Raw genomic sequence first — 65,534 nt, forward strand, 5'->3', positions numbered from 1 at the left:
CAGGCTTGTGACATGCAAATTTTTTCATAGCAAAATAAAAGGGTATGTTTAGTTGGTGATCCTCCCGGTATTTATGGAACAAGAGGAGGATTAACCACTTGCAGTTTGCAGGATTTAATTATTCTGCCTGGTCTGATTAGCAAATCACGAGCATTGTCTGGCACAGCAGTTTCTAAGTGGTCTCAGGGGAGATGTCCAGTGACAGGTAACAACCACGGATTCTTTGTCACTCCTGCTAAAGTTGCCATCCCCAAAAGCTCTTATTTGTATTTTTTGCTTTGTTCTACAATAGATTGGATCAAATTTCCCAAGCAAGTCGATTATTCTAAGCATATAAGAGAAATAATGAAAGCCTAATGCTTGCATGTTCTTCCTCTGTGGCATCCCTCTTAATTTTGTTTTTCTACTTTCACTTTTGAAAAAAGAAAATCAGTTTCTCTCTCTCATGTTTCTCTCTCTTATGAATTTCTTGCGGTGCCTTCAATTCTGGTTTCTACCAATTCTTGACTAATTTCTCATGAGTCTCCTCTGGCCCACTTAGGATGCAAATTTGGCTTCTAGTCTGTTTCTGCTCCTTCTATGTAAATTTAGTACAACTTGAAAGCAGGAACTCAAAGTTTGAGATAAAAATCAATTGATGAAAGGGCATGGAAAAAAAGAGCGGGGGGGGGGGGGATGAAGCCATGGCATTTGTCTCTGGAAGAAGACTCTTGGCTACAAATATAATCAGCTAGGTTAAACTTAAGCCAGAGCCCAGTGGTGATGCATGCCTTTAATCCCAGCACTCAGGAGGCAGGTGGATCTCCATGAGTTCGAGGCCAGCCTGGTCTGCAAAGAGAGTTCCAGAACAGCCAAGGCCACACAGAGAAATCCTGTCCTGAAAACAACAACAAATCAACCAAACAAACAAAAAAACCCTCAGACTGGGTCCCTCCAGATTGTACAATCTGCCCTAAGAAACCCTTGCCTCCGATTGGAGTTTCAGAATCAATTTTAGTTTCCTAGAGTCCAGCTTGCTCGCTCTGGTCCTCATGCATAATTTCAAGTTTCATTTCATTTTAAAAGATTTTGCTCAGACAACAATTAATAAGTGGGACCTCTAGAAATTGAGAAGCTTTTGCAGGGCAAACGACACAGTCAGTAAGACAAAAAGACAGCCAACAGAATGGGAAAAGATCTTTACCAACCCCACATCTGACAGAGGATTGATCTCCACAGTATATAAAGAACTCAAGAAAATAGACATCAAAATACTGAACAGTCCAATTAAAAAATGGGCTAAAGAGCTAAACAGAGAATTCACAAAACAAGAATCACAAATGGCTGAAAGACATTTAAAGAAATGCTCAACATCCTTAATCATCAGAGAAATGCAAATCAAAACGACTCTGAGATACCACCTTACACCTGTCAGAATGGCTACGATCAAAAACACCAATGACAGTCAATGTTGGAGAGGATGTGGAGCAAAGGGAACACTCCTCCACTGTTGGTGGGAATGTAAGCTCGTACAACCACTGTGGAAATCAGTATGGCGGTTTCTCAGAAAATTAGGAATCGAACTACCTCAAGACCCAGCCATCCCACTCTTGGGCATATACTCAAGGAATGCTGATTCATACCATAAAGATACATGCTCAGCTATGTTCATAGCAGCACTATTTGTAATAGCCAGAACGTGGAAACAACCTAGATGCCCATCAACGGAAGAATGGATGAAAAAAATGTGGTACATATACACAATGGAGTACTACTCAGCAGAGAAAAACAATGAAAGCATGAAATTTGCAGGCAAATGGATGGAACTAGAAAAAATCATCCTGAGTGAGGTAACCCAAACCCAGAAAGACAGTCATAGTATGTACTCATTCATAAGTGGATTCTAGATATAAAATAAAGAACAATCAGACCACAACCCATAGAACCATGGAGGCTATATATATAGCATGGAGGTCCCTAGGATGACTGTGGCTTATAATAAATTTCGGTTTTACTCAATTATTGAAAGAAAATAGCCAAATGAATGGAAACACATGAACTATGAACCAAAGGCTGAGGGGCCCCCAGCTGGATCAGGCCCTCTGAATAGGTGAGACAGTTGATTGGCTTGATCTGTTTGGGAGGCAACTAGGCAGTGGGACCAAGTCCTGTGCTCATTACATGAGTTGGCTGTTTGAAACCTGGAGCTTATGCAGGGACACTTGGCTCAGTCTGGGAGGAGGGGACTGGACCTGCCTGGACTGAGTCTACCAGGTTGATCGCAGGCCTCGGGGGAGGATTTGCCCTGGAGGAGGTGGGAATGGGGGTGGGCTGGGGGTAAGGGGAGAGGGTGGCAGGGGGGAGAACAGGGGAATCCGTGGTTGATATGCAGAACTGAATGGTATTGTAAAATAAAATAAAAGGGAAAAAAATTTTTACAAGAAGTGATGTTTCCAACCTGTGTCTGAATATATGCCATTCTGGCTTACAATATAAATAAAGACTATGAGAAAAAAAAAGATATTGCTCAGAAACATCATGTTTAAGTATGAATGAGGACGAAATCTGTCTTGAAATATCCTCCTTTTTTTTTTTTGGTTGATTTTCTTTTTAAAAAAAAAAGCAGAAAAATTCATTCTTGTTTTATGTATTATATCTAAAACATATGTATATATGCATATATAACTCAAATATATTATACAACTCAATGGATCTTTAATTCAAAAGTTCAATTTCTGAGACATCTAGATAATAAAACTAAGAATCAAGTTGAACTCTGTAGTTGAATTCCATAAATGGTACTCGTTTTTTAATGATTTATTTGTATGAGTGTTTTGCCTGCATGTATGTATATATGTATACCATGCGTATGCCTGGTGCTCACCAACATATGAAGAAGACATCAGGTGACCGGGAACTGGAGTTACAGATGTTTGTGAGCCACTCTGTGGACTCTGGGAATTGAACCTCTGCAAGAACAGCAAGTGCTTTTAACTGCGGACCCATCTCTCCAGCCCTGTCTTAGTCAGGGTTTCTATTGCTGCAATGAAACACCATGACCAAAAGCCAGCTGGGGAGGAAAGGGTTTATTTCACTCACAGTTCCATATAAGAGTTCTTCAAAGGCAGTGAGAAAGGAAATCAAGCAGGGCAGCAACCTGGAGGCAGGAGCTGATGCAGAGGCCATGGAGGGATGCTGCTTACTGGCTTGCTCCCCATGGCTTGCTCGGCCAGCTTTCTTATTGAACCCAGGACCACCAGCCCAGAGGTGGCATCACCCACAATGGGCTGGGCCCTCCCCCATCGATCACTAAAGAAGAAAACGCCCTATAGTCTTGGCCACAGCCCAATCTTTTGGAGACTTTTTCTCAATTGAACTTCTTCCTCTCTGATGACCCTAGCTTAGGTCAAGTTGACAGAAAACAGTACAAACCCCCAAATAATAATTTCTAATAAGTGGAATATAGAAATACATAGTTTTATATATAGTTTTAAAATATATAATCTTATGAAGGATTATACAAAAGGAATTCTGAACACATAAACAACTAACTGATGAATCTATCTATTTCTGGGTACCTTTGAATCTTTGGTCTGTTGATGAGATTTCAGTTTCAGTTGTACTGGGGTTTTAATTTATTATTTTAGTACTCTTTGACCCTATCAATAGGATCATAAATTCTGTTTGGATTTGTTCTCACTTCCTAATATTTCTCCATACCTCTTTTGTTTTTGTCTGATCAGCCAAACCAAACCAACAAACAAAAACTGCAATTTAAGCTGACTTGTGATGTTCTACACTCATAAGCAAGATGTGTTTAAGAACAGGGCTCCTGGAGCTGGAGAGATGGCTCAGTAGTTAAGGGCACTGACTACTCTTCCAGAGGACCCGGGTTCAAATGCTAGCACCCACATGACAGCTCACACCTGTCTGTAACTCCAATTTCAGGGGACCTGATACCCATGGCAAAATACCAATACACATAAAAAAAAAAAAAGAAAAGAAAAAACATAAGAACAGGGTCCCTTCAAAAATCATCCCTTTAGCTACCTTGCCCCCCACTTCTGTTGCCTCCCACCCCCCTCCTTGTTTGGTTTAATGTCATGTCAAGTGTCCTCATGGTTTAAAATGAGTAGGTTAGGACAGAAAATGGAGACACTTTAAGGAAAATTTTTTTAAAAGGGCTTCTAAGAATAATTTTTCAAATCATGGTGTAGTTCTCTTAAAAATCATCACATTAAAGATTTCTTTCGCAGTATGGACTACATACCTCATGGGCACTAATAGAAATGTCCCCTGCCTAATGAACAGCTGTTATTATCGGTTAAGCTGATTGGAATGGAGAACTATGGCCAGCTGCAGAATGCATTCAGGAGCAGTCAGAGAAACTGGCAGCTGCTATCCCAAGTCTATAAATATTTTTAATTAAAATTTGCCTCCTGGTTCTCAATTTGTGTAATAGCGAGGAATTCTAGTTGGTAACTTTAGGGGTAAAAGGATACCTTTCTCTTCAAGAAAAGCCTCTTCACTCTTCCATTAACAATGACTATTAGCAAGAATGGTGGTGTCCTGCTGCCTGATGGGAAAACAGGCTGCCTAAGGAGACACTTACGTGTACCCAGTAATTTCAGAGCTCCTTTGCTTTCTTTTAATACCTGCATACTTAGACCAGAGTCCCCCTTTTCCATCAGACATTCTTGAGAAAGGTGAAGATAGTGGATGGAATTTTCTTTGAAGTTTCTAGATGAGATGAGCTGGGAAGCACCCACCCCATCACCCACGCACCCTCCGTGCATTTTCTCACTGAAATTCTGCACTTACAGCTCATCAAACTCTATGTGCACTCTGACAGTTCCCTTTCATCTCATCAACCATTTGTTCTAGTGGTCTCTGCAGTTGAGTTGCCAGCCTCTTCTCTGCAAGTTCTCCTTAGGCACGCTCAAATTCTTTTTATGGTTTTATAATCATCATGCAAATGTACCCCTGTACAGCTCTGCCTCTCACCTGAGCACCAGATTCATCTGGATTGCCCTAGGCGCTTAGTGCTCTTTAGGGTCCACATAACCTGCTTCTCCAGTCTTGCTAATCTCAGTTAATGGCTCCTACATCCTCATTACTGAACAGTTACCTGAGACTTCTTTTCCTCCCTCATCTTCTTGACTAAATCCTATTACTTTCCAAGTCTTGATGGTTTTACCTCCTAAATATTTCTCAATCCTATCACTTCTACCTTCATCTCAAATCCCTTTCGGAGAGCTGAAAACATGCTTGCCTAGCATCCAGCAATGACCTCCTCGCAGGCATCCCTGTCTCTAGAACCAGCCCTTCAAATGCCCCATCTTCCTAGAATAAAATCTGACCACATTGCTCCTTCAATTAAGACATCATTGGCTTTCTATCTTCTCTAGAATAAAGTTGAAGTTTTCAGTGTGGGCTGTAAGGTTCTGTCTGAGTGGGCTGTGAGATTCAAGCTTCCATGCCAGGAAAGGAGGGTCACGCTCTCCGCCATTTGCTCCTGCTCTGACCACCCAAGAAAGCAGAGGACCCTTCTTCCTCAGCTCTGATCCAGTCACATATGCAGACAAGACCACGCCCTAGGGCTTGTTACCCCAAAGCCATTGGCTGAACAGATCGAATTCCCACAACACTGCATGCTGGGAAAAGATTTCTGAGACATGCTTTACTTACCTGCGCACAGACCAGTAGGCAAGCAGATGAAGTAGTCATCCAGGTATATGCCAGGGCATGCAGGCTGCATGCAGGTGGGCACATGCACACATGTAGACTAGCATATAGGTTATATGGATGTAGGCATATGGACCATATAAACCTATGGATTGAAAACTAGCAAAGACACCCACCTTTACCCCCATGGCCATATTTATAAAGAATCATACAAAATTGATGTATTGCCACAACTAGTGTGAGGAATCTATGTCACAGATTGCAACACTATTTACTTTTGGTCCCCTGGATATACAGTACCAGCCCCTTTGTGCTGACTCATAGTCCTCTGGATCTCCAGCATTACCCATCTTGTCCCACACAGGAGATCCATATCAGTACCATGCTGTCTAAACATAAACTGGCCCCGTACAGTTTTCTGTTCCCTCGAGGGCTGGTTTCTCTTGACACTTCTCACGTTTACAGTTCATGCCTAATGGTAGTGTACTTTAGCAGTGCCTCATCCACTAGCTAGCCTGTGTAAAAATAGCTTGAAGTTGACCTTAAGTGAAATCTTCCAGAGATGCACTCTTCCTATCTCCGGGCATAAGATTCCATGGCTTTTTTATTTTATTTTATAGGTGTGTATGTGTGTTGCATGCAAATATGCATGCCCATATAGACACATGCAGAGGTCAGAGGAGGATGCTGGATGTCTTTCTGTATTGCTTCTATATTAATTTTTGTGATATGGGCTCTCTCACTAAACCCAGAACTCAGCAATTTAACTAAATTGGCTGTCCCAGAATTTGTCTTCACCCAGCAACACTGGAAATACAGGCATAAGCGGCCATGCCTGGATTTTGTATGGATGCTGAGTGTTCAAACTCAGGTCATCTTGTTTCCATAGCAAGTATTCCCACCCACCAAGCCATCCTCATGACCCTTAATCATGCACAGCCATTGTGATATTTACCAAAGAATATTATATCCATTTTTACAAACTCATGTCTGTAATTATGATACTCTTTGAGCAAAAGCCAGGTCTAACTTAAAATCATTTCCCACAATTACCATCACAGGGATAGCTAAATGTTTCATTATGAAAAATCAAAACAAAGAAAGAGTTTTAAATAATAAACTTAGATCAGCATTTTTGGAAGTCTTAACATTAAATAGGCAATTAAAGAACGTTAGAATTTTTTAAAGTACCCATTGGTTTTATTTAATGAGATAAACACTCTACTGAAGGCTGAAAAGGAATTGTGTCTTTTATTTACAGATAATATTCAGTCAAATCTGTTTATGCTTGTGTAGGATAATGGCACACTGGGAGCATCTCTTATTCATTTAATTAATTTCTTTCAGTCTCATGACTGAAGATTTATGCTTCAGATACCTCCATTAGATAATATCTTTCATAATGTATCATTAACGTGTCTGTTGTGGCAGCATAAATAACCTTTCCAACACTTTTATTTGTGAAGAAACTTTGTTTAAGCCTTTCTTCACTGAGGATCCAAGGCTTAGAGGCAAGTCTAAGGGACTGGATGTAGATTTTTAAAAGTCCATGGTAGAGAATCTGCTTGCTTACACAGTTGTCCAAGATGTTTGCCAGCAGAAATACAAAGGATTACATGAAACGTTACTTAGTCCAGTTCTCTGCATTCAAGTCGCAATCGAGCCTGAATCTGTAAAGCATGCCCATTGCTAGCGAGGCGGCCTAGTATGGAGTCTTCTCAACACAATGGGGGTGTGAGCGTTCTCTAAATGAGTGTCAGTAAGGTTAATGTGCCGTGAGGATTTGCCTGATGGAATAATCTACCAAAGACTGTAAAATAAGTGTGCATCGTGTGTGTAGGAGAGAGTAGAAGGAAAAACACAAGGCATGAAGAATCGAATATTAAAAATAAGTACAAAAAGGAGGAGCCAAAGAAAACTTCAAGACATCAAATGGATTTAGCTAACCTGAAGAGTGAGGGGACTGTTATTCCATAACTTTGGGGATTTATGTATTCTGCCTGCTTTGTAGTGAAATCATTCTCTATTGTTTCCTTTTGCAAGTTTCTGGTAAGCTTCCAGACCATCTATGGCAATTAGGGACACCTATTGGGTTCCCATTGCCTAGCAATTTACATTTTCATCCATAACCATAGTTACTTTGTCTTTGTGGGTTAATTATGGTCAAGTATAATCTAAAAGTTCCAAGTGTGGCCTGTTTGCAAAGAACACTTTTGGTTTTTGGAAGATGAACGTGTTGATATAGTGTCAATTTAAAACCCAGGTTCTATTTATGGAATTATCAGAAACACAAAATTAGCTTTTTGAAACTTGGTGAAATTTATTTCTCTCTCTCTCTCTGGCCATTAATCTCTCTGCTAGAGAAATATTAATTTTAATAAATAATTCAGTGGCATAAATTTAATTCTGACACCATTGCTAACTGCCTTGAACAAAACTAGAAAATAAATAAATTCAGGCAATTTGAGTTTTGTTTTTATTTTTCATGACGCAGACAAAACTGTAAACAAAACAAGACCCAGGAGATCTGTGTGGGTGTACAGGGGTGCTAGGGACCTTATGATCTTGAAACAGCTTTTCCATTTGGTATTAAGAAGGTGGAGGCTCAATTCAACTACATTCCTTAGATGTAGGGTCCTTGGGAACTGATTAAATCTGGATAACCATTTGGATGGCACTCCCATGACTGGAGGCTGGAGGCTTAATGGGAAAGAGGAAGGAGACCATACATAGACATGTGCCACCTCAAGGACTCTGCCCTCAGGGAAGCCAGCACCTTGAGCCTGAACCTCCAAAACAGAAACTATTTTCTTTACAAAGTACTCCAGTTATCCTGCCTGGAGTATTTTGTTATAATACTACTGGTCTAAAACAAAGAAATATATGAGGAAACTAAGCCTCCTTAAAGTTCCACATTTACCTAAAATGACATTGTTAAATGTGTTTTTGCAAACTTGAGCTGGCATTTGACATCAGAGTCTTGGTTTCCTATGAAGCAAAGAATCTCACAGGAAATACACATACCTAAATATCTGAGAACTGTTTTCTCCAAAGTAGAAAATATGCCCCATGATAGGCAGCTTCAAGCAGCCTTACCCTTTTTTCATATGTATGTGTGGTATGTGTGCATATGTGTATGTGTGTTTGCACATGGGTGGGCATGCGTGTGTGTGTGTGTGTGTGTGTGTGTGTGTGTGTGTGTGTGTGTGTGTGTGTGTGTCCATGCATGTGGAAGCTGGAAGTTAATGGATGCTGAGTGTCTTTCTCAACTGCTCTCCATCGTATATGTTGAGGCAGAGTCTCTCTCTCTGAACCCAGGGCTCGCCATGTCTGCTAGTTTCACCAGCCAGCTTGCTTGAGGATGGATGCCTGTCTCCTATGAACTGGCATTGCAGACGGGCAGCCATCCCTAACCAGTTCTGGGAGTTCAAACTCCTGTTCTCCCCGAGTGCCTTATCCTCTGAGCAGCTCCCTAGCCTCTAACTTTATACCTTTAAAAATTACTGAGAAGCTTCAGACTCTGCCTCGGAAGGAGACATAGCTTGTACAGCGTTACATACAGTTGCAGGCTTCTCAAAATTAAAAAGATTCTCATCTTCCTGTGCAGACAGGTTGGTGCTGGCAGATTTATTTTTATTTAGTTTGGCTATTCCAATGTTTATTGATCAAACCTCAAACCTAGAAGATAAAGTGGTGCTAAGATGTCTTCATGCCATGTAAGCAAGTATAAGCATGTTCTGACCATTTGTTGTCTGCTGGAAATTTTGATTATGACCTATCTTTATATGGTCAATATTATCATTATTATTATAAATTAATAGTATAGGATTATATTAATCTTTGAGAAATGCTAAATAAAATAAAATAAACATATCAGGTTTGATATAGGTTTTGCAAGCCTGAGACAGTTTTATTCCCCCAGAGCCACTATTAAAGAACTCAGCCCAATAGTGGTGGTGTTCACACCTTTAATTCCAGCACTCAGGAGGCAGAGGCAGAGAGATCTCTGAGTTTGAGGCCAACCTTGTCTACAGAGTGAGTTTCAGGATAGCCAGAGCAACACAGAAAAACCTTGTCTTGAAAAAACAAGCCGGGTGGTGGTGGCGCACGCCTTTAATCCCAGCACTCGGGAGGCAGAGCCAGGCGGATCTCTGTGAGTTCGAGGCCAGCCTGGGCTACCAAGTGAGTTCCAGGAAGAGGCGCAAAGCTACACAGAGAAACCCTGTCACGAAAAACCAAAAAAAAAAAAAAAAAGAAAAGAAAAGAAAAGAAAAAACAAACAAACAAACCTCCCAGGAAAAAAAATGAACTCACTTCATCTGATTTTACTGTGTCTGTTTTAGAGACAACTTTCAACTTCATGGTTTCATGGTATCTGTTAGAGTTCCAGGCATCACAGGCATGTTCTAAACAGGAAAGTTCAGAAAACAGAAACTTCGATTGTAGCTTGTTGGTGAGTGGTAGATTGCACAGCTACCCTTCCCTGAGACAGAAACTTGGAGGTATTTCATGTATCTTCTTCCAGCTTTGGTAACAGAGGAGAGCCATCGAGGGGCACTGAAAGTGTCCTATTACAGCATCTGCTGGAATTCATCTTGGAAGCTATAGAAACCATCAGAATGCTTCTCTGTCTTTGGGCATGTGACCTTTATTTGACAGTACAAGGTCTGAGGGAATTTTGCAAATCTACTTAGTTCTGGTGGAAGATGATAGGGTAGCACCTTGGGGACATAGGCAGCTTACAATGAACCGGAAGAAAGTGCCAGCCACAGTGATTGTAGGAATCGGAAAACAGCCTTGGCTTTGGAAGATGGATGTCTCATGGCCTTGTTATGTTATTTCCAGCAGGGTAAAGATCTTAGAATTCCAGTGTTGATTGTCACTGTTGGTGCTGTGGCCACAATCAGACACAATGGTTGTCTCCACTGACTCTCCAAAAGACCCAAAACTGTTCTCACAGGAAAGACATTGAATTTGCTATGGGGAGGAGGAGGATACTATGATTTGGATATAAAATGTCTCCCATAGGCTCATGGGCTGAACATTAAATTTATTTATTTTATGTTTATGAATATTCTATCTGCATGTAAGATTGTATCAGAAGAGGGCGTTGGGTCCCACTATGACTGGTTATGAATCACGATGCGGTTGCTGGGAATTGAACTCAGGACCTCTGGAAGAGCAGCCAGAAAGAGCAGCCAGTGCTCTTAACCACTGAGCCCTCTCACCAGCCCGGATCCTAGTCTTTTTATGTTGCATTCATTAGCAACAAAGTTAAACATGTTTCTATAATGAAAAAAGAAGTCACCCTATAATTTGTGGAAAGTGTATCCTGAAAGGGTGAGAACTTTTTTAACAGGTGGGTCCTAGCTGGAGGCTGCCAGGGTGTGTGTGTCTTTGGGGGTGCTATGTCTAACTCTGACCTTTTCCTGGGTTTCTTTTGCTCTGCTTTCTCTCTACCCTGAGGCCCGCAGCTCTGCTCTGCCATTCCTTCACCACGCTGAATTACTGAGACCTCTGAAACCCTGAGCCAAAACATGTAATTCCTACCGGAAGCTTGTCTTTGTCAGCTGTGTGGTTACAAGGGTGCAAAAGTAGTAACATGAGACGTTTGAGTAGGATCCCATTACCGTGGCCCTGGAAAGACCCTGCCGGTTCACCTCCAGGCGTCTAGCTGTGTGTGTGAAAACTAAAGCCTAGGAAATCAAATCATTCATCTCAGCAGATCACGATGAAAGTCCTTGGCTGCGCTCTCTCTCTCTCTCTCTCTCTCTCTCTCTCTCTCTCTCTCTCTCTCTCTCTCTCTCTCTCTCTCTCTCTCTCTCTCTCTCCCTCTCCCTCTTCCATTTGGAAGAAGTAGGAGCACACTGACATGCATTTCTGTTGCATGATGTGCTTCCCCACGTGGAGCACTGAACTCAATAGTAAACGTGCGCCATTTTGCTTAGGTTAGGTTCGTATCTGCCCCTTCTTCCCAACATGCTCATGTGTGGGTAGGAACTGTGTCAGTCTCGTTAGAGCCTGCTGCCCTTTGGGTGATGAAGTTGTCATAGATACATTTTCACAGTAGGAATCAAGGACAGAATCTATGGTTCAGAATATACTTAACCGGGCCCGGTTAAACCCAGTGTGGGCCTCAGAGCGAAAACAAAAAACAGGGAGATGAAATCAGGGCAGAGACTTTGGGAAGAAGTGGGAGGCTGGTGGTAGTGAGAGGCAGATAAGAGAGGGCAGAGAGGCAAGTGTGACAAGAATGTATTGTACATGTGTGTGAAATTGTCAACAAATAAATAATAATAATTAATTCTCAAAAAAACTTTATTAAAAAATGTAAATGCTGACAGACACCAAGTTGAGATTATAGTTGTCCCTCAAGTGACCAGTGTGTCATTTAGGTTACCATCAGAAGCTGTGTAAAGAGCCAACACCACTAGACACGGGTAGAGTCTCCCACTCGCTCCATCACTGACTTTCTCATTGTCTACTTTCGCCATCCTTCAGGAGCGCACAAGCCCATCCTGTTGGTGAATCTATGAGAGAAAGAGAGAGAGAGAGAGAGAGAGAGAGAGAGAGAGAGAGAGAGAGAGAGAGAGAGAGAGAGAGACTTCCAGCACAATGTTCCATTATCAGGGGAGACATTGGTTATCTGGGAACGATATAAAGTCAGGGACCTCAGGTAGGAACTGAACCAGACAGATGTTTGAAGCATGAATCTTAGAGTCTTGTTAATTAAATCAAACCTAAGGCCAGTTACTGGGGTGAATGCTGGAAGATCAGAGAAGCAGAACAGGCCACAGCCACCTCACCTTGCCAATTCCTCAGCTGATCCTGTTTCCTCAGACTGGATGCCTCTGAATCCTCATCCAGAATGAATCTCAGCTGAACTGTGCTGCTCAAAAGCCTGAAAGCTTAACCAGCCAAATGCTTCTAGTTTCTGGTCTTCACGCCTTATATATCTTTCTCTTTCTACCATCACTCCCTGGGATTAAAGGCTCACTTTCTGGGATTAAAAGCGAGAGTCACCATGCTTGGCTGTATCCTTGAACAGATGGATTTCTGCCTCTGGAATGCTAGGATTAAAGGCGTGTGCTACCACTGCCTATCCTCATGTTTAATATTGTGGCTGTTCTGTCTCTGACCCCAGATAAGTTTATTAGGGTGCACAATATTTTGGGGAACACAATACCACCACAGATGTTCTAACTGGAGAGCTAGAAAAAGGAAGCCAGTGCCTGTTGAGATCATCCCTGAGGAGTCCTCACTGAGCTGGCTGGCTGGTGTGGAATGTGTAGCTAGTTTGTTTGTATTTTTTCCATACCCAGACCTTAGCCAGCTGGAGTCCACTGAGGTTAAAAAAGGTTAATCTCATTTTCCCCCCAACTATCTTTGGACTCTGCTCTCTGCATTATATGTCCAATGCCTTACTTTCGGGGTGCCGTTTCAATGATTACAGAATTAATTTTCTAATTGCATCCCTAATCGAGATGTTGCTTAAGATCCAGGGGCCGCAGACTCCATAGACTGCCTGGTAAGAAAAGACTGTGAGGAGCTGGACCCACACCAGGCAGTAGCTGGCTACCCAAGGTAAGAACGTGCTCTAAAGAGAGGAGTCATTTGTTGCTATTCCTAAGTCTAATTGAAAACCCTATGCTCAGTGCAGGCTGAGAAACCAGTTAGTGGTGATCTTGAAACATCAGTTAAGGTCTCCTTACACATAAGGGCTCCCTCTAGTGGTGATAAAGAGATACTGAAATCCTTCCTTTCACAGGCTAGCATTCCTGTCAGAGGTAGACTTGTGAACTTTGAACATCGTGGTTTTGTTTTCTTTTAAATTAGGGCCTAGATAGGTGGAACTTGACCTTAAGGTGATTGCCTTAATGTTCATATTGCCTCGGTATCATTCATTTCAGACCACCAGTCAAGCTCAGCAGCTGTGTGTTCCCATCAAGTAAAGTTTATATTCTAAAAAAAAATCATAATATCTCATTGAATACCTGTTGAAATAAACACCAATAATTTCTCATTTCTTAGTCCACAAACATGTCATAAACTCAAATAATGACACAATCTACCCCTTTGTGAGTTTTTTCTTTCCACAGTATTACCTTTCATTGAATCTGGCTTTTCAAAATTTCTACTAGTTTTGTTTCAGGTCAGAGCTCACCATGTACCTCCTAGATAGCATGGGGTTTTTCGATGAGTTTTCCATAACAGAATTGCAAGATGGGCAATTCCATCCATATAATCATGTATATATCTATGTAATATTGGACAATACATCCATAGGTTGTAAAAATAAGTCAAGATTTGTGGTCTTTGTCAGCCCCCCCTGCCCCATACCCTTAAAGAACTTCAACCCTTCTATTGGCGCATTCAAACCGTTAAGTATAAAAAACGGTGAGTCCTGGCGAATTGTAATAGATATTCAGTTATCATCAGTGAATGCTGGCCAAACATGAGATTTATTTTAGAAAGAAAAAGTAGAGTTTGAAGTCACTATTGAAATGCAAGTACATTCAAACTGCATCTTAACCATTGTGATCATCACATTCCCAGATTTATCTGAAAGCAAATAGCTTTTGTGATGGGAGAACTACATTTTATTGATCTCTGTTAGATCCAGGCATGTTTCCTAGATGCTCGTGTCTGTACACCACACACACACACACACACACACACACACACACGAGAGAGAGAGAGAGAGAGAGAGAGAGAGAGAGAGAGAGAGAGAGAGAGAGAGAGAGAGAGAGAGAAGAAGGAAGGAAGGACAGAGACAGACTGAGAGACAGAAAGGGAGGTGAGGGGGGAACACCATGTTTGGTTGTTATTTGCTTTCTCATGGTTCATGCTTTAGAAACTTGGTCTCAGTAAGGAAATGTTGAAAGGTTCCACCCCCTTTTAAGGGGTGGGGCTTCATGGAAGGTGATTAGGTCATTGGAGGTGCTACCTTCAGAAGGGATTGATGTAGCAAGTGTTTCATTTTACTATAATCAAACACGTAAAATACCATTGTCCTGTTTTAGGAAAGTAGAAAAGTTAAGTAACTTGCCAAGGTCACATTGCTGCTCAGCTGCATAGCTGGGTTCAACTGCATATATTTGTCAATTAGCCCAATATTTGCTCATGCAGCAAATGTTTACTAAGCCTGTACCAAGGACATGACACTGAGAAGATGAGGGAATGGGGGAAAGGCAACAGAATTGACTCTTTCAGAGTCATTCATAACTTTAAAAGACTATGGGAAGAGCTGGGTACCACATTGCACGCCTATAATCCTTTCACTTGGGAGGCTGAGGCAAGAGTATCTGGAGGTCAGCCAAAACAAACAAACAACCCAAAAAACCCACCAAGCAACAACAACAAAACAAACACAAACAATAAGAACACACAGCCCCTCACCCCACCATTATGAAAGGAGCACAACAGAATACTTATTGGGTGGGAACCATTTTATTTATAAAACACGAGTGTAGTTTTGGTTTTGTTTTGATTTTTTTTTTGAGACAAGAGTCTTGCTAAATTGCTTATGATGGCTCCACACTCCTGGTTTTAAACTTGTGGATAAAAGGGCTGGAGAGATGGCTCAGTGATTAGAAGCACTGGCTATTCTTCTAGAGGCCCTGAGATCAAATCCCAGCAACACAACTATCTGTAATGAGATCCGGTGCCCTCTTCTGGCTTGCAGGGATACATGCAGACAGAATACTGTATACATAATACATAAATCTTCTAAATAACTAAATAAATGCAATTTTAAAAAAAAAAACAGGATAAAAGCCATCCTTTTGCCTTACTCTCCAAAGTAGCTTATTGTAGATATAAACCACTGGGTCTAGATTCTCCTAGAATCTTATCATACCCTTGGTTCAGAGGAAATGAGAATATATAGCCACCTAGAAACTTACACTGTGACTGTAAAGTATCTAGTTCCCTCTACAAATTTACATGTGACTTTAAAGTATTTAGTTCCCTCTAGAAATTTATTTTGTGACTGTAAAGTTTCTGGTTCCCTCTAGAAATGTCATGTGACTGTAAAGTATCTAGTTTCTGATCTCTCCTATCTTAGGCTTACTTCCTTTCAGCACAGTAGGGACCCTCTCTCTCAGAAACCACCCTAATAGATGATTAGCCCAACATTTTGCGCACTCTTCCAATACTGTCACATCCCATCTTTATTTCCCAAAACTGATAAAGTGGGGGAAAAAATCCACACCTTGTCAAGTCAATTTCATTATTTGTAAAGCTGGGCTGCTAGACACATTATGGGAAGACACAGCTCACATCATGACTTGTGAGTGTATAATGGAAGTATAGAGAAACCCAGATGTAGTTGTTGGAATGAGAATGGCCCCACAGACTCCCCAGGGTGGTACTATGTGAAAGCATTAGGAGGTGTGCTCTTGGTGGGGGAAGTGTGTCACTGGGGTGGGCTTTGAGATTTCAGAAGCCCAAGCCAGGCCCAGTGTCTCCCTCTCTTCCTGCTGCCTGCCGATCTGGATGGAGAATTCCCCTTAAGCCAGCCCCAATTAAATGTTTTTCTTTGTAAGAGTTGCAGTGATCATGGTGTCTCTTTATAACATAAGGCACCAGGGTGGGTTTTTTTTCTCCCTACCTATTAGATTACTGTTGATGAGCCCAGGAGGGCTCTAAATCAGGCTGTGCCACTGCCCTTTTTCGAATGCACTGTCACTGGCTGAACCCCTCCCCCCACCCCACCCCACAGAATGTTAAAGTTATAGTTGTAATTCATCTTGTATTTTAGGACGAACACACTATGAGATCAGAAGGCTGTCTATGCTATATCTTTTGCTACAATAGGCTTGTGCCTGAAACTGCCTGAAGCACAGTAGGCAATACATTTATTCAACAAATATTACTAGGTATAAGGGATTTAGAGAAGAAAGAAAACATACATGCTCTTTTTTTTTTTTTAATCAGAGCTCTTTTTTTTTTTTTCATCTTTTTGTTTTTTGAGACAGGGTTTCTCTGTGTAGCTTTGCGCCTTTCCTGGAACTCACTTGGTAGCCCAGGCTGGCCTCGAACTCACAGAGATCCACCTGGCTCTGCCTCCCGAGTGCTGGGATTAAAGGCGTGCGCCACCACCACCCGGCTCATCAGAGCTCTTAAGAAGTTAACATTTGTATATTCTAAAATGGAATCACTGCACTCCAATTCGCCAAAGTGTTAACTTTTTTTTGTTTGTTTACTCATTTCATTTCTCTAAAAGAGAAATTTAGTAATGAGAAGGGGCCGAGAGAAGTGTGCCCCTGTTGTAGACACTGGGGTTTCAAATAGCTGTCTGCCGAGGAGAGAGCTGGCTCTCAGCAGGTCAAGAACTGAGGAGGAGGCATGGAGTAGGCTACTAACCACACAACTGACTTCTTTTCTCTGAGGGAGCAAAAAATTCTCTGGGGCCAGCAAAAAGGGGAAAACACACACACACACACACATACACACAAGCACACACACACACACACAAGAACACACACACACACACACACACACACACACACACACACACACACACGGACACACGGACACATGGACACACAGACACATACACGCACACACACACACACATCTTCAACATGTCAGGGTCTCTTATTTTTTCCTTACCTCTTTCCTGGTGTTTTCCTTTTACATCTTTCCCGTTGTCTCCCTTCTACCTCACCTTATTTGTTCCATGACAGCTTATATTACCCCAGCAAAATCTTTCAAGCAGTATAAAATTTACAGTGTGGTTACATTCTATTTTTCAAGTGAATGATTACAGTGAATCCAAGCTTTTAAAAAAAAAAAAAACAGCCTGTTTCTTGTTTCCCTTACATGATTAAACGTTTTTTACTTATTACTGGTGAAAAATTATTCCCAAAGACCCACATACTTTCGTGTTTAAGCTACTTGTTATAGATTAACAAAGGGAGCAAGCAAAGTATTTTTCAAGACTGTTCTTTTACTGGCAGGCTGCATTTTGCAGTTGCAAAGAAAAGATCAATTGTTTTATTATTTATCTCAAAAGATAATCTTATAAAAAAATCTTAAAAGCATCACAAAGTTAAACTTGTATATAAAAGCCAATCAGTCATTTCTACTTTCAGTTTTCAGAATGCATATATACCCACTCATCAACAATTTTTTTTTTTATTAAAACCTATCAGGAAACTGAGGGCAAAAATGGGTACAATGAATTAATCATCACCTTTGATCAACCAACCCATCCTAGCAAGAAGGGCACATGAATGCGTAATAACCAGGCTGCCTTTGTTCTTGCTCCCTGACCTCAATGAGTCACTCGTCAACTATCAAAAGTGTGCCTTTCTAAACTTTAAATTATCCCCCAAGATTTTCTACATCATTAATCTGCTCCAGCAGCGGTGCTTAGATAAAGCCAACCATTGTTATTGTTAAGTACTAGTAACACTGCCCAGGGAGAGGCTAGAAGTCCCTTTAGGGTTTTCACACGGCTCATAGATTATGAAGAACATGGTGACCATGCAGGCAATAGACAGAGCTGTGCTCAACAACAGCATGAGGTCTTCGGAACACATGGTCCTCAGGGTTCTGCCTCTCCAAGGCTCACCCTGTGTGTTTATATTGACTGCTGGGCTGTATGTATTCCATGAGTTCCAAAGCCGCTTGCTGTAGTCAGAAGTTTTCCTGTTTCCCACCTGGTCCCACAGCTGCTCAGACTCAAATAACACACAGAGGCTTATATTAATTGCAAACTGTGTGGCCATGGCCTCTAGCTCAAGCTTCTTGCTAGCTAGCTCTTATAACTAAACTCAGCCCATTTCTATTAATCTGTATATCACCATGTATTCCGTGGCTTTACCTGTGTGCCATTACATGCTGCTCCCTAGATGGCCGGATGGTGTCCTCCCTGCCTCTCCTTTCTCCTTTCACTATCTCCCTTGGATTTTCCCACTTAGCTCCATCCTGCCCTGCCATAGGCCAATGCAGCTTTATTTATCAACCAATCAGAGCAACACATATTCACAGCCTACAGAAAGACATCCCACAGCAGCTTTCTGTTCCTCTTGCATGCCCCTCCTGACAGCTATTGATATGTAAAAAATATCCCCCAATATAATGTTAACAAATAATTATGAATTGTTATAACATGAGCTGGACAGGTCCATGCAGAGTCTACCTAAGTAAAGATGTTTAAGATTTAGAAATGCTCCTCCTCTCACTCATGACCAGAATCTCAGCTTCGATGCTTCTGTTTCTCCTTCAGATGGCATGCTTGTGCTTCCTCACCAGGAGATGGTTCTGGCATGGTTTAACGCTGAACACCGAGGTCACATCCCAAGAGAGAGGATGTAGAAGCTACCAGGCCTCCCAAAGTCTTGACTTGGGATTAGCAGAGCCATCTCTGCAACATTCTGTTGGTCTAAGCAGGTCCTGGAGACTGGCCAGATACAAAGACAGGAGAAATGGACTCAGTTCCTTGTTGTGAGAAATGACAAGGAGCATATACAAGTGAATACATCAATCATGGTTCTATTTAAGGGTTATAGATCATATTCATGTGGTGTGTCTGACTGGGTTACCTGCTTATATACCTTGGGAGTACTGTGACTCTGTACCAGTATGTTCCAGACAGGGCTGAGGAATCAAGCCATGTGTGGATAGATGGATACTGTGCCCTTCCCACACTGATTATATATTAGTGGAGGGTTGACATTAGTCATTGCTTTGGTGGAGTCATTGTTCCCGCCAAGCTTCTCCTGCCAGATATCTGCTCATCTATCATAAAAAAGTGACTAATTATCATTGTAATGATTCTTCAGCTTCATTAAACAGCCATCTTCCCCAAAGTCAAATGAGATTCAGGGATAGTTTTTTTTTTCATTAATCATCACAACATTAATGTTGAGACCTTGTCTTAGTTACTCTTCTGTTGCTGTGACAAAACACCATGACCAAAGCAACTTATGAAATAAAGCCTTTGATTGGCTAACGACTTCAGAGGGGTAGTGTAGTGATATTTTAATTGTGCTGAAATGAGATTTTATTTGCATGTTAATAAATAAAGTTTGCCTGGAGATCAGAGGTCACATAGCAAGGTCACATAGCCATAAAGAGGAGTCAGGCGGTGGTAGCACACGCCCTTAAACCCCAATCACATAGCAGGCAGAGTCTCTGTGTGGTCAAGGACACAGCCAAGCGTGGTGACATGAGCCTTTAATCCCAGACCAACCATAGAGGCCTGGAGGTCTGTATAGACAGGGAGTGATGAAGAAGTCATGTGGCTTGGCTTAGAGTCATTGAGAAGGCAGAACAGGAAGGCAATAAAAGCACAGGTTAGATGGGAAGAAGATCTCTCTGGGGAAGCAACGGCGGCGAGGTGGTAAGATTAGGTAGTCGTGGCTCTTCGCTAGTTCTCTGATCTCTTTGGCTATTACCTCTGCATTTGGCTCTGTGTTTCTTATTTAATAAGACTGTTTAGAAATTCATCCACAGGGTAGACGAGAAAAGGCATGTGGTGGCTTGAACAGCTGAGAGTTTATATCTTGATCTGCAAGTTGGAAGCAGAGAGAGCAAAAGGCACCCTGGGAATGGTGAACGAAAAGCCCTCACCCAGTGACACACCTTCTCAAACAAGGCCACACCTCCCAATCCTTCTCAAACAGTTCTACCAGCTGGGGACCAAGTATCCAAACATAGGAGCCTATGGGCAGCCATTCTCATTCAAACCACTATAGGGAGGGTAGAGGTTTATTTGCTCTTAAAAACAAAGACAATAAAATAAATGGAAGCTTTGAGAAAGTTAACCAAGGTCATTACAGAGGATGTTTTCATTGCAAACAAGTGAAGGACAGTATATTGCTTATTTTTCTATTTCTTTAATAAAATATCATGACCAAAGTAACTTATAGAAGGAAGGATTTATTTTGGGCTTAGGGTTCCTGTCCTATCCAGGGTTATTATTGCTGTGATGGAATACCCTGGCCAAAGCAACTTGGGGAGCAAAGGGTTTATTTGGCTTATGCTTTCAAATCACTGTTCAACACTGAAGGAAATCAGGGAAGGAACTCAAACAGGACAGGAACCTGGAGGCAGGAGCTGATGCAGAGGCCATGGAGGGGTGCTGCTTACTGGCTTGATCCTCATGGCTTGCTCAGCCTGCTTTCTTATAGAACTCAGGACTGCCAGCCCAGGGGTGACCCTACCCATAATGACCTGGACCCTCCCCCATCAATCACTAATTAAGAAAATGTTCTACAGGCTTGTGTATGGCCAGATCTTATGGAGGCATTTTCTCAATTGAGACTCCCACCTCTCCCATGACTCTAGCATGTGTCAAGTTGACATAAGCCAGCCAGCTCAGTTCCAAGGAGATTAGCGTCCATTGCCATCACCCTGGTGAAGCATGACAGCAGGCAGGCATGTCCACTGGAGCAGCAGCTGAGACCTCCCATCACAAACCATCCCACAAAACCAGAAGTGGAGAGAGCAAACTGGTAATGGTATGTGACTTTTGAAATGTCAAAGCCAACCCCCAGTAACACACTTCCTCCAGCAAAGGCCATTTCTCCTAATTATACCAAAACAGTGTCACAAACTGGGGATCCTGTGTCCAAATGCCAATAATATGATGGGCATCTCATTCAAAATGCCACAGACAATGTGCTCACTAGTTTTTATTGTCAACTTGACATAATCTTAAAGAGAGAATCTCAGTTGAAAAATTGACCTAATCAGATTATCCTGTGGCTGTATCTATGCAGAATTGTCTTGATAAATGACTGATGTGGATGTCACTGTTTTTGGGCGGGTGGGTCTAGGCTTTATAAGAAAGGAGGCTGAGCATCCAAAGGGAGCAAGCTTGTTAGCATGTTCTTTCATGGTTTCTGCCTCAAGCTCCTACCTTGAGTTCTTCTCTTGATCTTCTCCAGTGATGGATTATGGCCTGGAAGTGCACAATGAAATAAATCCTTTCCTCCCAACTTGCTTTGACCACAGTGTTTATTACAACAGAAAAGCAAACGAACACAGTTATCAAATTATTTGGGCTGGGCAGTGATGGCACAGTCCTTTAATCCCAGCACCCAGGAGGCAGAGGCAGATGGATCTCTGTGAGTTCAAGGCCAGCCTGGTCTACAGAGATAGCTCTGTACAGGACAGCCAGGGTGACACTGAAAAACCTTGTCTTGAAAAACAAAACAAAAAAATGTATTTTCTCTTCCAGTGTTTTATAAATATCTATTCAAATGTCTCAGTATGCTAAAATATTTCCAGAAGCAACAAACATCTGATATAATCAAAGACAATCATTTGCCCCCCTTCAGGGGGGCACTGTAAGAAAATTTGGTTTTGCTTCTTTTAAGCTAATTCTTTGGATGAGCTATTGACTCTCCTATTGATAGGCAAAAGTGTCAAAAGCATGTTGTGTACATTGACTGAAATGCCATATAGCAATACAGAAGTGGCTTAACCCAATAAATAGGGATAGTTATTTTCTTAAGTTTGATGATCTCAGAAATGTTAATCTGTCAATTGAATTAAAGAACAAGGATTAACAAAGTGGTTTTACCCTTTATTCTATGCCTAGCATCAAAAAACCAGTATTGATTAATATTAATATGTTTTTAGATGTTGCTGAGTTTATATATTTAGATCTAGCCTGAATCAATTAATGTCTCTGGGTATTTCAGTCTCACAGGTAACTTAACAACTAACCCAGACGAACTTTTTTTTTTGCATCTTATCTCTGGGGTTCCATGGATACAGGCAAAGCCTGTCTTTCTTTCTTTCTTTCCTTCTTTCCTTCTTTCTTTCTTTCTTTCCTTCCTTCCTTCTTTCTTTCTTTCTTTCTTTCTTTCTTTTCTTTCTTTCTTTCTTTCTTTCTTTCTTTCTTTCTTTCTTTCTTTCTTTCTTTCTTTCTTTCTTTTAAACTAATGTCATTATGATGGCCACTTGCCCTCTAGTGACAAGAACCAGTGACAGATAGATATTCCACTGGACAAAGTTTCTGGTCCACACGCGTATCAAAAGATGATAAAGGATCCAATGAATTCTTAATGTTCACTTCAATATCATATTCACTGTATTTGTCTAAAAATTTATTGATTCCCCCCTCAAGTAGTTGCTTAAGAAACAAACAGTGAAGATTTTATCAGTTGTCTAGCAGAGAATTTGTTCTTGAGGGTTTCTCACAGGCTGCCGTGAAGGAGTAGCTAGGGATGCGGTCATCGTCATGGAAAGACTCAAGCAGAGCAGAGGATTTGCTGCTGAGCTGTTGCATGGGGCTGCTGATGTGAGACTTTCTCCACTGGGAACCTTCTCTGCAGGGATGCTGTTCAGCCTGGGGATGCTAGGGAGTGGCAACTGGCTTTCCCAATGAGAGGAGGGAAGAAGAGAGACAGAGAGAAAAGCAGCTGAGAAAGGACATCAATGTCTTTATGGCACTGTGCCTCCTAGATCGAATAGTGGGCTCATAGGATAGCGATAGATCCTCTTATTTACTCCAATGACTTTAAGTTGAGTTTTTATGACTTTTGAAGGCACCTCGAGAGGAATTGCTATGTGCGGTATCCAAGTCATACTGAAATTCCAACTGTAGAACGTTGTGCTTATTTATTGAGGTAAAGAAGTCACCCAGTCTATCCCGGGGAGCTCCAATCTCAGAGTTCTCACTGCTCACAGTCCTAGGCTCTCGAGACACTCCTCCCATGATGCTTTGGAAGCATAAACTTGACATTGATTCACTGGGGCTTCTGGGGAAGGGTGCTTGTATGTGTTCTCAAATGTTTGCACTTTTCCAGGGAACAATCTGGAGACTTATCAGATCGATAAAGGGACTAGCAAACAAAAGTAGGTTATAATCACCACGTGGTCATAAAGTGTAATTATGAAAAGCTTGAGTTCTCACTTCTCCCAGGGGTCTTGGGCAGCTAGACTTTTGAAATAGAGAATCTGAAATAATGAAGCTGCAATGTTTACTAATATCATGAAGTGACTTACTTAAATATGTACCCATTAAGTGTTTAAAATACTTTCGGTAAAAAAATTCATTTTATCCCCAGCCATCTGCAGTTACCTCCATCAAGGATGGGGGAATGCATATAAATTTGACAAATGACTAAAGATCTGCTTTCCCAAATGCTTAAATATTCCTCCCATGTTGTGTGTAGAAATAAAATACTGTAGCTTGTTCTTTTTGCATAAAATAATTCTCAGCAATACCAATACGTCTCATGTGCCACTGATTGAATCTTGAATATTCATGAAGGCATTTAAAAACCTTCTGCTGCTATGCTACAACCTAATATTAAGAAATGGGTTCCACTTTCCTTTAGGAAGAAAGAATAACTGCAAATTAAATCAAAGCTGTTGCTTATCAGCAAGAGCAAGCCTAAAGAGAAAGAAAAAAAAAAAACTGTAAGAGGTGGGTGTGGGTGGATTAAGTTGCCAACGAAATATGAGTGTTTTATTGGTCTTGAGCCTGGAGAGACTAATATTCAAGCAGTGATGAATATCTTTAGACACCAAACATCCCCATGTATTTCCAAGTCCCATTGGGTAAACAGGCAGTTGAATTCCAGATGACGGAGGCAAAGTTGAAAGAAATGGAGCAGGGTTGCCCACCAAGAAACCCAGTAGGTAAATAGACACGTTGTCAAGCTGCCTTCTAGATATTTATGGATGTGCATAGATTAGCGCTGCTCTCTCACTTGGGCCGAGAAGCCCTGCTTCTCGTACGTGGTACGTCACAGTGCAGAAACTCATAACTGGTCAAAGTGCTGACAATAAGTGACTGCTGAGTGCTCAACCCTAAATGGAACACCTATACCAACCCCACTCAGGGCCCAGGGAACCTCACAGAATAGAAGCAGAAAGACTATAAAGACTGGAAGGTGAACAAGAGCGCTATAGAGTGGGGTCTTCGGATGGGACATGGCCCTCCCACTAACGAAATCACTGCAGTTATAGGGTCCTGCACAATGCTTGCACGGGTGAAGCCGACAAGATTCTGGCAGGAAGCATTCATCGGACTCGGTGGATTGCAAACAAAAAGTAAGGACGCGAGGGTGAGAGGGAGACACGGAGGGGATGTCCAGCGGGAGAGGGAAGTGGGAGTTGAGGTTGGGTCTATTGGAGATACAACGTAAATAGAGGACATTGTCAAAGAAAAAAAAAAAGAGAGACCTTTGAAAAGAAGCCCAGCAGGGTAAGGAACAGTTACCCAGGAACTTGCTTTGGATATAAATTCTTCCTGTGTAGACAGAAGGATAGAAACAGACTATGGCTGCATGGCCTGCTTGAGATGAAAGCATTTATTGGCCCATTATGACGGAATCACATAAACCCAAATCAGAGAGATACAGAGCAGTGTATTTCAATCTTAGAGCTATTGACATTTTAGATTCATAGTTATTAGTTGTTGGGGTTGCAGATTCTTGGGCCCTACCGCAGTACAATATGAACTGGGCCAATAATTGAATACGATTTCTTCCTTGGATGTGCTTGCTCCTTTTTTGCTGTTTCCCTGGGGGATTACTGTGGCAGATGTGCACATTTTATACTGCTAGATTGTTTTGCCAAATATTGGTAATTGTGTGCATTTCCACTAGAAGTGTTTGCAAATAGTCTTTCTTCTGGCAGTATTAATTTTGTTATTCTTTCTTTTCTTTTTTTCTTTTTTGCCAATCTGGTGGGCAAGCAGCAATTTACTTGTTTGTTTATTTTTCAAGACAGGCTTTCTCTGTGTAACAGCTCTGGATGTCCTGGAAATCTGTAGACCAGGCTGGCCTTGAACTCACAGAGATCTGCCTGCCAAGCGCTGGGATTAAAGGTGTGCGCTACCACTGCCCAGCAAGAAGTGATTCTTTTATTGTAAAGTCTAAACACGTTTGCAGTAGCAGTGAAGCTGAGAATCATACACGAAACAGCCACTCACATGAATCTTTTATCTAATAAATGTGGATTTACATACAGAAAGAATGATAAAAGTCTAAAACGGTCATAGTGAGATAGCTGGATGGCCCTGAGGAGAACAGATGTAGTTCAAGCCCAAGGACTTATTGCTGCAGAATTCCTTATTGCTAGGGAATGGTCAGTTTTCTGTTCTAGTCAGTCTTTAACTTGTTGTGTGAGGTCTATTCACTGCTATACATGTCAACTTCATCCAAAGAAACACAGAAACACCCCAAGCAATACATAACTTAATATATGGGCACTTTGGCTCACTTAAGTTGACTCAATGATTTTTCTGTTGAATGGTCTATATTCTTTTATTCATTTTCAAACCAGGGGTATTAACCAAGTCAATGTGCTGTAAATATTTTCTCAAAGTTCATATCCTTTAATTTTGTAAAATGATTTCTTATGATATAAACTTCCTTTTGGTGTTTGTTTGGTTTTTGAAACACGATCTCACTTTGTAGCTCAGGGTGGCCTGGAAATCATTATGCAGATAGACCAGGTTGGCCTTAAACATGAGGTACTCCTGCCTCAACCTCTCAAGTACTGGGGCTGTAGGTCACTATGGTCAGCAGCATATAACCTTTTAAATTATTGATTTAATACTTTACGATAAATGAATAACAGACTCACTAAAATTTAGTTGAAAATTCTACAGGTCATGTGGATGGCATCAATCTGATAATCACTTTGAATTTCTAGTCTTCTAAGTTGACCTTAGAAAAATTTTTGGGATTTATTGAGACTGTTCTTATGCTTTCAACTCTTAGAAAGTGCTTGGAAGAAGTTGAAGTGAGACCCTTTGCCCTTTTCCAGGAAAGGAACCCAGACCACCATCCCCATATGAGGGCCTTAGAGTTCAGAATCATTCAAACATATGCTAATTATGGCTGATTCTTAAAATGTGTTGAATGCATTTTGGAGGTTAATGATTGTAAGGGCTTACCATTATAAGGTATCAGTTTAGTCAATTTTTATTTTAACCTGAATGAAAATATGTATATGCATTGAGGAAAACGTTCAGTCTCTCCACTTTATGTAAAGGCTTCTCCATTCATTTTATTTTATATTACTTATTATCATGACTACTAGCATCAATTTAGTATCCTTCTAGATTTTAATCATATTGTTTTCATCAAGGGCAAAAATTGTGTAACATAACTTTTATAGCCTTCAGTACATGATTATATTAAATGTTAATTTTCAATTAATTTATTCATCTTTGGTGCTAGATTTATTTTTAAATAGAGGCTTTCATTTCTCATGTGTAGAGTCAGTCTCTCCCTACTCCTGGCTGTGAAACTACTTGCTATAAGATTATTGGCTCCTGTAATGCAAGTAAAATATTTTTTTTTAATTCACTTACCTTCTAGACATATAGGTCCAGTTTTTAGCTTGTATTTAAATGGTTGGTTGATAGCATCATCCTTTTTTTTAAGTTAGGCAAGAGAACAAATCATTTGAAACTGGAACAATTTTATTGCTGGGCACTCGTAAATATTTTCCTTTGGAAGAATTATAATTTTGATATGAAAGCATCCATAATAGGAGGGCCCACAGAGCCTTGAGGACCAATGACTTAATTGTTAATTATTCATGTTCTTATATTACTTATAGTAATATTTTGAAAGAATGTTCATATCTTTGAAAAGATGAGTAAACTGATTTTAAATTTGCATGCTGAGGCTGGGTGTGGTGGTGTATGCCTTTAACCCCAGGGCTCTGGAGTCAGTGGCAGGCAGAGCACTATGACTCTGAGACCAGCAAGTTCCAGGCCATCGGAGGCTACATGGTGAGAGACCATGTCTCATAAAATAATTAATTGATTAGTTTTGGAAAGTCCTCTTAAATAAATCGGGAAGGTGAGAGACTCAACAATAATCTCAGGTAAGAATATTATCTCTCGCTGGGCAGTGGTGGCACACGCCTTTAATCCCAGCACTCGGAGGCAGAGTCAGGTGGATCTCTGTGAGTTCGAGGCCAGCCTGGGCTACCAAGTGAGTTCCAGGAAAGGCGCAAAGCTACACAAAGAAACCCTGTCTCGAAAAACCAAAACCAAAACCAAACAAACATCTGTCTCATCTATCTATCTATCTATCTATCTATCTATCTATCTATCTATCTATCTATCTATCTATCTATCTATCTATCTATCTATCTATCTATCTATCTATCTATCTACCTACCTACCTACCTACCTACCTATCTAATCTATTTCGAGACAGGGTCCCTCTGCGTGCGTAGCCCTGGAACTCTCTGTAGATCAGGCTGACCTCGAACTCAGAGAGATCCACCTACCTCTGCTTCCCAAGTGCTGGGATTAAAGGCGTGCGCCACCACAGCCCGGCCCTTCCGTCTCTTCCCTCTTCTCTCCCCCGGCCCCCTTTTTCTCCCCAGTCTCTAGAAAGAAATTCCTATCCCGTGGCTACACGCCACTACAAAGGCGACCTTGGTCCAACAGAACTACAATTCCCAGCGTGCCGTGGGCCTCCGCGGTTGCAGTGCACCCTGGGAAAGGAAGTGTCCCGCTTCCCCCTCCCCCCCTCCCCATTGGCTCCACGCGCGTGTGCGCAGAGACCACGCCGAGCTCGTCGGGATTCCTCCGGAACTCATTTTGCACCGTAGACGTCGTAGCCGGCGGGATTGAAGAGCCGCTCCACTTCCGGTGCTGCCGGAAGCCGTTCCGCGATGGCCTCGTCTTCGGTGGCCGAGCCGGCCAAAGCTGCTCAGAAGCAGAAGCAGAAGCGCGAGAACCAAGGTGAGGTAGTGCGAGGGCCGGTCTGGAGCTGGTGGGTCTTGAAGCATCGTCTGTTTTTTTTATTTCCTTGGCTGTGGGACTGGGGTTAAGCCTCCTCTAGACTGCGAAGTGCCCGCAGTTCTGTGCACTTCATCGTGGGAAATCGGGAAATGTTGACGGGCCGGACACGTATTTAACTGCGTGCTTTTGCCGAGGGCAGCCCCTGACGAGCAGAGCTGACGTGCATTCTGTCTCCGGTGAAAGCATGAGAAGTTGTGGGGAGGCGAGGCAGTACTTTGCCGCGCTCCGGGGGGGAGGGAAGGTTGGTGAACGGATGCAGATCGGGATCCGGTGGGAGAGATAATCCTTATGTACAAGTGAGCGCTGATGGCGAAGGAGTGAGGGGTGAGGCGGACGCAGACATGTGGGGGCCGAGCAAGGTGGGAAAGTGTGTCCGACTTTTTTTTTTATCTGATTGCTAAATTACTAGATGGCACAGCTTAGTCTTTGGTTTTGACCGCTACTTTGATTTTTGATGCCCGAGTTTGATTACTCTCTTGAGTTATAATTTAATTTCAATATGAAGATAAATCCTAATGAAATGCATTTAAAGTTTTCTTTTTTTAATTGTTGCGTTTAAAGACGAAGGGCGTAAAGGACGGCAGAGACTATAGACGTGAGTAAAAGATCCAACCAACGCTTAAGGAACTGACAAGTCAGGCTTGTAGGAAGAGTTCACAAGTTTCCCGTGTGCCAATCACAGGGGATATTTTCCTTGCTGATACCCGGAGTAACGAGTCTGAGTCATTCGAGTGTGCCGTTACCTTTTCTTCAGCCATTATAATTTTCAACACAGTACTTCGTTTTTACCTCAGCAAAATGAAAGGAACGCGTATGCGTGCTGTGTCTCTAGCTTCTCTTTGGTTATTGAACCGAGGTGATGTTTGTAGGTGTGATTTTATTCTTTCCGCTGTTATGTAATACTGCCTTACATGGAACACCTTTCAATTCTCCCGTTGGTGGACATTTGGGTTCTACCCACTGCTTGCTATTGTAAGCACCTGTGCACATGTCATCTGGCAATGCCCAAGGGTTTCTGTAGGGACCCTTGGATTGGTAACTAAATTGCGGGGTATGTTCAAGTTATGCCAACACTGTTCGGAAGGAGCTGTGCCAGGTTTTTTGTTCTAAGGAAAAGTTTATTTCGGCTCCCAGTGTGAGGGTACATACACACAGTCAGCCATGGTGAGGAAGCTGTGTCGGTATGGCACACTAACAGATGAGATTTCTCATTGCTGCAAATTTACAGTAATCTTATTACTTCCGTTTTGAAAAATGTGCTGTTTTGAAGATAAGAAATTGTAGCTGGTTGTTTTCAATTGGGCTTCCCGGATGAAGTTGCGTAGTTTCACCTGTCTTGGGGCCGTTTGTCCTTCCTCTGTTGTGAAAGCCTCCTTCTCTTCTTTTGCCTTTCAGTGCTTTGGTAGGCGGCCGTTTTTCCCTTGACTGATTGATAGCAGTTGAAGTGTTTAAATGGAACATACTGCATTTTACATTACCGGTTTTGGTGGCATTTTAAAAAAGAAGATATTGGAGACTAAATGGTTTATGAGGACTAATTCTTATTATTTTGAACTGGAAATAGCGAAGTGGATGTAAATGGAAAAGTAGAGGGCAAGTTTTCTTAACTGGGACTGATAGAGAACCTGGGCCAAAGACCAGCTTTTCAAACTTAGTCATTTACGGAGTGCCAGATGAGATGGGTTAAGGAGAGATTTCTGACCCTCACCCCAGGGATTGTGACTATGTCTGGGATGGAGCCCCAGATAGCATTGCCCACAAAACTCCCACAGGTGTGCTGATGCTACATCTTCATAGGTGATATCTTTGAGTGTAGTCAGTGTGTAGCTATTAGATTTGAGTGGCTTTTAAAGAGCTGAGGCAGGGGAGTTTTAAGACAGACGTGGTGCAGGGCCCTCTCGAGGTGTTTTCATTTAGCCATCAGTGTTTTAGGCTGTTCTGGCTTTTGTTCCTTTGGGTCCATTAGTCCTTTTGGACTGCAATATCTTCTCCTATAAAGTAGAAATAATAATAGCGGTTCTTCTTTTATTCATAAAATGTATGTAGAAAGCTCTTTGGAAAACTTAAAATTCTGTCACAGTGATTGTTAATTGGCAATATACACCAGAATCCACTTTTAAAAATTTTACGCACACACACACACATACAGGTTCTATAACTGGAAAAGTCAGATTATTAATATTAAAATGATAAAAGGGTGTTTGAACCATAATATAGTGCAGTAAAAGTGTCTTAATTGCTTATCTGCTAATACATCCCAATTTGAGTGGATACAAGGAAGGGTGCCCCCCCCATCCTTGAAGAACTTGTTCTGATGAGGCAACTGCAGTGTATTCAGATGGTCCAATATGGTATTATAATGATGATGTCAGAGTTGTGGTCATGATGTTGAATAATGTGAAACCTGTGGGGAGGAAAGGAAGGAGTGTATCGGGAAGCTTATGAGGATGTGCACAGAATGCGCACCAAGTGTCTGAAAGACCATTAACACATGATGTGGGAATTCTTTCTTCTGCAGATGAGGCAGAACTCCTCACTGTTCCTGATGGTTGGAAGGAACCCGCTTTTTCCAAAGAGGACAATCCCAGAGGGCTCTTGGAGGAAAGCAGCTTTGCGACCTTGTTCCCAAAATACAGAGAGGCTTACCTGAAAGAGTGTTGGCCTTTGGTGCAGAAAGCCTTGAACGAACACGTATGCAAGCTTTAAACATTTCATTTGAGAGTTTGCTCTTGCATTTTTTCTTTCTTTCTTTCTTTATTGTTTTTTTTTTTTTTTTTTTTTTTTTTTTTTTTTTTTTGAGACAGGGTTTCTCTGTGTAGCTCTGGCTCTGGCTGTCCTGGAACTAGTCCTGTAGACCAGGCTGGCCTAGAACTCACAGAGATCCATCTTACTCTGCCTCCTTAGTTCTAGGATTAAAGGTGTACGCCACCACTGCCCAGCCCGCCTTTACTTTTAATGCATTTGTGTATGCTGGTGGATTTTGGTTTCGGAGATGCTGACACGGCTTGTTAATTTGGTTTCTTTAGTATTTAAAGGAATCTAGATTCCTAGGTAAACTGTATTCTTACGGTTCATTCATTTTTAGTTTTGTGCATAATAAAGTACTTTGAGTAATCCTCATGCTTTTAATAATTTCGAGGTATCTCAAACTGTCGGAAACCACCTGTGACATCCAAATCTCCAAACACCTTTTCCGGGCAGTGATGGTTACCGTGTACTTGACCAATTTAAGCCAAGCCATGTTTCAGATTTTATTTTAAACACGACCTGCTGATGCACCCAGTGTTCCCCTATTTGTCTCCTGCTGACAAGCCTCTAGGGGGCTGGTGGTGTAATGTTCACTACTCACCATAACTCAGGATTCTTCTGAATGTGTCACAAGTGCGAAAGAAGCAATTTGCTTTGCTTTGTTAAAATGTAGTTCCTGGGCCTGGGGAGATAGCTCAGTTGGTAAGTGCTGGCAGTCAAGTGTTAGGACCAGAGTTCTGTCCCCAGGACCCATGGAAACAGCCAGGCATGGAGGAGACAGGCCTGAGACTCATGAGCCAGCCACAGATCACTTACTTGGTGAGCAGCAGGGCCTGAGGTTGAGCTCTGGCCTCTCCATGTCATGTGCATCTCCCTCCTCACATGCTCCCATGTACGCAGAGGAAATTAGTTTTTAAACATCCGGTTCTTGCTATCGAGAACCAGGGCTCATCTTTGCCGATTATTGCTGCTTTGGGGACCTATGATAATTTGTTTTGTATTTAGTCCATTAACCAGGTAGAAAGAAATTTGAAAGGAAAATCCATTTCTCAGTCTTGGTTCCAACCGCTTCAAGTATGAAATAAATCAAGTTCTCATTATTTGCATTTAACTGCCCAGCTTATTCAGAGTGGGACTTGAAAGGATTTGTTAGCTGAAAGGCAGAGAGATCGGTAGGTGGATGGGATCAGCTCTATAATGATGGAAAACCGAACCCCTCTTTGGTTCTTTTCTTCTTTTTGTAGCATGTTAAAGCAACCCTGGACTTGATTGAGGGGAGCATGACTGTGTGTACGACAAAGAAGACTTTTGACCCTTACATCATCATTCGGGCCAGAGACCTAATAAAGCTCTTGGCGAGGAGCGTTTCATTTGAACAGGTGTGTCTGGGACCGGGGTCGAGGGGTGGGGGGGTTAGTGTATTGGTGTTTGCGTACAGCTAACTTGGTGAGCTCCGGGCCAGTGAGGGGACTGTTCAAAACACAAGGTGGGCCGTGCCTGAGGGAACCGAGGCAGCTTGCTAGCGGCCTGCAGGACTGTGTCTCCCTGTGCCCTCCCACCCTCCCTCAAGTTTTTGTGTTTGTGCTTAGATTTTATTAGCCTGGGCTGATAAGAAGAAAAGAAGAAGGTTGATGCATTTTTTTTTTTTTCTCTCTCGTAAAAGGCAGTGCGGATACTTCAGGATGATGTTGCATGTGACATCATTAAAATCGGTTCTCTAGTGAGAAATAAAGAGAGATTTGTAAAAAGAAGACAGCGGCTTATTGGTCCCAAGGGATCTACACTGAAGGTACTTGGCATCAGTGGAGTGTGAGCTGCTCGGAAATGGACTTTTCAGTGCACTGAGTTTGAATTTGCTGTTTTGGTGCAGGCACTGGAACTCCTGACAAACTGTTACGTTATGGTGCAGGGGAATACTGTTTCCGCCATTGGGCCTTTCAGTGGCCTGAAGGAGGTGAGAACCATGACCTAACATTTTCTCCAGACAAAAATGAAGTAATCTGGTAGCGGTATAATTGTTCATTTGATAATGCTTTATAATCCTTTTGTAGTTTTAGAATGTGCTTTGTTTGATTTCTCATATGTAAATTGTACGCCGCATAACTTGGGCGTCATCACTCCAGGAACGCCTTTGACAACCATGGAGACATCCTGTTCTGAGTTAGGTCTGTGGATCATCACCCGACCCGTTATAATACTTAAGAGGGTAGTTCATGTCTTAGTAGCTCCTGTAAGACCCTGGTGTCCACACATGGAGGCAGTATTTGGAAAACTGAGCAGAGGCCTCGTTTTTTTGTAGTAATGCATGCAGCCAGCAGAGGTCAGACTCTGAAAACATTTCCTTCAAGCCAAGTTTTTTGTTTTAGTGTTCTCATGAACATTTTCTGTAACTTGTCAAATGTTTAGAGAATACCCATGGAGCACATCTTTCTATCAGGTCCTCTTCATACTGTTTTAAGCTGGATCTGGCTGTGCGGTTTGCTTCTGCCTTGGGATGTTTTCTAGTAGTAATCCTGTTGGCCTCTTTCTCATAAATTGCTTACCTTTTTTCTAATGAAGCAATAATAAATATATTAAATATTTTACAGTTGTAAAAGGTTTTTAAATATTTTATGTAGTTCCTAGAGTAGATCTGAGATACAGTTTTATCTCCATTTTGCAGACATAAAGATGAAATGGGAATATTAATTGACTCTTACGTGATGTGGCAGTCCCAGAATTATTATTTATTTATATAATTTATATATATATTTATAATTTATATATACATATAAATAATAATAACTATTATTTTGCAGAGCTGGCAATCAAACCTAAGGCTTTGTGCAAAATAGGCAAGCACTCTTCTACCAAGCTATAGCCCCTGTGCCAGGATTTGAACCCTCACCTTTTAACTCTAAATCTAGCCCTCTTCCCCTAAAGCGCCTCCTCTAAGGTACTGGCTGTTGTGTTCGTTGTTTACTATATAGTCACAGTAATGAAACAGTTTTTGATTGAAAAGGTTGACTGCTGTTATAAATGATCTAGAACAATTGAAGAAGTTACATCCAGTGTAGCGGTTAGTGTCTGATCCATAAGATAGTTTACAGTAGGTTAGTCCTCTTCTGTCCAGTTTGTTAAAAGTCTTCGTGGACTGCGTCATTTTTCTTTGTAAATTTCAGGTTCGAAAAGTAGTCCTTGATACCATGAAGAACATCCATCCAATTTATAACATTAAGGTGAGTGTTGATTGTAGTCATTATTTAGTGATTGTCAGACTTCTAACATCACAAACTGCTTTTGAAAATTAGATATTCTCTGAAAACATAACATGCTCAGAGAGAGAGCAAAGCTGTTTTAGATGAATTCATCCTTCCCTTCTTTGGTGCTTGTATCGCCCTTGTAAAAACTGTGGAAGGAGATACTGTCCTTTATTGTAGCGTTCTAATCCATTGAAAATAAGCCTCTCAGAAGTGATTTAGGTGATAGCAATCAGATTCTGCCTACTTTTGTCGAAGTCTAGACTCTCCGGTTACATTAAGCTTCCTTTGGGATTTATGCTCCAATTGTAGCCCTCTTTGGGAGAGGCCTGTCGTATGCCTGTGTTTGTGGAGTCACTGATTGGGCTGGAATGCAGCTGTAGTCCAGGGAGCTGAGGTGGGAGCCCGTGGGGAATGCAGCTGTAGTCCAGGGAGCTGTGGTGGGAGCCTGTGGGGAATGCAGCTGTCTGTAGTCCTGGGAGCCGTGGTGTGAGCCTGTGGAGAATGCAGCTGTAGTCCAGGGAGCCGTGGTGGGAGCCCGTGGGGAATGCAGCTGTCTGTAGTCCAGGGAGCCGTGGTGGGAGCCCGTGGGGAAATGCACTTAAACTTGAAGAAGTTGAATAGTCACTAGGATTGAGTAAAGTGATTTTAAATTACTGGACTTTTCCTTGTGCTACCTCAGTTACTGCTGAAGCATCTTGTCCACAGGAAGTGCCTGCTAGTTAAGACCTCTCTGTTACCAAGTTGAGCTTTAGTGAAATGATGGCAGGGAAGCTGGGCTTCATTTCATGTTTAAGTTTAATCTAGATTCTTCTAGTTTCTGATGTTTGGCCAATTGTGCAGGTTTAAAATCGATGTCCTTGCAATTGGTTTATTCTCCTGGACACACTAGTGTTAATGTGTTAACAAATGTATGAATTTTAAAATTTAAAATTTTATTATGTGTATGTGCCTAAAGACCTTGATGATTAAACGGGAGTTGGCCAAAGATTCCGAGTTGCGATCACAGAGTTGGGAAAGATTTTTGCCACAGTTCAAACACAAAAATGTGAATAAACGGAAGGAACCAAAGAAGAAGAGCGTTAAGAAGGAGTACACGCCCTTCCCTCCTCCACAGCCAGAGTCTCAGGTGAGTGGTGAGTGGTGAGTGCCAGGACAGACGAAACCGGATTTTGTTTGGCATGTTACTGAGAGTTTAGGGTGGGTGTAGATGTGTCAGGACGGCAGGGGTCTGGGGAGTGGGCATCTCATTGTGAGTAAACTGCTGGGGTGGTGCCAGGCAGCCCGTGTTCTGTACGTAAAAGCAGCCCAGGGAGTCAATGTTTTGTGACCGTGTACTGTATCACTTTAAAAGTCTTAACTCTCATCCATTTGTTTCTAAGTAATGGATTCCTTCCCTTTTGCCTTCCTGCTGGTTCTTTCCTTTACACTCATGGCTGGGATTTCCAGCCCATCTTTTTCATGCACCTTTTTCTTTTTCTTTTTCTTTTTTTTTTTTTTTTTTTTTTTGGTTTTTTGAGACAGGGTTTCTCTGTGTAGCTTTGCACCTTTCCTGGGACTCACTTGGTAGCCCAGGCTGGCTTCGAACTCACAGAGATCTGACTGCCTCTGCCTCCCGAGTGCTGGGATTACAGGCGTGCGCCGCTGCCACCACCCGGCCAATGCACCTTTTTCTTTCAGCCACACTTTCCAAGCAAAACTCAAAAACTCAAAAAATTAAAGTGGAGAAAAGTCCCATCCTTGGATTAAATTCACTAAAAGTTCGTGTCTCCAGCCTCTGCTAGGCCTACCTGTGTGGCAGTCCTTTGTGTCTCTTTTTAGTTCCCTCCCACACCTGGCAGATAACCAGATACTGGCATTCTGTGGGTCTGGAATAGTTGAAGCCATCAGAAAAGAATTCCGAATTCCTTTGACTCCTCTCCCCACCCACCCCCTCCACCCCATCAATCCTTTCTTCCTGCTTGGCTTTGGTCTATACGTGCCTTGTTTTGGGATCTTGTTTTGTTATTTTCTTCTTTGTCTATATCATAAAATATTCAGTCTTTACCAGGTCGGTTCTGGTGGTTCTGATAGGAGCTTGTGGCCACTGTCTTCTGTTCCTCACAGTCCTGTGTTTGGAGTTTCCAGGGAAAATCTTCAGGCCAGGGGTGGGAGGTATTAGAGTGTGAAGCTCATGGTGAGAAAATGGGAATGCCAGGCAGGGCATCTCCTCTGGGAGGGCAGGAAAGTGAGAGCCTATGGGAATTAGAGTGGGGCTGAGGTGCCGGTGTGCCACGCTGTTTAGACTTGTGCGAATGTGTGGGGAGCCTGGAGTAGAGAAGTGAGGTGCCTCCGTCTTTTCTCAAGACTGCTTTGGCTCTTTAAGATCTGTGCTTCCTGTGAGCTTAAGGATAGCTTTTTCCCATCTGAGAAGAACACTGATTGCGTTGATGTCATAGGTTGCTGTGGGAAGCATGGGCACTCATCAGTATTAATTCCTTGATCCACTACAGGGAGATGCTTTTATCTTCCTGTATTTTCAGTTTCTCTCATTAGTCTTTTATTTTCTGAAGTTTCTAGGTGTGTATGCATGTGTGCACATGTGTGTTACAGGCCTTGCCCAGACTGCTGGTCATGTTTCCCAGGATAGCCAGGAATGTGGCCCACAGGGTCATGTTGTAATATGAAAAGATTGGAGACCCTTGAAGTTAGCAGATTTGTTACTAGGGTATGGAAAAGCTAAATGGCTTTGTATGCTGACTTTGTATCTTTTCTGAATTCATCAGTTTAATAATAGTGTTTTGGTGGAGTCTTTAGCTTTTTTTACATAATTACATCTGTAGACAGGTCATTTGATTTCTTGTTTGCCTTTTTTCATACCCAGTTGCTGTGACTACCACCTCTGATGCTTTTGTTGAATAAAAGCATTCAGAGTAGACATCTTTAGTTCTTGGTCTCACAGAACATTCTCTGAGTTTTCCACAGTGTGGTGTTGACTTTGGGTTTCTCATTTATAACTTTTTTTTTTTTTTTTTTTTGGTTTTTTCAAGACAGGGTTTCTCTGTGTAGCTTTGTGCCTTTCCTGGAGCTCACTTGGTAGCCCAGGCTGGCCTCGAACTCACAGAGATCCGCCTGACTCTGCCTCCTGAGTGCTGGGATGAAAGGCGTGCGCCACCAACGCCCGGCTCATTTATAACTTTTATGTTGAATTTTATGAACTGCTTTTGCTGTATCTGTTGAGGTTGGACTTTTGTCTTTCATTCTGTTTCTGTGTCAACATGTATTGATTTGTGAAGAGCCATCTTTGCAAATCTTGAGTGAAAAGAGCATGATCAAAATCCTATTTTTAGGAGCTGTTAGGTTTGACTTGCTGGTCCTGGTTCTTTTTTCAGATTGTTTTTTCGAGACAGGGTTTCTCTGTGTAACAGTCCTGGCTGTCCTGAAACTCACTGAGATCTGCTTGCCTCTGCCTCCCGAGTGCCAGGACTCGAGGCATGCGCCATCTTTTTTTAGAATTTTTCTGGCTATTTTTCAGGGATATTAATGTATGGTTTTGTTACCAGGATAATGCTGTCTGCATAGGATGACTTTGGAAAGAATTCTTCTGTTCATTTATCTGGAGTGGCTTGAGAAGAACTGACATTAGGTCTGAAAAGTTGAGCACTGAAACCCTTTGGTCCCGAGCTTTTCTCCGTCAGGAGACTTGTTAGTGACAGAGTTTTAATACCTTCATTTCATTTTAAGATGTCTGGAATGTTTTTCCTTCCGATTTTGTCATTAACATGCGGTTGTGTAATAACTACTAGTGAAATTTGTGTTTCGTTATCGCTGGCTTTAATATTCCCCTTTTCCTACTCGAGCCTTACCGCTTTTCTTGGTGAGGGGAGCTCTTTGGCCATTGGCCTGCTGCTCTTTGGCTTTATTTCTGCTGTAGTTTTCTTTCCCTCCCCTGGTTTGGGGTTTGATTTGTTGCTTTCGAAGCCCTCCGTAGTGAGGACTCGTTGAGTTCTTATTGGAACTCTGCTGAGGTTACTATGTAGTCTGTAGGTTCCCCTCTCAGGATTGCTCCCTACGGCCGTGCTGTGTTGCATTTCACTCTTTTTGCAGTGGGTGGGGGGTGGGAGCTGAAACAGGGTCTTTCTACACAGTCCTAGATATCCTGAAACCATTTAGACCAGGCTGGCACAAACTCAAGAGATCTGCCTGCATTGGCCTCCTGGGTGCTGGGATTAAAGGAGTGCTCTATCACACCCATCCTATATTTCCTTTTATTTCAACAAATTCTTAAATATTCCATGCACCTGAATAACTTCCAAAATAATCGTTGCTGATTTTTAATTATATTCTATAATGTTAAAGGATACTATTCCCCCCTCCCCCCGCCTCAGGATTTGTTTTTTAGCCTAATCTGGTTTATTATAGAAAAACTTATTTGATGAAAGCATGTCTTTAGGTCTTTTGTGGCTATTGGATATAATGCTCTGTAAACATCTATTTGAGCTGCAGTATGGGTTCATTTTTTGTCTGGATTATCTGTTCATTGATGAAACTTGGGTCTGATGGTGCCCACCTGTAATTCCACTGCTGGAGCCCTTGCCCATTGACTGGTCAGCAGTGTTGGCCTAGCGGTGCCACGGGAAGGGTGGGTGTTGGGAACCTTAGGACCCCCTCTGTGACGCTCACACTGAGGCCCCCCTCCCGCAGAGGGGGAGGGAGGGAGGGGCAGTGTTGAAGCAGAACAGCGAGGGTTCTGCTCTCCTTGGATGGCAGTGTGTACCCGAGAGCTGGAGTCCAGCAAAGTGACTTTTCCACCGTGGGGCAGCTCAGCGTGAGATGGTCCAGCCCTCGCGGCTCTGGGGCCCCTCTGTGTGCCCGTGTTGGAAGAACAGTAACAGATGCTATCGTGTTTCCTTTGTCCTATCAGCGACAGACAGGCAAACAGGAGTGGGTTAGGATAGCAAGAACTGCTTGGGTGCCTACTTCCGGTTCTAGCGCTGGCTTAAATTCGAAACTTTGGCTATACCTTTGGTTTCCCGGGGCATCCTTGAAGGGATAGAGAACTTGAAGTGGGGAGCAGTTCCCCATCAATCACAGCACTCATTCCTCACAATACAGCACACTCAGCAAGCATGGGTCCTTGTCACTCTGTTGGGCCATGCCGTGTTCATCAGACAGCTCAGTGGAGCATCTGTGGTTGGCAGAGATAGTGTGCAGTGTTTGTGGTTCCTAGATCAGTCCCTTCCTCAGGCTGTAGCCCCAGGGAGAGATAATATCAGGTCCTTGGTACTGCCAGGCTGGTGTCCAAACTTCAGCTTCTTTACCTTAGTGGGCCGTAAAACTCCAGTGAGGATCGCTTCTCCCTGCAGGGAGTTTGCTGGCCGTTCTCTCATCCATGTCCCTGCAGAGCAGCAGCGTTTTCTCCCCTTGCTCAGTAGCCAGGATGCTCGGGCTATTTGTTTCCTTGCGCTGCTGTTGTGGGCTTTGATTATAATACTTCACTCTATCTCTTGCTGATTCCCCATGTTCTCATGCTATACACCTGTTACTTTGGCTGACTTATAAGTGTCTTAAACAGCAGTGCATCCCTGGACTTGTCCTCATACCCCTTTCTGTGACTGTGAGCAGCTCATTTTATACGACCTGTTCATGGGTCAGTTCCTCATGCCTCAGTGAGGTGATAACCCATTCAAGGAACCGTTAATGAGGTTCAAACTACAAGAATTGAGACAGTGACTTTGTGTCCCCTCTCTTTTTACCTTTCTGCGCCAGGGTCTAGCCCTGTGGCCCTGGCTGACCTTGAATTCCTCTTACCTTAGCTTCTCCGGGTGCTAGGACCAAAGGCATGCACACCTGGCTTAGCTCCTTTCACTGTCCCCGTGTGCTATAGCGTCAATCCTTTCTAAGTCCTCTTCCACCTTCTTGGAGTCTCAAGCCCCACCCACCATCCCCAAACTCATCTGACTCCTTTCACTCTTCTCTGAACCCCTGACCTGTGGTCCTACCTGAGTTCATGGGTTTTGTGGTGTCCCGGCTCCATGCTTGTACGGGCCTCAGCTGACACTTCCGTCCTGTGTGGCCAGCTCATTAGAGTACTGAGTCCACAGTTTTCACCGCAGGACACCGTGACTTTCTTAGATCAGAAATATAGATGACAGGAATTTCCTAACTATAAATAACTGTCTCTAACAGATTGATAAAGAATTGGCAAGTGGTGAATACTTTCTGAAGGCGAATCAGAAGAAGAGGCAGAAAATGGAAGCAATAAAGGTAAGGCTTTTAAGATGGCTCACAACCTTCACCGCGAAGCTGGCGATCACTCGTGTTTACTAAGGCGTTTCTCACTGCCTAGGCCAAGCAAGCAGAAGCTCTGACCAAGAGGCAGGAGGAAAGAAACAAGGCGTTTATTCCACCTAAAGAAAAGCCAGCTGTGAAGCCCAAGGCAGGCAAGTAACCCCCAAGGCAGGCAAGTAACCCCCAAGGCAGGCAAGTAACCCCGAGGGCGTGTCCGTTCACACTGAGGAACAACTGTGCTCTCATCAGCTCCCGGACCTAGGCAAAAGGGACGGGTAATCAAGGCTTTTAGAATTTGCTGTGGCTTTGGGGACCTACCCAGCAGCCTCTGGGTTGGATTCTCATTGGAAAGATTTAAACCCAGAGCGGCTCTGCTGCCATGCCTGAGGCCTTTCCCAGCTGGGGCCTAGCAGCTCCTTCCTGTGCTAGCACGTACTTCATCACCTGAAGCACCCATCAGGAAAGTCTGCACTAAGGTCTGCCCTCATTCTGATCCACCCTCTGTTTTCTTTCCCTCTGGTGGCACGTGTCAGAACCACCATCCAAAGGCACCATTGGCATGTGGGGTGGGGACGATAATTATTTTTTAAAGTAAGTTTCAGTGGTTAATACTGTGGTAGCCATACCAATGATTGCCTCGGAGTGGAGGCTGAAAATGTCCACACCTCCACTGTCTGGACTATTTGATGGTACATTTTATCTTGTGATTCTTTGATGGTTTGAAAACTGTACCATTATAAGGAAAAGGTACGTCCTCTTAAAATTGTTTTCTGTATTTAGTTCAGCCGTTTGACACCAAGAAGATATTTTGGCCTGTTAAGATCACCAAATGCTCTCATATAACAAGATCATGTTACATAAAATAAGCCTTGTTAAAATTACTCATGCTAGAAGGACTATACCTAATACTTTTCATGGAATGTAATTTTAAATTATTTTGTATGCAATGTGAAAAATTGGCTTACTAATGACTACTCGTAAAGAATTGAATTGAGCCGGGCGTTGGTGGCGCACGCCTTTAATCCCAGCACTCGGGAGGCAGAGCCAGGCGGATCTCTGTGAGTTCGAGGCCAGCCTGGGCTACCAAGTGAGCTCCAGGAAAGGCGCAAAGCTACACAGAGAAACCCTGTCTCGAAAAACCAAAAAAAAAAAAAAAAAAAAAAAAAGAATTGAATTGACTAACTGAATTCAATATACCATACCATTTCATCTGTGATTTGTTTCCTCAACTTTAAATTGTTAGAAATAATTTGAAATTTGCATATTTTCTTGTAAAATTTTGCAGCTTTTACTGAAACTAAGATTGATGTGGCGGCTCTCAAGGAAAAGGTTAAGAAAGCAAAGGCCAAGAAACTGGGCGCTCTCACAGCAGAGGAAGTGAAGCTTAAGATGGAGGCCGATGAAAAGAAACAGAAGAGGAAAAAGTAACATTGGGAAAAAGCTGGACCTGAACTTTGGAAGGTGTTTCCTTTTGTAAAGGATTTTGAGACAACTTTCCTTGCCTCACCCGGAAGTAGTCATGCTCAGAAAATCATGACCAGAGTTTCATCTGTTGATGGACATGTCCTTTGTAAATACATTCATATGTATTCTCAGGTTTGTGCAAGACAGTGGTAGAGACCTGTAGATACATCGTGCCTGGTCAGCCCCAGGCGGTTTTGTCTAGACGTCATTTTAGGAATAACTCTTTTAAATTATATAGATTTTTATTGATTATCAAATCCAATGTCTGTTGCCATTGGGTGTGTTTATAAAGACTAACCAAAGCCTTTGGTTTTGAGGAAAATAAATGCGTATTTTCTACTGCTAATAGCAACTGTTTTGGCTTTATTTTATTCCAGGACAAAACCACCCACAAACAGAAAAACCAAGACTCCAAATCTCTCAGTCCCTATTATCCTAACTCTGAGGAAATGGTACCAGAAAAGTGGATGTGGGCATCTAACCTGCATATATGCAGTGTGCCCACTGAGGCCAAAAGCGGGCATCGGCTCCCCTGGGACTCCAACACAGATCCTCCCCAAAAGCAGCAAGTATTCTTAACCTGGGAGCTGTGAGGGCAGTTGGATTTATAATTATCAGTCTGGTTGTTGCTGAAAGCCTAGCTGTGGCAACCTCGACAGTCCTTATTCATCAAGTAGAGAGGCGAGTTTACTCTTCATAGACTTGGGAAACTCAGCAGTTCTAAGACTCTACAGAAACATTTTAAAATAGCCACTGAGGAATAAGTAGTCCCCCACCGCTGGCATTAGTCCACAAGAACTAAGTTAGGGTATTTGTGCTTTACCAAAATGGTAATTATAACAGACAGTATTAGAAGCACTGATTTAACAATGAGAAAGAGAGATGTGTATCTGTTACGTAGATAGATGGGCCATTCTGGATAGTCAACAGAGTAGTAACCTGTGAAACAAACACAGTGCGCTTTTAGTTTCTCGTGATGGGCGAACCCAGCCCGCCCCGTGCCCCGTCACACAGTTTAGGTTTGCATACGTACGTGAGACAGCGTCTCTCTGTGGGTTAACTGTAAAACCAGAAAGAAGAAAAGGTTAGGGATAGGGGGAGCTGTGTTTTTAATTCCATCTTTATAATCTTTATGAACGTGATTTGGCTTTACGTACAGTGATTGTGGTGGTTTAGAAGAAGATGGCCCCCAGAGGGAGTGGTATGATTAGGAGGTGGGGCTGTGTTGGAGGAAGTGTGTCTCTGTGGGAGTGGGCTTTGATGGTTCCTGTTGCCTTCACCTTGGCTTCCTGCCATGATAATAATGGACTAAACCTCTGAGCCGCCCCAAGTAAAGGTTTCTCTCAGGGTTGCCGTGGTCATGGTGTCCTTTCTCAGCAACAGAAACCCTAAGGCGGTGATTTTCAAAGAGCAATCAAGTTTTTGCTATTAACGGTAAACTTAAATTTTTCAGTATTTTTATATGAACTTAGTATGAATTTTTGTACTCTATCAGTTAGTGGAAAAATTGTTTAATATGCCACAACTACATGATGAATCTTGTTTTGAGCTATGGTTGAAACTAAAGGTTGAAATATAATGACTTGTTTTAAATGATGCAATTACAGTTGTTTTCTAAGCTCCTCCCAGAGAAGAATGGTAGGTACTGTTGATGGTCGTCTGGCTTATTAAAAGACGTAATTACGTCTTCCTCTGAGCTTCAGATTTTGATATTGAGAGCACTAGGGAAGAAAAGTGCCCCCCAATTGCTTTGGCATTCTAGAAGCTTTCTTTTACATGGACTGCTATTGAATGATGGAGCCACCTGGGACTTGTTCTGGGTACTTGCGATCATCTCTGGTCATTACACCTGAGCTGCCTTGACAGTTATACCATGCATTTGCAACGTGCTTCTCGTTTTTCCCCCATGTGCATCTGCAGAGGCATAGATCGACATTCAACCCCAGGAACAAATGGACACCCACGCACTAGCTAAAACTACCTTATGTACCAAGTACTGGCATGGCAGTCTTGCATAATGAATGACAAACCATAATTTGTCAGGTAGGTTCTGTTAAATGAAAGCTTTTTATGTTACGATCGTTACCCTCCTGAACCTCCCAATAAAAGATGGGATGGTTTTGTCAATTGGAAACACTATTAGTACAGAAGAAAGTGCAATGCTTTTCAAATAGGCCTATATTTATATTTAAGAAGTTAGAAAAATCAGTGACAAACTAGATCTTAAGTCATCTAAAGTAAATGGTCTTATATGTACCATGCAAGTGTGTGTGTCTTTCTCACTCCAGTCCCGGGTTGTCACTATTCGACTATAGTCAATCTCAGTTTTGTCAAGTATAGACACCATCTCAAGTTCTATCTTTAAAGGTCCAGAGCTAAGACACCAATAGCATTTTTGTGTTGTGGCAGATATTGACAGTTCATTGAATGATTGCACTCAGCTCTATGAGGTGGTAGTGTCGTACATTTTACTATCAAGGAAATGGATACAGAGCGATGGCCAGGGTCTCATAAAGAACTGTACATTAATTAGACTGGTAATTTTTTTAGTGCCTTAGTTCTGAGAAGAAATTAACTGCACATAGGTACATATTTTTGAGTTTCCTGATGAGGCTGCTATGTATGAATAAAAAATATTAATAATATATTGGGAGAAAAATGGGTCAGGTGCGATTTCATGCCTGAAAAGTTCAGTGTTTAAATGGGGAAAGGGGAGCAGTTTACTGGAATTTAGGTCTGGAAGGGACCTTGAGATTTGTGTAAACAACACACACTCCCTAACAGGATTCATACAGTGAAGCTTGGACTACTATCCCCCTCCCCCCTTCTTAGCACCCCCTATCCTGGCCTTGCAGCCATGAGGCAGCTTGCTGCAGATGTAGCACAAAAGAACAATGGGATTGGCATAACCATAGTAGCTTCAGATTCCCTTCATACCAGGGGCGATAGACCTCTTAAAGGACACTCCTGCAAGCCTGTGTTTGGTCCCAGAACAGTAAGCTATTGGTTTGTTACAGCTCTCTAGCTCCAAGGATAAGACAAATACTTAAACCTTAAGTCTATGGAAAGTTTTTCACGTTATCTTACTTACTGCAGAGATTGTTGAGACACCTGTCATCTTCTGGGCAATCACTGCAAGTGGTTCCTCGCTTATACGGCCGGGTTGGGTAGTTTCCTCTGTGAAGCAGAAGACTGTTAGTAAAGGGCCCCCCAGCGCCATTGCGCTTCACTCTGAATGCTTGACCAAATCCAGAATAGGAAGATGGACAAAGACTCGGGAGGCGAATAAAATGCGCAGAGATGGAAGCAAGGGGAAGGTTGCTAACATTTGGAGGGTTCATGTTATGTCCTAGTGTCTGAGTATTATATAATTTATACCATCTCATGTAACTATGATAACTCTGAGAATGAATTATTTTTCTGTTTAGCAATAAGGAAACTGAAGATCTGGGAGATTAATAGGTTGCCAAAGATCTCAGTTTATATATATGAGTCAGAAAGAAATCTAAAAAGGCCTTATGTTGGGCCTTTTCTCTTTAACCCATAGCCTATATGATTACTTCCATCTAAACACTGCCTATCCTAGAAAACAATTACACTGTATATATTTTCATTGTTCCAGGTCACCATAGTTTTTACTAGATACATTATTGGACTGGGGTGGTGACCTACAAAAGGAAAAGATGGGAAAATTAGAAACAATCCATTTGCATATAAACAATGTGATATGAATAGTAACTGATAATTACTGTGTAATAAAAGATCAAAGGGTGATCTGGAGGAGGTGGGAATGGGGGGTGGGCTGGGGGGAGAGGTGGGCGAGAGAGGGAGAACAGGGGAATCTGTGGATATTATGTTGAACTGAATGGTGTTGTAAAATAATAATAAAAAAAAAAAAGAAAAAAAAAAGATCAAAGGGATGGATGGGGAGAGCTCAGTGAAGTGTTTGCCATGCATCCATGAAGAGCCCATGTTCATTTCTTAGCTCCTACTACAAAGCCAGGAATGGCAGTGTTTTGTTTCAAGTTCTAGCTTTGGGGAGTTAGGTAGGTGGATCCCTGGGACTCACTGGCTGGCCAGCCTAGCCTCATCAGTGAGCCCCAGGTCCCAGTGAATAATATCTCAGAAACAAGGCATTGTATGTAGAGGATAGGGATGGGGAGCTGGAGAGATGGCTCATTGGTTATAAGCCCCTGCTCTTTCAGAGAACCTGGGTTCAGTTCCTAGCACTCACATGATGGCTCACACAACAATCCATGACTCCTGACCTTAGGTTCCAAAGGATCTGACACCCTCTTCTGACCTCTGAAGGCACCAGCTACATAGGCGATACACATATAAACATACAAGCAAAACATTCAAACATGAACAAATCTAAAAAAAAAATTAAAACCATGCACACCAACACATACATGTGTACCTGCACATGTGTGCATCTATCCCCTCCCCCAACAAAAATAAGATAGCAAGGGGTCTGGTAATAATTACAGCCAGTTTCAAAGTAGGGCTGAACATCAACTACTTAGCATCTGCAGCAAATAGAGTGTGTGTTCTAATAACATCCACTGTTCTCAAAGATACAGGTACTGATAATAAAAAAAAAATCAGTTATGGCTAAAACAATGGATTCTTGTTCATAATAAAAGGGAATGTTAGTTTCATGGAAAACAAAGATTTAACTTTTCTAATTGAAGTTTATAGATGTCTCCTTCTCCAGTTCTAATACACCCCCCATTAAGAAATCCTTATTTAGAACCACAACTATATTTCATCCCCAGTCCTTTATGCATATAACTATCTGTATCTATCTTCTAATCTCATTTGGCTTCAAGTTAAATTAGGTTGCTTCAGAAGTTCACTTTCTGGGGTTGGGGCTGGGGAATATGGTACATTGATAGAACATTTGTCTAGCATGGATGAAACCTTAAACTCAATCTCCAATACTGTAAAAATAATGATAAATTATCCTCGTCTTATATCGTAGAAAACAGAACAAACATGTTAGAGAGATTACTGATTTCCAAAACAGACATTAGTCACTGGGGGGCCTTTCACTAGTAAAAAGCACAGCACACAAGAAGCAGTTTAAGTTGTAGAATGATTTTGATGAAATCACTATTGTTAAACCTTATTTTTTAATTATGCATTCCAAACTCGAAGGGGAAAAATGTTACTTGAAATCGGTAGATTCGTTTTGGGGAAAACGTGAAACTAGAAAGACCTGGGTTTGTTTGAGTAGGTGTAATTAAGACAAAGACCAACATTCCGCCTAACATAAAAGCAGAGTATTTTTGTAACTGTCCTAGAAGTCTGAGAGATAAGATGCTTGGGACTCTGGAAAGAGGGGAGATGAGTCTGAGTAAAGGTCCCCAAGGGAGTAGCAGGCGGTAGTGGTACCCAAAGAACACTAGCGTATACTTACAGTCAAAGCTTACTCCCTCCTGTTTTACAAGCCCCTCCTCCTTCCACCCTACTCTGGATGCTGTCTTACTCAATGTGGTATCGCTGTGAAGAGACACCATGACCAAGGCAGCTCTTAACTGGGGGCCTGCTTCAAAGTTCAGAGGTATAAGTGCATTATCATCATGGTATGAAGACAGGCCGAGATCTACATCCTGATCCACGGAGGCAGAGTGTGGCCTGGGCTACAGTGATATGCTTCCCCTAACAAGGCCACACCTCCTAATCCTTTTATATACGTGTGTCTGTACCACATAAATACAACTTTGAAGACAGCAGGCTGGCTGGCTTGTGTGAAGCTCAGTAAAGAGTATGTGTTAAAAAGACTCTAAACGGGGGCTGCAGAGATGGCTCAGAGGTTAAGAGCACTGGCCACTCTTCCGGAGGTTCTGAGTTCAATTCCCAGCAACCACATGGTGGCTCACAACCATCTGTAATGAGATCTGGTTCCCTCTTCTGGCCTGCAGGTATACATGCAGATAGAGCTCTCATATACATAAAATAAGTAAATAGCCGGGTGGTGGTGGCGGTGGAGGCACATGCCTTTAATCCTGGCACTCGGGAGGCAGAGGCAGGTGGATCTCTGTGAGTTTGAGGCCAGCCTGGTTTACAGCACGAGATCCAGGACAGGCTCCAAAACTACACAGAGAAACCTTTTCTCGAAAAACCAAAAAGAGAAAAGAAAAAAAAAAAAAAAAAAAAAGACTCTAAACGGAAGAATGGATGAAAAAAATGTGGTACATATACACAATGGAGTACTACTCAGCAGAGAAAAACAATGAAAGCATGAAATTTGCAGGCAAATGGATGGAACTAGAAAAAAAAATCATCCTGAGTGAGGTAACCCAAACCCAGAAAGACAGTCATGGTATGTACTCATAAGTGGATTCTAGATATAAAATAAAGAACAATCAGACCACAACCCATAGAACCATGGAGGCTATATATATATTGCATGGAGGTCCCTAGGACGACTGTGGCTTATAATAAATTCCGGTTTTACTCAAAAAAAAAAAAAAAAAGATGACTCTAAAGTTAGTCTTATAACCTATGTTTCAAAATTTGATATAATTCTGAAGCTAGCATGAATCTATACTAGAATTCACATTTGTACTTACTGTTATAATAAATATTTTTGAATCACTCCATCTTTGATAGATATAGCCTATAACTGGTATTTCTGGATAGTTCTTTATGTCACCTTCATAGCTACAGGAAGTAGTTGGTGCTCTTGTCATTTTTGACCTCTTGGGTACAACAGACTCCGAGACTAATTTGTGGTCACACAGCATTCTAACTACCCTACCCTTCGAAGGTGTCACGAAAAGTTGTCACTGGTTCAATCACAGCTTTGGCTGTGGTTTCTCTTGTTTCTCCCTTCCCAGGTCAGATTTTTAAGTCAAAACTGTTGTTGATTTTGAAATGACACTTGACTTCAGTTCTTCCTTCCAGCTCACATATTCAACACCTCTCTGGAACAATAAGCTCAGGGAGAAATGAGTCTGTTCCAGTTCGGGAATCCAAGCAAAATTCTAGGCAGCAAATGAAAGGAAAATGGTTACATGTGGAAAAGCTTTAAAGCCCAAAACTATAAACAACTACTGCAAGTCACTAAGGAAGTCACCGCAACAGGAGAATAGGGCAGACGATAGGATTCACAAAAGATAGGGATAACAGTCTGGTAAAGTGGCTTTTAATCACTAGTTAGGAAAGAGATGGAGAAGAAAAAGTTTTCGGCGGCCCACCTTCCACCACCTACTGGCCATTCACATGAAACCCAATCCTGAACTCTAGTTAGAGACCCCAAAGCAGTGTCCCTCCACCTTCTTGTCAGCCAACCCACCTACTGCAACAGCCGGGGACCACGCAGAGCCAGACCCAGAACCCCGTTTAGGAGCCTCTTACTGCCGATTAGCCACTGCTGGGCTTGGAACCCCAGTAAGGGACCTCTAGAGCTAGTCCCCTTCCCTCATCCATCAGCCACCCTGCTCACCTCTTGGCTGGAACTCCACTGAAAGACCTCAGGAGCCAGCTCCCTCCCCAGCTACTCCATCCACCTATCAGTTATCCCAATAACTATGCTAGTTTGGGACTGTGGCATCCAAATCACAATTCCAGGTAGAAACCATCAGAGACCAGTCACCCGCCTGACCATCAGCCTCCCCCACCCCCTACCAGCTGAGCTCTAGGGCCACATGGAGCCCCATAGGGAATCCCAGCTATGGATACCTGAGCCAATTCTTCCACCTGCCCACACAACTATTAGCCACCCCACCCACTGCTTATCTGAACCAAAATTCCAAAGTGCTCCAAGACTGAAAACTTGGCATCATACAGTTGGTCCATAACCCTGACAAGATCCAAACACCCACCCAGCCAACAAAGGTGAGCTTATATCTATCCATACAAACACCACCAACTAACCCTAAATGCCTAAGTCCCATGCAAAAAACAACAACAAAAACAAAAAACAAAAAAAAAAAACCATGAATTATCAATACGTCTCCTCAAGAATCCAACACCCCTATTGTAGTGGGTAGCTGTTCCAGCTTTGATATGGAAGTACTACCCCCATTGAGGCTTCCACTAACTATCATGCCTACCTGTGGCTTGCCCCTGAGGTGGGGCTGAAACTGGAGCCCTTAAGACCCGAGATCTGGATGTGCCGGCTCTCTTAGTTCCTGGTAATCCTGGATGCTGGATGGTAAACCGAGCAGAGTTCTCCAGAGAACACCACTGGACTGCACTTCACCTCTCCTAGACCCTGTAACCTATCCCTTGTAAGTTACCTCCCAAAATAAACCTCCCTTTTAACTACATGGAGTTGCCTTAATAACTCCCAATACCCCTATAGTATTATTTCCTGAGAAAAGCAATTTAGCCAACACCCAAGATAAGGACTTTAAAATTACAAAAAGGTTCAAGGGTCTCAAAAAAAGGATATGAATAAATGCCTGGATGAAGACCCTGAAAACATTTGAGTAAAATAACGAAAAGAAGATTTGAAAATAGAATTTAGTAAAGAGAGGATCTCTGAAGAAAAGCCAAACTGGAATAAAACTTGAAATGAAAACCCCAGGTGTGGTGATAGTTTATTTGTGCTCTAACAAATAAAGCTTGCCTGGGAATCAGAGGACAAAGCCAGCCACTATATTAAACATAGAGGTCAGGCTGTGGTAGCACACTCCTTTAATCCTAGCATACTGGAGGCAGAGATTCACCCGGACCTCTGAGTTCAAGGCCACAGCGGGAACAGAGTCAGGAGTGGTGGCACACGCCTTTAGTTCCAGCACTAGTTAACCATAGCGGTCTGGAGGTCTGTACAGACAGAAAGGAAGTGATAGAGCTGGGTGGAGAGAGGAAGTAAGATGGCAGGGCACAGAAAGGTATATAGGCATGAGTACACAGGAAGTAACTTTTGGGCTGAGGATTTCCTAGCAGAAAGAACTTGTGGCTAGCTTGTTCTGTTCTTCTGATCTTTCACTTTCACTCTAATATCTGGTTCCAGGTTTTTTATTAATAAGACCATTTAGCAATTCGTGTTATACTCAGGAAGTCAAACAAAAAGCTCAGATGAAAGCCTCACCCACAGACTGCACCAAGAGGAAGAGAGAGTATCACTTAAGAGAAAGTGTTAAGTATAAAATACCCCAGGAACAAAACATCCAGGATATCTGAGATACTATAAAAAGACAAAAACCTAAAAATAATAGGTATAGAAGGAAAAGAAACCCAGGTCAAAAGCGGAAAAAAAAATCAAATTTCTCAATTCTAAAGAAAGAGATTGTATTATCAAGGTGCAGAAAACATACAGAACACCATATAGACAGAACCAAAAAAGGAAACGCCTCATGACATAATAATTAAAACATTAAAATATGTACAGAACTATGAAAGGATGTTGAAAGCCAGAAGAGAAAAACACCAAGTCACATACAGAGGCAGACCCTTGCAAAGAACACCAGACTGTTCCCTGGAGACTTTGAAAGCCGGAACAGTCCAGACTGATGTTCTACAAGTTCTGAAAGAGCAGAGATGCTGACCCAGACTACTATACCCAGCAAAACTGTCAGTTCTAACCAAAGGAGGAAAACTTGACATGAATGTCCACTAAGACAGCTTTGCATAGGATACTGCCAGGGATATGTTAGTCTGAAGAGATGATTAAACACATCCAAGAGGGCACAAGGAATAAAAAATTCTAAAACAGTAACTAAGGGAGGTCTGAGAAACCACCACAACAGAAATAAACACTAGTAGGTAATAATAATTCTCCCAATAGCTAACAAAAGCCAAAGACAAGCAGGTTAGATTAGCAAACAGGATCCATGGTTTTGCTGTCTCCAAGACACAGCTCACCATGAAAAATATAGCACACCTTAGGGTAAATGAATGGGGAAAAGTCTTCTAAGCAAACCACTAAAAAATCCAGCAGATATATCTATTTTATGACACAATATACTTCAAATCAAAACTAACTAGGATAGAGAAGAATGCTTCATATTCATTAAGGGGAAAATCCAAGAGGATATTACAGTTCTAAATACTTAGACCCCCAAATACCACCCAGTTTTACAAAGGAAACATGTTTAGATCTAAAAATCACATTATTGGCCCAAGCGCAGTGATAATGGGTGTCTTTATACCCCACACTCATCCCTAGGTCATACAGACAGACAAAAACTAAATAGAGAAGCCCTGGAGTTAAGTGGATATAACAGATGCTTATAGTGTACCACATCCAAACACTAAATAATAATAATAATAATAATAATAATAATAATAATACACATTCTTCTCAGTAGCCCATGGTTCTTTCTCCAAAATTGACCACATATTAGGACACAAGGCAACTTCTCAGGAAACATGGGGAAAATTGAAATAACATGCATCCTGTACTGTATAAAAGCAATAAAGATACCACCAACAATAATCTAACACTTGAAACACGCAGAGTGTTCACACATAGAATGACTCAGCATTATCTATCACTGTTTTTGTATTTACTGGAACCAAGCTGGAAAACATCTATTTCTGGTTTGACCACAGTTTTCTGACTATGTATGACTCACAAGCACAGTGAAGTAGAATTGCTTTTCTCATTTCCAGAGGGGACAAACTGTTTTTACCTGAAAAATTCAACTGTCAAAAGTAATGAAGTAATTAATATAAACTGAGTGATTCCACCTTAGTTTTTTTGTTTGTTTTATGTGGAAAGTATGCTATGATCTTAATAAAACAATAAGTTAATATCAATCCTCCTTCCTTCTATTAATATATCAATTTATGTCCCTGGCAAATATTTTCACCTTGTTACTCTTAAAGATGAATGCCTTTGTAGTGTTAATAAAGTGTGTGTGCACATGCACCCTCTCACAAACAAACAGGAAAAATGTATTAGAGTATTAATGGAGTGAGTCTCTGGGTAAAGAATTTAGAGGCCTTGGGATTTTTGTTTACACATTTTCTAGATTTTCTATATTAAAGATGAATACCTGTAACAACATATTTTTAGAATTTAATTCAAGCACTTACCCTGGTCCATAGTTGCATATAAAATGTGCTCCATTAGAAAGGCTTTCAAAGTTAGCAACTCTAGGGCAAAATTGCACTGCACAGCCAACCTTGTAACTATCTGCCCAAACAACCTGGAAGCACAAGAGAACTTCTTACCATAGAAATGAACATTCGATCATCATCAAGCCTTCATAATTATGGTAAGGAATAGCTACTCTAGTTAGTTGTACAACGTTCTTTACCAGGGAAATTTTGGGTGCTCAAAATGCCGCTGGAAGCCGGGCGGTGGTGGCGCATGCCTTTAATCCCAGCACTCGGGAGGCAGAGGCAGGCGGATCTCTGTGAGTTCGAGGCCAGCCTGGGCTACCAAGTGAGTTCCAGGAAAAGGCGCAAAGCTACACAGAGAAACCCTGTCTCGAAAAACCAAAAAAAAAAAAAAAAAAAAAAAAAATGCCGCTGGAAACAAGTTCTGAAGTATAATCTCGGTATATGTGTAAAATAAACACGTATATGGCAAGATAATAGTGGGAAGCTATTGTAGGACCCCTACAGGTATCACAGCCAGAGAATGAAAACCCACTACAGCCAGACTTGATCAATCAAACTGTACCAAAACTTCTAGAGAGTCCGATCCTGTGCTTTAATTTTCTTACATATTTAAACACAAACTGGGGCGATGTCTCCACATGACAGTTATCATAACGAAGCTTCAGGAACGGCTACATCAAAATTCCCCTGCACAGTAACAAAGCGCCTGTGCCCTTTACAATAAGAATGAGTTCTATTGGCTGATAAACAGAGCTCAGGGCCCAGAGGAAGGATTTGTAATAACAATAAAGATGGATTCTATTGATGGAGGATGCAAAGTACCTGGGGCCACCTTCATAAGGGTTCATAATGAGTTCTATTCACTGAGAGACAAAGCTCAGGAGTAGAGCCTAAACAATTCTCAGGATTTGGGGAGAAATTGAGGTGGAGGCTGGCTCCTAATAGAATAATAGCAAAGGATCCCCTGGTTCTTTGCCCACTTACACTCAAGCATTCCAGGTGACCAGGTGTCATTCTTCTTTCCATTAAGGAAAGCAAACCTGTGCGCAAGAATCCTGGTTTCTCCAATGCTTACTGTAAGCCAGACGTTCTCAACCTGTGGGTTATGACACCTTTGGGGTCGCCTTATCAGATAGCATGAATGTCAAATATTTACATCATGATTCATAACAATAGCAAAATTACAGTTATGAAGTAGCAATGAAATAATTTTGTGGTTGGGGGAGGTCTCCACCACATGAGGAACTTTACTAAAGGGTTGCAGCATTAGGAAGGTTGAGAACCACTGCTCAAAGCCATGCTTCCTACAGAAAGCTACCACAGTGAAATAAAACAGGGTAACTTGATGGAGTGTCTGCTGGGAAGAAAGCAGCTGATTCAAAGGGAGTGTTCAGGGAAGACCTCTGAAGTGACCTTCGAACTGAGATGCAAGTGATGAGGGTGTAGCTTGAGAAAACTAGGGGACAAGCAAGGTGGGTAGGACCTTGGGCACGGGGTTCTGTGCAGAACATGTTCGTTCTGAGCTGTCTATTAGATATTGAAGTAAAGACCGGCATAGCCACTGGGCTTAACCACCTGCAGTTCAGAGGATTGGGTAGCACCAGAGAAAGCAACCTGGAAGACACAAGGCTGTATCAGACCATATATAGGCAAAGATGATAGAAAGGAAGGGGTAACCGCGACCCTGGGTTAAGAAAATACATACAGGAGCAGCCAGCAAAGCAGATGTAAAATGTGGTCCCTTGCTGTTGAGGAAGTGGAGACCACAGCTGGTTCCCAGGAAGGCAGCTGTGCTGTCAGGCTGGGTCCGGTGCTCAGGGGAGCTCCAGACTGCGTTGAAATCAATATGCCTGCAGCATCTTTACCACCTTCCAAGATGCTGTCTCCTTCCTTTCCTGAGAAGCATCCCACCTCGTCATTTTCCACCGGTTCCCATAAATTATGCGGCTCGTCTTGACTAAGAATGATGAGTATTAAAGATGACCAAAAAAAACGGGGCCTGGAGAGATGGCTCAGAGGTTAAGAGCACTGGCTGCTCTTTCTGAGGACCTGATTTCAATTCCCAGCAACCACATGGCAGCTTACAACCATCTATAATGAGATCTGGTGCCCTCTTCTGGCAAATGTATACATAATAAATAAATAAAATATATTAAAAAAAAATTACCAAGAACATTTGAGAACCTAATTAGTTCTTGAAGTCAAACCAACCATTTCAGAGTTTTTTTTTTTACAGTGACACAAAAATTATACTTTAAGATTTTTTTTAACCATAATTATGAAGGCATTTTGTGCCAAGCATTGTACTAAATATGTAGGCATAATGGTGGGTGATCTGGGGTCTGCAGGAACCTTCATGAAATCTAGACAGAGGCAATCATGGAACTGATAGAGCTCTGATCTCTATCAAGGGTTCTAATACATGGCTTCTCTGAGGGCCACAGACATTGATCTGTCTTTAAACACAGAGCAGTGTCCTGTGTGAGCCCAGGGTAGAGAGGACTCATTCACCAACTACAACAGAGGCTGGTCTGGCTGTGGAAAAAAAGCATGTTTACTTTAGAAAATTAAATTATCACTCCCTGAGGAGAAAGTAGAGGGAGGGAAAAGAGCAAGCCCAGGATGGAATCGGAGATTGCCAAAGGTCTTCAGGTGGGACAAAGGGATGCAGACACATGGGTAGGAGTGCCTACCTTTTGCAGACTGACGTTCCCTTGCTTTGGGAGCTGGGAAGAAACTAGAGAGGTTGTTCCTAAATCTCAGAGACAAAGAGCCATGCCATCCTTTGGCTAGAAACAGTAGTCTCTTCTCCATGACTGAAAAGGATTGCTCCCCGAGGAACAGCTCTGAGTATCGGAAGCTGGGAGCCCCATGTGGGGATCTCCAGCCTAGACAGACAGTAAGGCGACTTGGGCTTCTCTGTTGAGACGTTGAACATTGTTGGGTCAACGTGACCCTTGTACTTCTACTTTCCAATCACTTTTGTTTTATTTTGAAACTTTCAATTTTAATATTCATTTCATTTGGGCCTGATTTTTATCTGGGCTGCCCACATCAGACTTACTGAGAAACATTGGTGTTCTTAGACAACTCCGTTTCAGCTGTATTTCAACAGCTCCCGTCAGGTGCTCCTTCCACACCATACCAGGAGTCCCATGTCACCATTCCTATCTATCACCTTAGCTCACTTAGCATTTTGTTTAATCTCTTAGTTTTTGAGGACTTCCTTCCTTCCATAGTGTTTTCAGATTTCCTTCCTCTTTGGGCCACCTGTACTTTTTCAGAAATGTGCAGATATTGCTTAGCATGCGCAGTATGCTTCAGTTGGTGTGTTAGCTATTAGTCACTGAGGCAAAACATCAGAAGAAAGGCAGGTTCTAGGTCATGATTCCAGTATGTGGTCATCTGTCATCATTGCCTTTAGCTCTGTGATGAGGGTCATAGAAACTAGTCCTACCTTGGAATGTCCAGGAAACCAAAGAGAGAACACGGAGGATAAAGTCCCAATATCCCTTTCAAGTGACTACCCCATGACCTAATCTTCCTTTGCCTGGACCCCACCCAGTACAGCTTTCAACACATTCCAACAGTGCATCAGGCCTTTAGGAAACATTGATGACTTCAACTCTAATAGTTTTCAAAGTTGGGTTAAACTGGATATGGCGCCTCCCATCTCTAATCCCAGTACTTGGGAAGCTGAAACAGAAATCTCACTGTGACATCAAGGCCTACCTGGGCTACACACTGGATCTCAGGCTAGCCTGGGCCACAGAGTTTGTCCTGTGGTTATCTTTACCTAGTCGTCAAAGAGGCAAGCTGGGGTTACACAGTGTCAGGGTGGGAATATGAACTCAGATCCAAATTGAATCTGGAACTTTCCCACCAGTGAATCCTCTAAACAAAAATGAAAACTTGCCAGTCTGTCCCCAGTGACCATAAAGGTAAAGTGTTGAATTAGCATGTCAAGAAATATTGACTGTTCACAGAGAGATAATCAATCTGACCGTATGTCCTGTACTGCGTACCAGCTGTTGTCATTGGGCAACATATGGAAACAACTTGATTTTCAAAAAGAACAGGGTAAGTAGAACATTACAATCCCCACTTTAGGTAACTGTCCAGCAGGAAGCTGAAGTGACTGAATTGTCCTGAAACCCCCCCACCAAGGTCCCTTCAAAGAATGAAACAGGAATTATAGTCAAGATATATCAGTATCCTCTTCCAACATGATTTATTAGAAAACTAGATCCTGGGCTCTAATCTTTGCTCAGTACTTACCAACAAGTGTTGGTCCAGATTTCTCTACAGCACACTCTGAAATATTAACTTATATGCTGATCCTTGATGGGCTTACAATCTCAGAGGTGTGAGTAAGGAGAAACAGGAGGGGCAAGGAAGGCAGGATGTGGTTGGAAATGGTTTCTGGCTCTCAGGCTAGCTCCCTCTGATTTTGGGGGACACATGTGTGCAGCTTTGGGAGACACGCATGCGCATGGCTAGTGCAATTCAGAGAAACTGACACCAGCCATGTGAGCAAAGAGGACACAGAAACTATACCACCAAGCCAATGTTCCACACTGCAAGAGGTGTGGCACTTGGTTCTTGAACATGGAATTTGGCAAATGAAAAAATAAAGACTTTAGGATAAATTAACCAGGTATAGAAGGTGTACAATGCATAGGAATAAGCCTGTTACTTTGAATTTTAAAGAGCTGAGCATCAAAATATGTGGCACTCAGAAGACAGTTCACTTTATAATAGACTTGTTAGCCATACTTGTAACTCCCTCATCCCTGGGAGTCAGAACAAGAGGAGAGATTCAAGTTCATGTCACACAGACTTGAGACAGCAGAAATGTCCCTCAATTTTTAATGAGTATTACTGCCTAGACGGATGGCTCCTATATGACTTTATCCATGTAACTAGCTTCTCCAAGTATGTTTTCCTCTCATATTTATAACCATACTAGCTCACTATATATTTCTTCAATACCACGTTCAGTTCTCTCTTCACCTTTAAAAAGGTGATTCCAGGGGAAGTATTTACCTGAGTGTAATGGCCGCAGACTTTTGTGCATCTCATAGTGCTGAAGTCATAGTACTTGATTTCATTGTACCAGTCCGAGATGGCTGCAGAAGCCGAAAAGAGGAATAAAGATCCAGTCCAGATATTTTCCCCCACTACGGTGAAGTTTGGGTGCAGCCGTGATTTCAGCTGTGGGTTGTGTGCAAATCGACAAGATTTTGCCCACGCTTTTGCAATCCGGGCTAGTGCTGGGTCCCAAGACTGAAAAATAAACAGCATAAAAGTCAAGAAAGAAATCTCTTCCTCAAAACTGTAACAACACAAGGCTTTCCCCCTGTTCATTCAGATCTGTAGACCAGTGGGGACTGGCTTACTACTTACTGTACTACCAGATTCCAGTTCCTTCTGGAGTGGGAGCCCAAGGGGCAAGTGAGGTGGGATGACAGGAACTGAGGAGGAGCCACAGCCTATAATGCTAACTACTTAGTCTCAACCTGCTAGGGAGGGCAAGAATACGAAGCCATCGGGTCAGAGAATAGGACTAGGAGAGGAGAAGCCGAAACATCTCTGGCTGTAGGTGATAGAGACTTATCACGAGAAGCCCTAAGAGGTGGACAAGTCCAATGAAGCAGCAGGGGAAATAAAGATCAGCAGGCAACACATGGCAGCTTCAGGGCAATAGAGATCAGCATGTAACACGTGGTTGCTTCTGTATAAAGTAGTGAACATGCTTAAACACACACACGCACACACACACACACACACACACACACACACACACACACACACACACCTCCAGAATAGCTCCATTCTCATAGTCCTCCAACAATATACGTAGGAATAAACCTTACCAAGGGGGTGAATTACCTCTCCAATGAAAACCAAACACTGAAGAGAACACCAGAGCAGCGGTTCTCAACCTGTGGGTTGAGACCCCTTTGGGGGATGAACGACCCTTCACAGGGCTCGCATATCAAGATATCTCGCATATCAGATATTTACATTATGATTCATGGCAGTAGCAAAATTACAGTTATGAAGTAGCAACAAAAATAATCTTATGGGGCTGGGCAGTGGTGGCGCACACCTTTAATCCCAGCACTCGGAAGGCAGAGCCTGGTGGATCTCTGTGAGTTTGAGGCCAGCCTGGTCTACAGAGCGAGATCCAGGAAAGGCACCAAAACTACACAGAGAAACTCTGTCTCTAAAAAACCAAAACCCCAAATAGTAGTAGTAGTAGTAGTAGTAGTAGTAGTAGTAGTAGTAGATAATAATAATAATAATAATAATAATAATAATAATAATAATAATAATTTGATGGTTGTGAGTCACCCTGACATGAAGAAGTGTATTAAAGGGTCACAGCATTAGAAAGGTTGAGAATCACTGCTCTAGAGAATGGTAAGGCTCACGGAGTAGGGTTCATGCTCATGGAGTAGGGTTCATGCTCATGGAGTAGGGTTCATGCTCATGGAGTAGGGTTCATGCTCACGGAGTAGGGTTCATGCTCATGGAGTAGGGTATTTTCAAGCAACAGTACAGCTGAAAGATGTTTACAGATTTACTTTGCTACTAATGCTTTCTCCTTAAAGCTAGGGAAAAAAAAAAACAGAAAATGAACACAGAAACACAAAAGACTCCCTATGCCAAAGGATGTCTGAGCAAAAATAACAGTGCTAGAAGAATTGTCAATCTGGACTTCAAAAATATAAAGTGCGGTCAGAAAGGAGACGAACAGAGGAGGGCGCTAGACAAATGATGCCCGGGAAACTGGATAGGCATGCACACACACGGAAGCACGAAACCGAATCATGGCTGTAGCTTTGCTTAAGACAGAGCCCGGGAAAGGCTTCACCGTGTGGGTTCTGATCACACGCACACAGTCATTACAAGCAAAACAAAAAAACGGTTCAGGATGACCCAGAATGCACATCCAGCCTAATGCAGGCAAGCGGCTTCTGACTGACATGTGCTATAAGTTCTGCTGGTGCACTCACCATGTACAGCATATTCCTGGCTTTTGGATTCACCTTTGACCGGAACTGGTTGTGAATTTGAACACATTTTTTGATGAAATCCTCATCTGCTATGTCTGGCAAAGTACTTGCTGTATATGAAGCACTAGAAACGGAAGAAACCATCCAGGCAATCACAACAAGGAGGGCCTGCATGATCGATCCCTCTGGCTGCAGATGGACCTAGAACACAAGAACCCCGGCGTTTTGACAGGACGCTTGGTTCTCTCAGCTTTCAGACTTTTTTCTTCTTCCTGTGCTGGAGGTTGAACCCAGGGTCACTTGTGCTAGGCATGGGCTCTGCCACTGCACCAGATCTTCAGCCCTCTGCTTCTTTATGGCCAACTTCGCAAAGCGCAGGCAATGTCAGCTTGAGAAGCCCGAAAGCAGAACGTGAAGTTGTTATGAAACTTCCACACTGGGTTTCTCCATATATGGCTTGCAGCTCATTTTGCTCTTAACCCTGTCAGAGCTTCTCGATGACACAGCAGCTAGAGAACACAGATTGCTAGGCTTTGAGATGGGAGATAGTCCCAAAGGAATTCCTGTGGTCTTCAGAAATAAGTCCTGTATTACTCAGGCCTCTCTAAAGGAACAGACATGACAGAAGGCATGTATTAAAAGGGGATTTATTAGACTGGCTTAGAGGATGTGGCCTGAGGGGTCCCACAATGGTTGTCTCTTGCCAGTAAGCCTCAGAATCTGGTAGTTGTTCAGTCTCTGAGGCAGGATGTCTCAGCAGTCAAATTCTGGAGTTGGAGTCCTGGAGTATTCCCTTCTGTCTGCAATCTTGAAGAGGCTGAGTTTAACATCAACCACAGGCACAGGAAATGAGAGAACTTACCAGTGAGACGGTGGGCAAGCAGGCAAAAAGCAACTTTCTTCCAGGTCCTTTTATGTAAGCTGCTATGAGAAGGCGTGGCTCAGGTTTAGGGTGACTTGTCCTACTTCAACTGATCTGATTTAAAAAAAAAAAAAAATCCCGCCCCCGAGTGCCCAACTGCTAGGTTTTTTGTTAATTCCAGATGGAGTCAATTTGTCAGCCAAGATGACCATCTCACCTCTCCACCAAAAGGCTTGCAAATGTTTTTGTAAAACCTTTTTGTTGGACTCCTATGTGCAAGCTGTGGTGGGAATACAATGGTCCCTGCTTTTTCAGTGAGTGTCTGAATGAGTGCTCTGTACAGACTACTTTCCTACACATAATGGTAAAGTTGAAGTCACAGCTTACGCACAGTCAGAGATAACACTAACAATAATCAACTTAATCAAGAGTATTTACTGATAAACTTGCCAGAATCACCACTATATGCAGGGGGGACATTGTTAAGTAAAATAAAGGTTTCTAGGACATGGACAGCAATACCTAAAGTTTATCTGAAAAAGTAAACTGTTATTAAGTTATTGACCAGTGACCAGTGACCAAAACCACACTATGTTCTGAACAAAGGTCGGGTGACTTTCAGTACAGAATAATTTGCCGAGGCACAAAATTTCACCACATTCTTCAGAACAGTGCACAACTTAAAACCTATGAATTGTTTGATTCTAGAATTTTCTATGTAATATTTTTAGATGGTGGTTGACCATGAGTGACTGAAGTGGGAGGGGACTATTGTGTCTGGTTAGCATCATGACTTTATGCAAAATTCAGAGGTGGAATTGTGAGATGTACACCCCCAGGCATGCTTGGTGAAGGGGGGAGGGAGAAGGGTGGGGTGGGGTGTTTTAGTTTCTTTTCTGTTTCTGACCAGCAACTGGCTGTGAGACCTTGAACAGCTTAGCATACTCTAAGTTCTTAGAGACCTGGGAAGATCAAACAAACCTTAATTCAATACATTAAACTCCCGCTGTGTGCATTAGGGTTAATGATATAAAAAGCTGCTAAAAACAATTACGAGTTTAACCATGAAGGGAGCTATGAGATGAGGTTAAGAGCAATTACAGTACAGGCTGTTGACCTGAACGGGATGCACAGAAAGGTCTGGGGTCAACAGGAGAGGATACATGGGAAGGGCAGAGATAACAGCTTTCACTTAGCACACTGGTTCTCAACCTTCCTAACGCTGCAACCCTTTAGTTCAGTTCCTCATGTTGTGAACCCCCAACCATAAAATCATTTTCATCGCTACACCAGAACTGTAATTTTGATACCTGTTATGAATCATAATGTAAATATTTTTGGAGACACAGGGTTGCCAAAGGGGTCACGACCCACAGGTTGAGAACCACTGATCTAGCAAAAGTCTCTCTCTCCCCCCCACCCCCCTTTTCTGAGTCTAGATTCAGATAGGAAAGGATTAAGTAAAAGACCGGAAACTTACAGCAGCATTGCTATTGCTACCTAAGCAAATGGCCTTGCTAGACACGTATAATCAATCTCAAATTCTGTCTAGGATACTGTTTCTGGTAGCATTCTATCAGTAAAGACTAAGCATTTTCTTGGCTGAGGCGCAGAAGCAACGTTTGGATAGCTGTGCTAATCATTGGCAGTGAGTAGGCTCTTCCTTGTAGCTTACTTTCCATCCTCCAGGTCTGTTAGCTACACTGTCTGGGTTTTGAACACAGAACAAGAAACATAACCCACCACGTGAGCAAATTTAGCGGTTGCTTGAGCACCACACGCACATGCACACGCGAGTGAACATTATCACCTTGAAATCGGCCCTAGTTTTCTTTCCGTTAATGTGATCAAACATGGGTCGGCACAACTTGGGGGGAGGGAAAGGGTTCATAACTCCACACCACACCCAATCAGTGAGGGAAGTCGGGGCAGGAACTCCAGCGCTAACCTGGAGGCAGGGACCGAAGCAGAAACTGAGAAGAACTACTCCTTACAGGCTTGCTCAGCTCACTTTCCTACGATTCCCCAGGACCATCTGCCTAGGGGTTGGCACCGCCCACAGTGGGCTGGACCCTCCCATGTCAATTATGAATCAAAAATATGCCCCACGGACTTGCCAACAGGCCAGTCTGGTGGGTGCAGTTCTTTGCCCGAGGTTCCCTCCCCTGGTGACCCCCGTTTGTGTCAAAGTTAACAAAAACCGAGCGAGCACAATACCCAAAGGATCGATTGGCGTTTTCTCCAGTCTCCTAGAACTAATCTCCAAAAAGGAAGGTGCCATCGGAGGCCATTTTCTGTGTTACTATTCAGAGCAATTTAACCCCCTGAGCGCCCTCCCCCCCACCTTCTCTAGCCACATTGCATTTCTGCAGCCGAAGCAGAAGTGGTTTACCACAGAACAGCGGAAATGAGCGCTTGCAGTTCTCGGAAGATTTACGGGGTTGTGGGGGGGGGGGGTACGAAGCGGGTGGGGGGTGGGGGGTCAGGTTCCCTCCACTACTTGACTTCAGTCTTTGCCACAGTGCCGTTTCAGCAAAATTTATTTATTTATTTTTGGTTTTTTCGAGACAGGGTTTCTCGGTGTAGTTTTGGTGCCTGTCCTGGATCTCACTCTGTGTAGCCCAGGCTGGCCTCGAACTCACAGAGATCCGCCTAGCTCTGCCTCCTGAGTGCTGGGATTAAAGGCCTGCGCTGCCACCACCACCTGCCTGGCTTTCAGCAAATTCTGTTTCAGGTTTTTAGTATTTTTAACAGTGCAGTTATACTACATTTTGTAATAAGAAAATAACACTATTTTTGGAGTCATACCCACATTAACACACAGATAAACCTGTACACAGATAAAGGGATCCTGGTACCCCCTGTATCATGACCGTCCCTGCATGAGAGGGTAGGGGAGAAATGACATTGGACCCACTATACCCTTACCCTTTCTAATTAGATTCTGGAAACACCTAGGCTTGGAAAGCCTCCAGCATGCTGGTTCTCAACCTATGGGTCCTGACCCCCCAGTCAGCTGACCCTTTCACAGGGGTCACCTAAAACCATCAGAACACACACGTACGTTTACATTATGATTCATAACAGTAGCAAAATTAGTTATGAAGCAGCAATAAAAATAATTATATGGTTGGGGTCACCACAATATGAGGAGCAGTATTCAAGGGTTGCGGCATTAGGAAGACTGAGAACCACTGCCCTAGAGACTTTCCTTTAATAAGCACCATTTCAAGTTGGGTAGTTCATTTTTATAGCCAGGAATTCTGGCTTTGGGGCTTCCCCATTTGATGCAAGGTCTTACTCTCTAGCCTAGGCTGTCCTCAACTTTGTGATCCTCTGACCTCAGCCTCTCGAGTGCCGAGATTACAGGAGTGAGCTAGCACACCTGGCCTCTAATGTTTGTTTTGAGACAAGGTCTCTCTAGTTTGTAGCCCAGGTTGCCCTGGAACTTACTAAACAGACCAGGCTGGTGTCGAACTCACAGAGTTCCACCCACCTCTACCTCCCCAGTGCTGGGATTAAAGGTATGAGTTACCATACCCAGCAAGATTCTCTCATATACTGCTGTTCTTTCAGTCATGTGTGTATGTACATTTGAACACACATCTGTGTGTTTTAAAGAAATACCATCTGCACATTCAGAGATTTCATTGAGGCCATAATTTTATGTATATTGTATCATTTTTCCATAGTCATGGTTTCATAAGAATGCTATTGGATATTGTAACTCTTCATAAATACTTCATGTGCTGTATTTTCTACAAGTGAATAATTTGCATACTATAACATATATACATACATATGAATATTCAGATTTTTTCCACAAATAATGCTGTGGAAATCTTTATGTAGAGAGAATCATGTGCAATTACCTTTAGAACTTATGCTAATTTATATTATCATTAGTATGTACCTTTCAGGATGATTTAAGATATATATATATATATATATATATATATATATGTATATATATATATTGTTTTTCATATTGTAAGCTAACACTAGAGTGAGATAATAATGCAAGAGGCCAGAATAACTTTTATTTTGGAACTACTAGAGAAAAAGAAATTTCAGTAATACAACTGGACTCAATTTCCAATATAATAAAGACACCTGAGGAATTACAGTTATCAAGTAGAAGATATCAAGGGGACAGCAGATTTCTGTTAAGACTGAGTTAATGTTACTGATGTCAAGATTGAAAGTTCAGATATCAAGACAGGAGAGATGATATGCTCGCAAAACTGCCATAAAAGCATTTTTGCTAAAGCTGATCTAGCAGGTCTAAGGGCAAAGGGCAAGACCTAGCACAGATGGGTGCTTAGCCTGTCCTGGCCAGTTCAGTCAAGTTTTGTCAACACTCAGTACCTCCCCTTTCCTCCTCTTGCATGCTAGACTCTAGCTTATCACTTCCTAACTTGAGCTGATCTTGGGGTACAGTTTTTCCAAAGACGGATCTGACCTGGAACTTCCACATTTGCCCTTTGATTTGT

The 65,534-nt window shown here is 42.4% G+C and overlaps 2 protein-coding genes across 2 annotated transcripts; one reads left to right on the top strand and one right to left on the bottom strand.

Moving 5' to 3' along the window:
- The first annotated feature begins 28,151 nt into the window (after nt 1-28,151).
- Krr1 (KRR1 small subunit processome component) lies at nt 28,152-42,478 on the top strand. The gene is made up of 10 exons (XM_076553895.1): nt 28,152-28,351; nt 30,930-31,102; nt 32,404-32,538; nt 32,823-32,948; nt 33,030-33,113; nt 34,321-34,377; nt 35,357-35,527; nt 40,567-40,644; nt 40,727-40,820; nt 41,954-42,478. Exons 1-10 carry the CDS (start codon nt 28,282-28,284, stop codon nt 42,094-42,096), a joined length of 1,131 nt encoding a protein of 376 aa, XP_076410010.1. The 5' UTR covers nt 28,152-28,281; the 3' UTR covers nt 42,097-42,478.
- Glipr1 (GLI pathogenesis related 1) lies at nt 42,356-60,584 on the bottom strand. The gene is made up of 6 exons (XM_015993262.3): nt 60,180-60,584; nt 58,204-58,443; nt 53,128-53,240; nt 45,224-45,309; nt 43,166-43,192; nt 42,356-43,071 (listed from the first exon to the last, which is right to left on the bottom strand). The coding sequence occupies exons 1-6, from the start codon at nt 60,351-60,353 to the stop codon at nt 42,917-42,919; spliced, it is 795 nt and encodes a 264-aa protein (XP_015848748.2). The 5' UTR covers nt 60,354-60,584; the 3' UTR covers nt 42,356-42,916.
- Between the last annotated feature and the right edge of the window lie 4,950 nt (nt 60,585-65,534).

The sequence above is a fragment of the Peromyscus maniculatus genome, chromosome 18, assembly GCF_049852395.1.
Source record: "Peromyscus maniculatus bairdii isolate BWxNUB_F1_BW_parent chromosome 18, HU_Pman_BW_mat_3.1, whole genome shotgun sequence".
NCBI lineage: Eukaryota > Metazoa > Chordata > Mammalia > Rodentia > Cricetidae > Peromyscus > Peromyscus maniculatus.

Excerpts from the sequence above, each read along its gene's own strand:
- Krr1 (XM_076553895.1), top strand. The coding sequence starts at position 28,282 with ATGGCCTCGTCTTCGGTGGCCGAGCCGGCCAAAGCTGCTCAGAAGCAG. Across the intron at positions 31,103-32,403 it reads AGAAAGCCTTGAACGAACAC|CATGTTAAAGCAACCCTGGA; the intron begins GTATGCAAGCTT and ends TTCTTTTTGTAG. Across the intron at positions 33,114-34,320 it reads CTTTCAGTGGCCTGAAGGAG|GTTCGAAAAGTAGTCCTTGA; the intron begins GTGAGAACCATG and ends TGTAAATTTCAG.
- Glipr1 (XM_015993262.3), bottom strand. The coding sequence starts at position 60,353 with ATGCAGGCCCTCCTTGTTGTGATTGCCTGGATGGTTTCTTCCGTTTCT. Across the intron at positions 58,444-60,179 it reads CCAGGAATATGCTGTACATG|TCTTGGGACCCAGCACTAGC; the intron begins GTGAGTGCACCA and ends TTTATTTTTCAG. Across the intron at positions 43,193-45,223 it reads GTGTCTCAACAATCTCTGCA|TTAACCCACAGAGAGACGCT; the intron begins GTAAGTAAGATA and ends CTGGTTTTACAG.